Source organism: Rutidosis leptorrhynchoides, chromosome 7 (assembly GCF_046630445.1).
Source record: "Rutidosis leptorrhynchoides isolate AG116_Rl617_1_P2 chromosome 7, CSIRO_AGI_Rlap_v1, whole genome shotgun sequence".
In the NCBI taxonomy this organism is placed as follows: domain Eukaryota; kingdom Viridiplantae; phylum Streptophyta; class Magnoliopsida; order Asterales; family Asteraceae; genus Rutidosis; species Rutidosis leptorrhynchoides.
Genome location: NC_092339.1, coordinates 316,461,135 through 316,533,223, shown reverse-complemented (window position 1 = coordinate 316,533,223; position 72,089 = coordinate 316,461,135). Strand labels below are relative to the sequence as shown.

The following is a 72,089-nucleotide window of genomic DNA, read 5'->3' as shown; positions in this document are numbered from 1 at the left end:
GCGGCAATTAAAGCATCAAACCCCGCGAGTCGCGGGGTTCAGAAATTCAGTTGACAGGTTTGAATTTTTTACGCGTTTTTTTTTTTTTTTTTTTTCTGTTTTCTGTTTTTAAATAAATAAAAGATTTTAAAATAAAACTTATATTTTTATAAACTAAAATAAAAATAAAGAAACTTATAAAACTTAAATATTTAACAAAATCTTAAAAATACTTATATTTTTGTTTTTCTTTTTATATTTTCGAATAATTAAAACGTATTTTTACAAAAACGACTTTTAATAAAAGTAACTAAAAATCTTTTTTTTTTTTTTATATTAGCGTTGCGCTTCCGGCTTTTAAGATGTTCCCCGGCAGCGGCGCCAAAAATACTTGATGTCGTACGAGGTGTATATAAAATAGTTTATATTTTACTAGGAAAAACTATTAAATATGATACAATTTTACACAAGATATTTATTTATTTATAGAATGGATATACTTAAACCTTGCTACAACACTTATAGGCAGTGTACCTAATCGTACAGTAGTGTAGTTTTTAGTAAGTCCGGTTCGTTCCACAGGGAAATCTTTAAACAAAGCTCAACGCTATATTAGTTTACTTTTATAAAAATACAAATATATATATAAGTAATATTATTATTATAAAGGGGGGTTTTTACCGTTTAATGACCGGTTTGTCGATTTTAAGGCTTTAGTCGCAGTTAAAACCTAATGTAAAATATAAAATAAATACAAGACTTAAATTAAAGCGTAAAGTAAATAACGATAATAAAATTGCGAATAATAAAAGTGCGATAAAATAAACTTGCGATAATTAAAAAGTACGATAATTAAAAGTGCAATTAAATAAAATAACAATAAATAAAAGTGCGATAATTAGAAGTGCAATTAAATATAAAATAAAGGAAATTAAATATGAAATAAAAGAATTATGCTTATTTAAACTTCCGTAATCATGATGTTTGACGTGTTGATTTTAGTTTTATGCCCATGGGTTAATTGTACTTTGTCCTGGATTATTTAATATGTCCGTCTGATTTTTGTCCATAACAGTCCATCAGTCATAAATATAAAGTGCGAGTGTCCTTGTCAAATTATTATTATACCCGAAGTTAAATATTCCAACTAATTGGGGATTCGAATTGTAACAAGGTTTTAATACTTTGTTTAATGAATACACCAGGTTATCGACTGCGTGTAAACCAAGGTTTTACTACTTTGTTAACAATTACACCAATTACCCTTGAATGTAATTTCACCCCTGTTTTAATTATTCTAGTGGCTATTAATCCATTCCCGTGTCCGGTTAAATGAACGATTATTCGTACATATAAATACCCCGCCCATCGTGTCCGATCGAGTGTATATGGTAATTTATAGGGACGCCCAATTGTAAATCTTTATATTAACATTAACAAACTTTCATTTAGTTAAACAAATATAAAGCCCATTAATAGCCCATAGTCTAGTTTCCACAAGTGTCGTTCTTTTGTCCAAACCCCAATTATGGTACAAAGCCCAATTACCCAATTTTAGTAATTAGCCCAACATCATGATTACTTCGTTTTAAATAAGCATAATAATAACTTAGCTACGAGACATTAATATAAAAAGGTTGAACATAACTTACAATGATTAAAAATAGCGTAGCGTTACACGGACAGAATTTCGACTTACACCCTTACAACATTCGCTAACATACCCTTATTATTAGAATTATAATTAAAATTAAAATTAAAATATAAATTATATATATATATATATCGTATATATGAGAGAAGAGAGAAATAGAATATGAAATTTTGATCAGAATTCGGTTTGCTTTATAGCCAGAGTTGAAATTTGGGGCTCCGCGACTCGCGGCAAAATCCCCTTCAAACTCCGCGAGTCGCGGAGGTTAATTTTACAGCTCAGTCCTTGGAGTTTTCTCTGCCGACGGTTTTTAATATATATATATAATATATATATATAATTAATATAATTAATTATATATTATATTATATTTATATACATAGTTAACTTGTAATTTTTAGTCCGTTGCGTCGAGCGTTAAGAGTTGACTCTGGTCCCGGTTCCGGATTTTCGAACGTCCTCGCGTACAATTTAATATCTTGTACTTTGCGTTTTGAATCTTGTACTTTTGTAATTTTGAGACGTTTCTTATAAATAATTGGAACCTTTTTGATTGTCTTTTGTTCTTTTGAGCTTTTTGGTCGTTTGCGTCTTCAATTCGTCGAATCTGTCTTTTGTCTTCACCTTTTATTATTTAAACGAATATCACTTGTAAATAGAACAATTGCAACTAAAAGCTTGTCTTTCTTGAGGAATAATGCTATGAAATATATGTTCGTTTTTAGCATTATCAGTAATAATAATTTCTATGAATATTAATAAATATAAATAGTAGTAATAATGATAATAATAATTATCAATAATAATGTTAATAATCATATTAATAATAATCATAATAAAGATAATAATAATATGATATTAATAATAATTATACTATTAAAAGTAATAGAAATAATAATAATAATAATTTTAAATGAAAATGATAATAATAATGATATTACTAATGATAAGAATAATGATAAAGTACTGATAGTCATAATTTTTAAATAAAGTGATAATTAGTAATAATAGAGTTTTTAATGCTAATAGTAATAATAGAAGTAATGATAATATTAATGATAATGAAAATAACAATAACAATAATAATTTTGTTAATGATACTAATAATAATACTAATATTAAGAATAATAAATGATGAATGTAACAATATTATAACAACTATAATTAATCTTGTAATATATAAATATTACCATTTATTAGTTAGCTAATTATTATATGATAACTCTTATTGAATATATATTTTATATGTATTACAAAATATTAATAATTATTAGTAGAAATCATATATATCTATATAGATTCATATTAATATCATATGTAGTCTTATATATATATATATATATATATATATATATATATATATATATATATATATATATATATATATATATATATATATATATATATATATATATATATATATATATATATATTCATTTTTAATAGTACTTGATTATTCGGTATATTATATTAAATTTTTAATTCCAATTGATTAAAGTTTATTCAAAATTTTATACACTTATATTTATATTTATTTTATATATGTTTTTACATATTCATTTACTCTAGTTGTTCGTGAATCATCGGGAATAGTCACAGGATATATGATATCAGTTCAAACTTTCCGAAACTCAATATTACAGATTTGCTTATCGTATCGAAACCATATAAAGATTAAGTTTAAATTTGGTCGGAAATTCCCGGGTCGTCACATCTTACACTCTCAAGTTTTTTGATCACACAAGGCGGGGCCCGAAAGAGCGAGAAAAAGTACAACGGTAAGCTATTTAACACCGATTTCACTAAAGTCAAGCGTCCACCATAAGACATCGATCGTGCTTTCCAATCCGAGAGACGTTTTTGGAACTTTTCAATTACCGGCTTCCAACTTTCCATTTTGTTCATGTTACCCCCAACCGGTAGTCCAAGATAAGTGAAAGGGAAATTGCCAATATTACAACGTAGCTTTCTAGCCATGGCTTCGATAATGTTCTTCTCTACACAAACCCCATAAAGAACACTTTTATGATAGTTTACTTTGAGGCCCGAAGTGAGTTCAAAACACTTAAGGAGTTTCATTAGATTAAAAAGGTTACTTTCACTCCAACACCTAAAGACAATCGTATCATCCGCATATTGCAAGTGTGAAATAGGAACTTTATTTTGACCAATCTCAACTCCATGAAAGACATTATTATGAATGGCCATTTTTGTTAGGACGTTAAGTCCTTTCGCCGCAATGATGAATAAAAAAGGCAAAAGCGGGTCGCCTTGTCTTACTCCCCTCTCAAGTTTGAATTCGCTAGTTGGAGAACCGTTGACAAGGACCGAAATAGAGGCCGAGTTAAGACAAGAAAGTATCCACTTTCTCCACTTTGCCCCGAACCCCATAATTGTCATGATCTCAAGAAGAAATTCCCAACTAAGGCTATCAAACGCCTTTTCGAAATCCACTTTGAAAATTAAACTTTTAAGCTTTTTCTGTTTTAAAAAGCCGAGGGTCTCATTTGCAATTAATGCCCCGTCCATGATATTTCTACCCTTGATGAAAGCACTTTGCTCAAAACCCACAAGGTTGGGGATAACTTTTCTAAGACGATTCGATAGCAACTTCGCAACAATTTTGTAGAAGCTCCCAATAAGACTAATTGGCCGGTACTCATTAAGACTAACTGGATCCACTTTTTTTTTGGTATAAGTGTGATGAAAGATGCGTTGCATCCCTTAGAAAATTCACCTCTCACCCAAAACTCATGAATTGCATTAACAAGGTCGTCTTTGATTATACCCCAAAATTTTTTGTAGAAACCAAGATTGAAACCGTCGGGGCCGGGGGCTTTGGAGCTACCACATTCATTAACCGCATCCCATATTTCAGATTCAGTGAAGCGTTCTTCAAGTTGTGAAGCTTGTAGGCTGTTTAGGCATGACAGATTTGGGGCAAAAGAAGTCGCATGGGCCTGTGAGTGTACCAAATTTTGGCCCACTGAGACAGTAGCTTGACCGAGAGGTTGGCCAGCGACCAACGGTCCAACAGGCCCACTAGGACTGCTGAAATCAGCGAAGCTGGGTCTGTTCTTGGAGCAGGAGGAAAAAATGCGTTGGAAGTGATTTAGAACAGATTCTTTTATGGCTCTAGGGTCTTCGTTCCAACACCCGTTAATGTTGAGTCCCCATAAGTTACACTTGTTGTATTTCTGGCGGATAGAGGAATGAAAATACTTGGTGATTTCGTCCCCTTCAAGAACCCATCGAATTCGGGCCTTTTGTTTTAACATATTCGATTTGGATTTTTCTTTTGCGATCCACTTTCTATGAGTTTCTAACCAACATTCCCTCTCCGAATCATTTAACCCACCACTTTCGGCTTTGATTTCCCATTTAGAAACCTCCTCTTTAAGCATATTAATCTCTTCGTCAATGCCCCCGAACACATTTTTACTCCAAGCTTTTAAATCAAACTTCACATTTTTTAGTTTATCTCTAAAACGACAATCTTTTCTAGATCCTCTAACCTCTTTATTCTAAGCGTCAATGATCACTTTATCAACCCCTTCTTTGTTGAACCATTCATCAAAAACCTTGAAGGGTTTTGGACCAAAATCCACAACCTTATCACGGAGGATAATGGGGCAATGGTCCGATTCCCTTCTATCATGCGTAACAACCGACAAGTCATCCCAAAGTTTAATAAAATTGTCGTCCACAAAGAAACGATCCAACTTGCTAAACTTTGTGCCATCGTCACTAATACGAGTGAATCTCCTTATGTTAAGTGGAATCTCGATTAAGTTATTTCGATTAATAAAGTCATTGAACTTTGAAGCACGAGAACGATTAAAAATACAATTTAGACGATCCGAATGTACCCGAACTTCATTAAAATCTCCACATAGAACTCAAGATGAGTCAACACTCTTTAAAAGATTTTCTAGCGCATCCCAAAATTCTTTTTTACACATATCTTTGTGAGGGCCGTAAACGTTGACAATCACCGACTCATGGCCCGTGCCCATCCAAGACCCACGAATAGCAATAAAGAACTTATTCCCCACCGTACTATTAGCTAAGAAACTATTGTTGTCCCAAATGGTTAAAAGTCCACCCGAATTACCTTCTGCTTCGATTTGCACGAACCCACAATTATTGTTTCCCCACAAGGAGTGTACCCAACTCTCATCAATATAATGGCACTTCGTTTCTTGGACTGCCAATACATCAGGTTTTTCATTAAGACATAACCCTTTAACCCACCCAAATTTACCATCCACACCAAAACCCCGAACATTTAAGGAAACGATCTTCATAAATAACAGTAGACAGGCGACTAAACAACACAAAGGGAAACTTACTGGAGGTTGAGGTTTGGCCACCTCAACCCGAGTTGCTCACCAAAGTCTTTCAGCTCCACACTATTGAACGATTGACCACACGAATGTTTCCCTGAATTGCCTCCTGAAATCTATTTTGATGTTTTCTTTTTAGGTCCAGACTTCGAGCCACAATTCTTACAGCATTGAGATACCTCCAGATTACTAGTCTTTCTAGCCATATCTTTAAGTCTCATAATTCTTGATGACGCCCTCCAGCTACCAACGATTTTCCAGTAGCAATCCTTGCAAATAGAGACCTCACTTGAATTACTTTTTTGTTTGGATAGAGGGTTATTCGCCTCCCTATAGCAAACATCACTGTTACGCTTATGTCTCGAATTAACAGCCCCATTGCTCGTGTTATTATTTTGATCAGACTTAAGCGAGTTATCTTTAGGGCATGAACTGCAGTAATTCGGCCTACATTTATCACATTCATGGGCTAACACACCCTCACAACCCGAGCAATTGAAACTATTTTTAAGTGAGCCCATTTTTGGATTAGGTAACTAGATTCCAACTCTTGGTGAGCCCACTCTTGAGCCCGGTGAATTAACAGGCATGTTGTTAGCATTTGATTGTACAGAATTAGTTGGTGGGCTCATAGAAACATTTTGAGGCACATTTAAATCCAGTGATCCAGAGTTTGGATTTACCCCTGCATTACCCACGTTATCTTTATCCACGTCAGCCCTAGGGGTCCCCACAACTCTAACGGACTCCTTGGAGAATGAAGCGTCGATCTTGGGACTAGAAGGGTCATGATTATCTTCTGCAATTTCCTTTACGCGCTCATCGTCATCTGCAAAAAGTTTGTCAATCCCAAAAAATAGAGTCCGATTTATCTGACTCAGCCTTATCTCCTTCATTGATTTGATTTTCATCGATATTTTCAAGATCATTTGAATCGACATCATCATCAGAGTCGACTGCATCCCCATCACTACCTGATTGCTCATCGGAATCCATATAATCGGAGTCTGAATCCGGTAGAAACTCTTCATCTTCATCATCAGTGAACAAGTTTTCGACATCTGGAATAGGTTTACTTTCTTCAAGCACATTGACACAATATGACTTTGATTTAACGATAAGATTTAACGACTCCTTCACCTTTCCTGGTTCCATAATTTTCACGTAAGCCCTACCAACACCAAGGACTTGATTCCCATTGAACTCACAGTTTTCAAGCTCAAAAACCGGCCCCCACCATTCGACAATGGAAAGGAAAATGGACTCGTTCCAACAATGTGGAGGGACACCGGTGATTCTAAGCCATACCATTCGACCTTCAGTCCAAGAAGACTCATCCCACTTTTCTATCTCACAAACCCATTTGCGAAGAACATGGTTGTTATCTTGTAGCAACTTACCAACTGCAGCGACCGAGTTAAAGACAAGTAGCAGGCACAAACCTCCCAAGTATTTGACCTGAACATCATGGAACCCTTCTTCAAAGCAAATGTTTTCAATATTTTGTAGGACACCTTTGTTTATTGCTTCACACATGACTGCAGATTCCAAGACTTTGTTGTTGCATTTGCTGTCATCAATCTTAACCACCTTTTCCTTGTCAATCGTACTATTTGCAGCACCCATATTGTTTGCCTCTTTTCCTTTTCTCTTATTTTCTATAACTAATCTAAGGTCCTCCCCCTTCTTTTGTTTTCAATTACGGATCTAAGGTCATCACCCATACCTCCTTTGTTTCCAACCACATCCGTAAATCTTCTACCATCTTGCATTTTGTCCCATCCACTGAATCTGTTGTTCCCTCCAGGCATCGGACCACCAAGACCCTGATTGACGGAAGCTTTTTTAGGGCCTCTCACAGTTGCCCTAAACACCTTCAGTTGTTTCCCATTGATACGAATGTTTTCGAGTTATTTAAGATGTCGATCAGGGTTGGTGATGTCTGCAAATCTCACAAATGCGAATCTGCAACCACTACGAAGTTTCCTTGCAGCAATGTAAACGCCACCTACCGCTCCATACGGTTTGAATAGCTTCCAAAGGTCCACAACTTTCCAATCGTCTGGAAAATTGAAGAACATGAAAGATGTAAGATGATTTTTGCTTGACCAAGTGCGTTGATGATCGTAGCTACCGTTGTACCCATCTCTTTCTCGCGAGCCTGCCCTCACCTCTCTCACACTCGAGTTTTTCTTTCTCTTATTTTCCCTTTGATTACATCTCGCTATTTATATACTACTTGTGGAGTACTAAAATGGCCACCTGAACTTCTAGTGAAATTAAGTTTCGGGTTGTTTAATCCTTAACAATGCCATCTTGAATCTAATTATGAATTTACAGTGAAAGTGATGCAAGAGTTTCTGATGTCTGAGGTTTACCTTCTATGGCAAAGTTAATGTACTCGTTCTTTAGAGGGTTTTCCGTTAAAAAAATTATACTACTATTATGAAAACATTTTGAATATAAGTTGTATCATGATTTTTTTAATAACTACTCTGTGTGATTTATGTTTATTATCAATCGTCCAAATAAATTGAGTAATTGTTAGGTTTCATGGGTTAAAAACAAAATGGTTGTTATTCAGAAAGCAACTGTTACCTACAACAAATAATCATTGAGGCCTCAAAATGTACCCATTAGACCATTTGTATCGGTTTAAACTCAAGCCCATGGGTTCCTAGGTGGCACCAAACCCACGCCCCTGCAGGCCGTAGGGGGGCGGCAGTTGGGGGTTGAATGGGGGCGGCAGTGGGAATCTCACGGAACAAGCCACAGATCTTTTTTTTTTTTTTTTTTTTTTCATTTTTATTGTAGATAAGTGATACAATATACCCAATTTAATTTAAATGCGTACATACTTTCATACAATATAGTCGTTTATTTAAACTTAAAACGATTACATAAAAACACACAAAAAAAAAACGTACGAAAAAACCATAAAACACACAAAAAAAAAAAATATAAACTACAACGGCTAGATTCAACACAATGCTTAATCTTCTTGAGATTCGGGAACGTCGGACCAGAATTGACCGTCAGAATAGTAACCGGAAAAACACGGCGGAGAGTACACTTCTTCACAAATCAAATACAAAGATATTAAATTTGAACGCCAAAAGAGAGTGTCTTTGATAGAGTCCCACGCTTTGTTTGTGCGAAGGCTCATGGCTGACAATTCTGGAAGATGATCGTCTTCATAGTATATGACGTCGGTGTGTTCGAAGGGTACATTCTGCTTCAAGAAAGCCAACAAAGTTTCCAACCCAATGTCACGAATATCGATCTCTGCAAACCTAACTTTCTTAATAGTTTTGTAATCGTACATCTTGAATTCGCTATCGAATTGAGCTCCGTAGTAAATTACGAATGAGGCAATCATGTGAGAGGTAGTCAACATTTTTGATTTGAGTATGTGTTTTGTTTTGAGAGAGAAATAATGAAGTATGTGTTAATGAGGTGAAAGTGGTTGTTTATATAGAGGGAAAAAAAATAGCTGTTTAAAAAAAAAAAAAAAAAAAAAAACTGTTTGTTTTGTAGCCGTTGTGGTTTTAAATATTTTTAAAATTTAAATATAAAAATATTAAAATAAACACAGAAAATGAAAATAAAAATGCCACATCAGCATTCAACTAAAACCCACTCCAAAAACCCACACCACCACTACCTCATACAAAAAATCCACTCATCATACTCATCAAAAAGTGCAAAAAAACAACCCACTCCACCAACCCACGCCCCTCACGGCTACGAGTGGTCTTAAAAATAGAGCATGGTTGAACAGGTCATCTTCGTACTTATAGCCATTTTCTGTGAATTTGTAATCGTTAGTTGCAGTACCAACCAACTATACAAATTTGTATAAATGACAAGAAAAACAAAATTATGGTGCACCAAAAAAAAAAAAAAAAGAAAAACAAAATTTAGCGGAAACAAATTATTTTGGAACATATTCACTAGTATATAGATTAATTGAAAATAATTGAAAATGCTGATTGGTTTTTGACCACGTCGATATGTGACATGTAACAATAAATAATTATATATTTACAATAATTATATCAGCCAACAACTATGAACAGTAACCAGAGCCACCGATCCGATGAACAGTACTGAGACGATGAACAGTAACAAGAGCTGATGAACAGTATTTTTTTCCCCTGTTCGTGTTTTGGCCAACGAAGTGGCAGGCCTTTTTACTAGTATACTTATAATAGACTCCCCCAACGAACAGTAAGCCGAGCCAAAAAGCCGATGAACATTAGCCGGAGTTGAGCCATCGAGCCGATGAACAGTACTGGAGCCGATGAACAGTAAGAGGAGTCGATGAACAGTAACTTCTCTTTTTTTCTTCTTTTTTGTTTGTGTTTTCAGACCTTTTTTTCTAGTTATATATAACAGGCTCCCCAATGAACAGTAAGCCGAGCCACCAAGCTGATGAACAGTAACCGGAGCTGCACCATCAAGCTGATGAACAGTAATTTTTTTTTTTTTTTTTTTGTGTTTTGGCCAACGAAGTGGCAGACCTTTTTTCTAGTTGTATATAATACTCTACATGTGAATTAAAAATCAAAAATATAAAATAGTCATCAAGTATTCGTGTTTTTGTTGCATGACGTAGTACTCCATTTGATTTTAGACACATTAAAAGGGGGAATCATATAAGTTTGTTAAGATCACGGTCGTCTACCATATGGATTCAATTATGGGATAAAATGGAAACATAATAATATAGATAGAAAAATATAATATAAATATAATATAAAATTATATATATATATTTTTTGAAAGACAGAAAACATTTGTACTAATCAAATAAACAGGGGACTAACAACTCAATTTGAGCTATTAGCGAAAGTCTCAGACAACAACAACAACAATACTCAATCCTGCGCATGCAGGGTATGAGAGAGGTGAGAAGTAAACAATCATTCATCTACTCTAGAATAGAAGATGAGTCATCTCTCTAACCACGAGTTGGGAGAAAATCCCCACCCACCGAAAGAGTGAGTCATCCCCTCCCCTATTCCAGGGTATAGAGATTGTTTCCGAGAGTACCTCTGGCAAAAGAAAAATAAAAATAAAAAAGAATAATAAAAAAATAATAAAATAAAATAAAAAATTAAAAGAGACGCCATGAAAAAGGTGACAAATAAAACTAAAAATAAAAGAGACGCCATGAAAAAGTGGTATCAAATTTTCATGGGTTTCAAAACCTGCCTGGGGTTCAATTTAGGCTCCACGCGGCAGTCAAGTCGCCAATAAGTCGACGCTTGTTGTTGCCTCAATAAATAGAGCCAAAAATCGTTAAAAAAGAACTTAAAAGGCATGTCAGGTGGAAGTTGTTGTGCAAACAAAGAGCCAACCACCCGTAACAAATCAAACACAACCCATGCACCTTTACGGTAGACATTCCCGAAATCACACAACTGAGTGAAAACCAACCAACCTTAGGGGCAAGTAGGGTCATCTTCAGCCATAGTGGCCCCAAGATGAACCGAACGATGTGAGGCACCTGATCATACATACGTACATACATACGTACATACATACATACATCCGTAGATAAAACATACTTGCATATATACATGAAACATACATATATACATACAAACATATAGGCATATAGCCAAAGTCTCAGAGTACAACAATAAGCAAGTGTCAAGTTGGCACAGCAACACACTAATTACATATACAAAATTATGATATTATTATAAAATATAAAATAAAATATATATTAAAATAAATAGAAGTGATCATTACACACCACTTTTTGATTCATGTACATTTTTATTTCATAAATTTCAAGTTATGCCTTTCGATTAATATTGGGAGCTGAGCTCATATTATTATTGAAAGTATAATTAAAAATAAAATAGATAATTATGTGTACATGCATCAAAAAAGTGGTGTCACCTTCCTAAAATAAAGGGCATAAGTAAAGTAGAATAATACTCCCTTCGTCCTAATTTAATACTCCACAGACAAAAGGGCACACAGTTTTAGGAAGTTCCACTAACTTCATTTATTCACCAATGAAATATTTTCTCTCTCCAGATCCACCAATCAAATATCCTCTTTCCTTTCTATTTATGGAAGTGGACTATTAATTTGGGACATCCCAAAATAGAAAAACAGGACTATCTAATTGGGACGGAGATAGTATATAACACAAACAAAAATATTTTAATTTAAAGTTTAACAAAAATACTTTAAAAGTAAAATGGAAGGCTATTAGAATGAGATGAAGGACTAATAAATAATAAAATCAAATTTAAAAAACAAAATACAAAATACAAAATAAAAATATAAAATAAAATTAAATTAAATTAAATTAAATTAAAATTAAAAGAAAAATAGTAATAAAAAGAAAAGAAAAAGGCAAGTTCTTGTCCCTTTCCTTAGCACTACTAAAATTAGTCAAACAAAGCTGGACGCCATTGAAATTAAATGAATCTAGACTTGATCAATCCCCCTTATTCCATCCACCATCCCTTGCTTTCTTCTATATATTTACTTATCTTTCAATTTCATACATATACGTATACATATGAAATTGAAAGATGAAGTGAATTATTAATAATAAAATAGATAATTATGTGTATATGCATCAAAAAAGTGATGTCACCTTCCTAAAATAAAGGGCATAAGTAAAGTAGAATAATATATAACACAAATAAAAATATTTTAATTTAAAGTTGAACAAAAATACTTTAAAAGTAAAATGGAAGGCTATTAGAATGAGATGAAGGACTAATAAATAATAAAATCAAATTTAGAAAAAAAATACAAAATACAAAATAAAAATATAAAATTAAATTAAATTAACCAACGAAGCATTGCTTCAGTGGTACCCGGCCCATATGATCCTAGGCCCCACGTTTGCAAAGATGGAAAAGGAAAATCATGCAGGCTCGAATCCGAGTTCTGGCAAGCTGTAGGGGTTTATGGTAATGGCATTTCGCTAGGCTCCAGGGGACTACGTGGACCGCTGGATGGGTTGACAAATGTCAACACAGGGCTTGCATATCCCTGCCGAAACATATGTTTTGGAAAAGGAAAATTAAATTAAATTAAATTAAAATTAAAATAAAAATAATAAAAAGAAAAGAAAAAGGCAAGTTCTTGTCCCTTTCCTTACACACTACTAAAATTAGTCAAACAAAGCTGGACGCATTGAAATTAAATGAATCTAGACTTGATCAATCCCCCTTATTCCATCCACCATCCCTTGCTTTCTTCTATATATTCAACTTCATCTTTCAATTTCATACATATACATATACAAATACATATATCTATTGTGAATTATAATTATACGTTTAATCATGTCTAATTGTACCGATAAAACAATTACAGTTAGAGAAGTATGGTCTCATAACCTAAAATCCGAATTTAATATAATCCGATCGATAATCGATCAACATTCATACATCTCAATGGACACAGAGTTCCCCGGCGTTGTATTCCGTCACTCTACGCTCACCGGAACACCATACAGCCACCATCGTCAACCGTCGGAACACTACGAGCTACTTAAATCAAACGTTGACGTTTTGAATATCATACAGTTAGGTCTTACTCTGTCTGATGCTTCTGGAAACTTGCCACGTGTGAACGGGACTAATCAACGGTTCATCTGGCAGTTCAATTTTAACGATTTCGATGTGGCGCGTGATGTGCACGCGCCAGAATCAATTGATTTGTTGAAACGACAAGGGATTGATTTTGAACGGAACCGTGTTGAAGGGATTGACTCAGGGGTATTTGCTGAGTTGATGATGTCATCTGGTTTAGTTTGTAATGAATCAGTTAGTTGGGTGACGTTTCATAGCGCCTATGATTTCGGGTACCTGTTGAAGGTGCTCACGCGCCGTCGTTTGCCGGAAGTGTTGACGGAGTTTTTGGATGTTTTGAAGGTGTTTTTTGGTGAGAATGTTTACGATGTGAAGCATTTGATGAAGTTTTGTCATACCGGTTTGTATGGTGGGTTGGACCGGGTTGCTACTTTGTTAGATGTGAACCGAGTTGCTGGGAAGTGTCATCAGGCCGGTTCAGATAGTTTGCTGACGTGGCATGCCTTTCAGAAAATTAGAGATGTGTATTTTGTTGAAGTCGGACCGGAAAAATATGCCGGAGTGTTGTATGGCCTAGAAGCTTGTTAAATAGATTTAAATCAAATTGTAAAATTAGTTTATCAGAATTTAATTTATTTTTTTGTTTAAATGATATGTAGATCCCAAGTTGCTTACTTGCAATTACGGAGTAAAAGTTTAGATTCTTTGATTTTTAAATATATATACAAAGCCGTTTGATTTTTAAATGTACATTCTCTTTCACAAGAGAGCAAGTAAAAACCAGCTCAAATCCACTTTATACATGCTTCTTCACTCTTAAATAAATTATTCACTTTATTATTTATATTTAAAAAATAATGATTCATTTACAAAAGGAAAAAAATAACAAATATAATATCATTCTTGGTCTTCATGTGGACAAAAGAATGAGCTCGATGGCTGTTTGGGATGAGGTAGTTAACAGTTAACACTCATGGCTAGATTGAATCCTTGAAAGTCTAAGCTCCTCTCAATAGGCAGAAGATTAACTATTGTGAAATCGATATTAGGAAATTTGCCTCTTTATTACATGTCTTTATTTAGGCACCCTACTTCAGTTCATAATTCTTTATAGAAAACTTGAGAAGAAACTTGATAATAAGTCACAAGGATTGGTTGGAACCTAATGATAGCCGCCAAGAATCGTGGGGGTTTGAGCATCGTCAGTTCAAAGTCAAAGTATTTAAGTTTGCTTAAGGGGTGTTTGGAATTGCGTTTTGAAAAATCAATTATGCGTTTTTAATAATTAAAATCAAATAATCAGCGATAAGAAAACGCATTAAGTTAGTAAAGTGTTCGGATTTGTTTATGCTGTTTGAAGTTGCGATAATTAAATAATTGATTTTTAAGTGTTTGGCAAAGTAAATTATTTATATGATTTAGTGTGTAAAATGGCAAAAATAGACATTGTGAATTTTTATTAAAAGAGCATTAGGATTCAGGAAAATTCGTTAAACCATACAATTTCAATAACTGCATCTAATGGTACAAAATAAAACAATAAAAAGAATATATTCATATGACAATAATATAATATAATTAATTAATAAAAATACTAAGAAGAAATTAAGAAGTAGAAAAAGATAAGAGGGAATGGCATACATACGTATAACATATAGACATGGTGGAAATGCAATCATGATTTACTCTCCATGAAAGGTATTTTATATTTAAGTACTAAGTGTAAGGGCTTACGAGTAAATTTGACCATAAAGTCATTAAATTGAAAATCACGATTGCCCTGCAGTATGCAACTCCTTGCTTCTTAATTCCTGCGTTTTGACACCTACAAATCGTGAATAAGTGTTTTTTATTTTTTAGTTTTCCAAACACTTTTAATAGATTTTTTGCGTTTTCAAAACGTGATAATTAAATAATCACTCTCAAATCGCAAAGCCAAACACCCTCTTAGTAAATAATGGTGTCGTTTTAAACATGAAAAGGAGGCACTTTAGCAAAAAGTGATTGTCTCAATTCATGGCATTGATGGTGTAATGCTTCCTAGTTCAGGTCAAAGACCATTCGGGCAAGCTTGAAAAAACATTATAAAGGTTGGAGTTTTGGTAAACAAGATCGGGGTAAATTTGTTGAACTCAATGATCCGAAAGGTAGGGCAAGGTAACGAAGTATTCTTTTGGCCAGTCTTATGGACTCATGATTTAAAATCATGTCTCTCTTAATGTTTCCCAAGACTATTTTAGAATCTAATAAAATGGTCAAAGTTGCGGATCGTGTTACCAATGACCTCGCTAGTTGCCTAGTTTCAAAGGTGTTGGGGATCGGAATTCTACAATTCGTGGCAGAACAATAGATGAATTACGATCGTTGGAAATCATCTTACTATCTGCTGATTAACTGCGATTGAACGAAGTTGATTGTTGGTGGTGGAGTTTGAGCCGAAAAGGTAAGTATACTGTATATGACTTATCTAAATAATTGATGACAAGTTACATGGTGTGGATTCGGTAATAGGTTCTTTCAAATGGCTTCCTTGCCGAAAAAATAAACATGTTTAATTGGAGGCTTAGCTTGAATAAGATCCCAACTCTTGTTAATCTTGCTGCAAGAGGGGTGAATTTAGCCGTGTTCTCTGCCATTTCTGTCATATAGTGGTTGAAGACATCGATCATTTATTTACTGCGTGCACTTTCATGGCTTCACTTTGGAGTTTTAATACTTGGTGGGGTTTAAATAGCACAGTTCTGAATGGTGTACTAATGCTATAAGAAGGGCGAATTTTCAAACGGGGATCAGACCTTAATACGCATGTCCAGCATCCAGGTACATTTTGCTTTGGTTAATTTGAAAATGGCATAATAAACTAGTTCATAATGCTGCTAATCGTCGGGTTGCTATTTTACAAGAAGATATTTTGTGCTTATAAAAAATGCTCGCTCAAATATTTGGATTACAAATAGGAAGAAAAAATGTTCTATTAATTGGGAACAATGGAAAATAGATCCAATGCAGCTTGGTCCATTCTGCTGAATAACCTATCAGTTGAGATTTGTATTGTGGCTGTTAAGAGTATGATGATACGCATAATGATCCGTTTTAAAAAGACACTAATTAGCAGCATCCCGCCTAGGGTTTACCCGGCGTAGCCCATCCCGGAAAAGAACATCTTCCCGGCATCACCTCAGTAACCTGACCAGAAGGTTACTATGTACATACCCGGGGAGTATCACGCCGGACAGAGGCTAGCTGGGGACGCTACGTAAAAATCCAGCCTGGACAAGCATGCACGCTACCGGCATCACCTAGCCGGATGCAAAGGCATTAAGAAGACAAGGACTATATTAACACACAAATAAGCCTGTTGATAAACTCGCAACAATCTTGCTCGGACGTAACATTACCGTAAAGAAACACTCGGCAAACTATTCTTGCCCGGACGAAGAGTAAGACATTTCCCCGTCACAGCCTAGACGGATATACCACACTCTCGGAAACTCCCGCGTCTTACCAACTTAGGTGTTTAGTCCTGGGATAAGCACGCCATCCCGGAACAAACGCACCATCCAACAAGCACGTTGTCCCGAAACAAACGCATCTTCCGGAACATGTCCACGCTCCCGGAGCAAACATACAAACAAACTGCACGCCACGGCAGCCCTTGAATCTAGGAAAGTATGTTAGGATATGTTCGATTATTCCCTTGAAAGTGACAGGTACTACGTCAACCCTCGGGATTGGCAAAGTTTGTTACAACCATGAAAGGGACATGTGCCACGCCACCATTCCTTCGTAGCATCTACAAATACACAAACAAGATCATTCATTCAACAACATTGGATGCATTAATGTTACTCTGCCCAAATTAATTACAGTAACATCTCTCCAGTCGATAATACAATTCCGATTAAGATTCCAGTAGATATCGGAATTAATTTCCACCCTAAGATATTAACTTGCTCGATCCCGATCGAACTAGGTTAATCCCATCGATTGTTTTACGCCCTTGAAATTCAGATTTCAAATCGGGATCCGCACAATTATTGGAGTTAAAACATTCGATTCACTCTTTTTCCCGTGATTATTATTCAATACTCATAGCATATTTATAGTACATAACCCTAATAATACCTATGAACCTTAACGGACCCAAACCCAGAATCGGGTTGGGCCACTAACCTATCATCTAACAGAAACAACAATGATGGAAACTTACTTGTTATTTAAACTAATTAAAAAAGCTCCCATATTATTGCAAGCGTCAGCAACAGTTGGACCATATAAATATTGGAGAAGGTCTTCAACGTTTTCTATAAGTACTTTGTAAGAGCTTCTCATTTCTCTCCTGCAGATACACAGTTACATACAAAATAAATGCTGATAAAAGAATTCACAGAAGGTGCAAAAACCCTTGACAAGTTGACATATGAGAGGGATATTAGTAAAACCTATATGACATATGAGATATTCATTCATAAATAGCAATAAATAAGTTGCTAGGTTTACCTAAGATCCATCATAGCTTGGTACTACTGGAGGGGATTAGCATCATCTTTTTACCTTGTTACGAATTGACAACATTATAAAGATCTTATGAACAACACAAGATGCTTCAGTTTTAAGACTTAGAACAAACTCACGTAAACATAAAGCATTAACATTTACTTAACAGTTTAATCAAATTAGAAAAAACATAATAGGCTTTAATTTCATCATAAAAATTAAGTTGTCAAAAGTACTTAACTAAAGGTGTATGAATTGACGCAATACTAACACATAATAATAGATGCAATACTAACTAAAGGTGTATGAATTGAGCTTACTTTCACCATATTTTATAATGAACACATAATAATAGATGCAATACTAACTAAAGGTGTATGAATTGAGCTTACTTTCAGTCACAAGCCATCTAGTACAATATACCCTAATAATGTCCAAGACTGTAACAACCCGTAAATTTCCGGCAAAATTTAAACAAAAATCTTTATATGATTTCATTTAACCTCGACTAATTCCTACGATTCACGAACAATTATTTGTAAATAATTACGCAATAATTTGATATATTAATATTATTATTATTATTATTAATATCCTTTTTAAACAAGATATCAATAATTAATATCTTTATTATCAGTATTGTTATTACGATGACAAATATTCTTGGAAAAGTAGTAAATCAATTTGTTTATTTTAAAAATATATATATATAAAAAAAAATCCTTAAAATAAATATTTTTTTAATAAAATAAATAAATTACTTTTTAATTAAAAATTATAATGGAAAACTACTTTTATTATTTTATTTTGTACATTATTCCATGACCTAACATTTAATACTTTTGAATTTTAAAATTCCATTAAAAATTAAAATATTTCTTTTTCTTTTAATTATTTTATTTTTTTTACCTAATTTTTTCAAGTATAAATACCCCTCATTTCTCATTCAAACTCACACCAAAATTTCTCTCATTCTCTCTTTGAAGAATTACTACTAGTAAGTATTTTTTTCTTACTTTTTACTTTTTACTTTTTACTATTTACTTCGGTTTATTATTTTTTTTACCGAAACATGTAAATAATGTTATAAATTATATGCAATTAAAATTAAAATAAATAACATGTTATAATTAGTAATATATGTTACTAAAAATTATAAAAGTATTTTTATGAATTAATATATAGGAGTTATAATTAAAATCGAATTAATGAATATATATGTATATACGCACCTAACGTGAAGGTTATAATTAAAGATAGCGTACAAAGACTACAAACATCACCGCTACTTGTGGCCTAGGGTGATCCTTGTTACTATTATGGGACGCTTGTGGATCTCGAATGCCAAGACTTAGATTCTGGTCAAGAGATCCTGGGCCGCTCGGTAACAATAGATCATTCGAGTGACTTGCATGTTAGCGACGAAGTTTGGGCGAGATTGTACAACATCTTTATTAAGAATTATAACCCGAACATTCTTAAAGTAGAAGCTTACTATAAGTGGAAGTTTTTCATAAATAGTAGGTTTTCAAAAATAGAAACTTTTGAGAAATAGGAACTTTTCTCGAAAACCGTCACTGTCAATATAGTTGCTATATTAATAAACATACTTTATGTCAAGTTAGACATTAACTAATCAAACGTTATACCTCAAGGTTGATATCCAGATCACTTACTTGCTTTACTTTCCTTCTTGCGTGGAATACTTCAACTGCTATTTAATGTGAGTTTCATATGATCCCTTTTACTCTTTACATTTTTGGGCTGAGAATACATGCGTAACTTTTATAACTGTTTTACACATATCAACTATTAAACTGTGATATGTTGGGCTATGACCAGCAAGTCCCCAACCGACAAGTATAAACGATAACTTGTTACGGGGCAAACTTGAAAGTCTAGTCTAAATACAAGTACCAACTATTAAACTGTGATATGTTGGGCTATGACCAGCAAGTCCCCAACCGACAAGTATAAATGATAACTTGTTACGGGGCAAACTTGAAAGTCTAGTCTAAATATCAGTACCAACTGTTAAAACTATGCTATACCCGGCTATGTCCGACTAAGTCCCTACAGTGATATTTTTAATTGCTGTGGCATCCTTAATTATTGGGGATAGGCCTATCGGGAGTAACGTCCCCGATACATTTGACTAAGTCTTTGTATTACTTGATAATGAAATTAAACGACAAGGACAGAACAACTTGTCACGGGGCAAACAACGTTTAGTCTAAATATCACGCACTGGCATAACTTTTTGATCCTGCGGGAGATCAACTTGACTGGATCTGCGTGATCTACTTATGAAAACAAATCTTGTGGTCTAACACTATTACTGAAATCATTATTTATGACAAACCTATGAACTCACTCAACCTCGTGTTGACTTTTTAAGCATGTTTATTCTCAGGTAGTTAAGTATTGCTTTCGCTGTATATCTGCTGCTTTGATGATGATTGCTTGCTATACTTGGAGTCTTCATTACATATCATATCAATTAAAGACATTTAATGTTCTAAATACAATGTAATCTATTTATCTTCCGCTGCAAAACTTAATAAAATGTCTCATATAGAGTCGTTCTCGTTTATACAACTGTGATTTGATATAATTAGTCACAAATACCCCAGGCCCTATTTGGGGGTGTGACAGATTGGTATCATAGCAGGTTGTTGTAGAGAACCAGGATTTCATTTTATGTGTGCCTTATACAATCAGGTACCATAGCAATGTAGGACTACAACTATCCTTGACCATAGTGCCTTTAATTGTTGCTTTTAACTGTTAAATGCTACCCTATACTTTAGAAACTTTACTTATCTTAGAATGCCAAGCCAATCTAAGAACTCTGCTCATTCTCCTAAGTACTATCCAATTCCGCCACCATATTTAAATGCGACACCATGATTTCAGAAATTCTCGACATTCCTTTATCATCTATCATGGTTTTGTGTATTACATATGTATTACATGAAATGTTATCAATGATTCTTGAAATCTCTACTATTCATATTCATTACTTTCAAAATCTTTGATTTCTCGTTATTTTTTATCATTGAATTTCCTTGACGGATGGCATCTACGAAACTCTAGAATGGAAGGGTTTGGATTACCGATTTAAAGGATCCTATAGCTCAAGCCCCTAGACCTGAATAGGCCATTACGAATTGAAAGTCTTTAGTCGAAAGATTATCAGATTACATACTTATCATTTTATGATCTCGACACGTCATACTGCCATTATTGGAATATAGACACATCATATCTTATTATATCTTATCATATCTATCCCAGTAAACTTTGTCTACCACTTTTCCTAAATTTCCTCTGTAAATCACGGAAATCTTTTTGCTATAAATACGTATTCAAGGAGACGAATATATCATTCAGTATTCAATACCCATTTCATATCAAACCCTATTCCAAATGTGACGACCCGGAAATTTTCGACCAAATTTAAGCTTAATCTTCATATGATTTCCGCTACGATAAGCAAGGACTGTAATGATTAGTCTTAAAATTTTTGGAACTATGTTCATGTATGCAATTAACCTTTGACCATTACCGATGATTCACGAACAATAGTTGTAACTAAATATATATACATATATATATATATATATATATATATATATATATATATATATATATATATATATATATATATATATATATATATATATATATATATAAAATGTATATATAATAATCTGAAATGATAAAATACGAATTCATGATGTAATTTAGTATATAAGATAATAATAAAGTTGTTATCCATATATATATATATATATATATATATATATATATATATATATATATATATATATATATATATATATATATATATATATATATGATTTATATACATGATCATTATTATATGCATATTGTAATAAATATTAAATATTCATCATATCATTATATATAGATACTAAATATTACATAATTATTAAGGTGTGATATTTTTATATTAAAATTTAATTACAGGTTACAATATAAGTTGTCATATTATTATTATGCATTAATATCAGTATTATTAATATTATTATATATAATATATATATGAAATTGATACATATAATTTGTTATATTAATACTATTACTAATGATGTGGTTATCATTGTTATGTATAATAAGTAGTAAAATTTTGATTAAAATTATTATTATTATTATTTTTACCATTATCATTAAAATCACTATTTTTAATATTATTAGAAAATAATACAATTAATTATTTGTATCATTAAGAATAGTACTATTATCATTTTTTATAGATTATTATTAACAAACTTATTAAAAAGTATCATGATGGTTATTATTAAGATCCTCATATTATTATTAGTTTCTTATTTATTGTTATAAATATTTTATTAATAATAACTAATATAATCATTATTAAGAAGTACTAATATTATTATTAACATACTATTACTTTTATAATATTAGGTGTAATATTAATACAAGTATATAAAAATGATTAATTTTAATTACTGATATAAGGTTATACCTATATATGTATATACAGATCTATGATATATAAAAGAAACAAGTTGTTGCATTATATATATAAAAAGAACAGATAGATATATATTTCGATTGTCATACAGATACATTAGAGGATTCAGTGTTACATCCCTTTTAAACTGTAATTGATTTGTACTCTCAATATTTGATTACTGAAATTAATCCATAAATTAGTACTATTCTGTAAATCTCTCCACCTGCTTTTTATTTTTTCTTTGTTTCTTCTCTTTGTCTGAGTATTTCCTGTCGATACCTCCTTTTGTATGAAACGAACGATGATCATATACTTGTGAATGAAATCATTCAAGTTAACACTCACGAGTGGGTGATAATTCGGTTCAACCTTGGATTTACTTGAAAGGTAAACCTTTTATTTTAACTTGAAGATATACATCACATACGATCACCAAAACCATCATCATACACTCCTTCTTCGACACCCTCTTTTATTTGCTACCTTCTGTTTTCTATTTAATCGAACCCATCATCAACATCAACACTACCACACCAACAACTGATTAGTTTCATTAAACATCACCATCATATTCCACCTAGCTTCTTTACTATTTCTATCTAATAATCACCATCTTCCTATTGTTCTTCTATCCGGGAACACATCATAAACACATCACCTTTGAAGCCACACCACAACCATCATCAAACCATCATTAAAAACCCAAAGAAAAACATGTAAATCTGTTGTAACTCGCTACTGCTATAGCTGTTTTCTTTTTCTGTTTCTTCCCCTTGCTTTTCATTTACAACAACTGCAAACAAACCCACCTGCAGCAACATCTAGCGTCCTTTGTTGAACGTGTGAGTCTTGTATTTGTAATGAAGTAATGATGATGCATATTATGTTAAAGTAAGGAATTTTGAATAAAGAAAGTTGGATTGATTGATTGGTAGCTAGAATACTCGAAAATGAAGAAGGTGGAGGGACCGACTGGGAAGACAAATTTCTTGGATACCAAATGGAACAGATTCTTTATCTTTAAATCGAACCACAACCATTTTGTCATTGGATCGTTTGCAAGTGGGATGTATATTAAACGCATTATCAATTTTACAGCATATATTATTCAACGTGGGACAACATAGCCAAATTATGGCCGACCATGGATCCATGAATAAAATAACTACCAAAAGAACCAACCCACTATCCTTTGTTTTTTTGTTTCTTTTTTTTTTATTTCGGTTGTGTTCTCCCACCGACAGCAACCTTTTGATACGGATGAAGGCTGCTATATCTTGATGTTTGTAGTAGGCTGCATAATGGAATCCTTTTATTTACTTAGGCATGCAGCTTGGGTCGATTATAATGTATCGGGATCGGTTTATTATTATTATTATTTTTTTGCCAAGTAATGGACTGCAAGACTAAAACCCAATTACCCGCAATCAATTCAGCTTAAAAGTGTTATTGGGTTGTGTGTATACTGTTGGGCCAGAAATTAGAAGTGGATCGAGCTGTATATTGTGTTCAAAGGAATGATGATATTAAGTAATGATGATGATAGATGTTATGATATTGATGATGATAGTGTCATGATGGTTAGATGATGGTTAAGATAATGATGTTGATTATGATGATAATACGGGTTCCTAACGATGAGAGGATATGATACATGATGATGACGATTGCTTGATGTTTAGATGATAATTATAGTTATAAAGAAGAAAGAAAATAGGAATGGCGGTTTAAATGGAATTAAAGTGTGAATTAAAACAGATAGTTACATGGCAGATCAATGGTTTAATAGGTTGTAGGTTAAGCAAGAGGTCTCGGGCTCGAGTTTGGGCAAAGGCAATTATTTTTAGGAGCTTATTCTTGTGAGGTAGTAATTTTAATATTATTATTTCATGATTATTATTATTATTATTATTATTATTATTATTATTATTATTATTATTATTATTATTATTATTATTATTAAAACTATCATTTTTATTAAGAGTATCATTTTTTTTATTATCATCACTATTAGAAAATTATCACTTTTATCAAAATTATTATTATCATTATTATTAATATTAGTATTATTATTATTATTATTTTAATCACTACTAATATTATATTGGTATTATTATAATTACTATTTTAACGAACAAATGATATATATATATATATATATATATATATATATATATATATATATATATATATATATATATATATATATATATATATATTTGATATACCTAACATAACTATATTAACATTTTTATTTATTTTAGATATATAAAATGAATACATTTAATTTAATAATAAAATAAATACATAAATTACTAATATAAAAATTATATTACCAATAATAATATATGTAATTATTCGATCACAATTATATTACCAATAATAATATATGAATATACGAATGATATAGGTTCGTGAATCCGAGGCCAACCCTACACTTGTTCAATGTCGTCATATGTATTTTTACTACAAAATACATTAAGTGAGTTCATTTGCTCCCTTTTACTCTTTACATTTTTTGGACTGAGAATACATGCGCTGTTTTTACAACTGCTTTATTAAATGCTTTTGAAATATATTTTGAACTGCGAATACATGAAATGCTTTTATAAATGTTTGACGAGATAGACACAAGAAAAACATTCCTCGAATGAATTATTATGCAGACAGAAGTTCTGCGGATTATTATTGAATTATGTAGACATGATAATTGCCACCATTGATTTATGTGGACATGATAATTGCCACCATTGAATTATATGGACATGATAATTGCCACCAACTGATGTGAATGTTATGTATTGAGAGAATGATTTTTATACACAGGTTATGTGTATTATTTTTTTTTTGTGCACAAGATATGTGTACGGTTACTAAGATTTATGAAAGATGATTTCGTACGCGAGAAAGGTGTACTGTATTTAAAAGATATCGCATGTACATTACAGGTGGATATATGATTCGGGCTCATTTGTACCATGCAGCATTTAAATTTTGTGGTCTATCAAAATGATGAATTTTATTGTTTTATGTTAAACCTATGAACTCACCAACCTTTTGGTTGACACTTGAAAGCATGTTTATTCTCAGGTATGAAAGAAATCTTCCGCTGTCCATTTGCTCATTGTAAAGACTTTATTTGGAGTCGATCATCGCAATGGAACCAGATGTTGGTGACTTCGTCCAGACGGATTAGGACGGGGTATGACATGTGGTATCAGAGCGGTGGTCTTAGCGAACCAGGTCTTGCATTAGTGTATCTAACTGATAGTTGTTAAGATGCATTAGTGAGTCTGGACTTCGACCGTGTCTACATGTCAAAAGTTTTGCTTATCATTTCGTGTCAAAAATTGCCTGCTTATCATTCTTAGGGAATCACTTGCTTATCACTCTTAGTCTAGACACGTCTTACTGCCTCTATTGCATAGACAGTGTATAGATAAATTCATATCTTAGCGTATATGTTATTGTTACCTTTGCCTGACAGCTTCCATAGATTCCTCCGTAACTTATGGGATTTTAGTATTATATATGCATATGTAAATTATGTATTGCAGGGTACTAACCTACATCCTATAATCTATTTCTTATCGAAATTCCTTCATCATCTCGTACGAGATGAATCCCTCAACCAGTTGAGTCCCTCAGATTCCGATAGCTATTCCGATATGGAGTTTCACCTAAGCTCCGAAAGCAGTGTCACCAGAATGAATCAACCAATTCACCTGATGGGTTCGTAGCCTACTTAATCATTGGAGACAAAAAGAAGGTGATCATTTCCATCAACCAAATTCACCTCTTGGCAAACAACCTGAAGCACTTACCGGTGAACCAGTCCGAAATATCATTTTCACCCTCATTTCCCGAATATCTCGCCACGATTATATTCTATCCACAATTCTAAATCTTATTCATCCACTCGTTTCAATCGTCAATCATCCCGGAGTAATAGAAGAAGTCAACGAGCTTCGCACTCGAGTAATCAATTTGGAAAACATGGTGCAAAACGTACCAGCTTCAGCAACATCACCGGCACCAACAGTACCATCACCACTATCAACAACAACATCCGCATCCCATGCCTCAACATCTCATTCTGTACCTCGAGTATAATCATCGTTCCACGAATTGTTCTACATCATTTATCTTCGTTCTACATGACGATTATGTAATCTCTAAAGTTTTAGAGATTATTCATTCTAGTTCCAAACGAAAATCAAATGAGATTAATATCATATTAACTCATTAAATCCATGATTACATCTGAAGAAAATATATATGTATATATATTTTCATAAAGATTGTAATTAATGATTCTTTCGTACAAACTGTTAATGATGAAAATATTTTAACGGGTAGGTAATACCCGAGGAATATTTAGATTTTACATTAATAAGTACACTGTACATTCTTTCAAGTCTAATTCAATATTCATTTACTATCCTATTTATAACCACCGATATACGTATCCGTTCACCGCAAAATAACCATTTTCATTCAATTTCATATTTGAATTTTGATCTATCAGAATCCAACAAGTGGCATAATGAAGAAAACATTGGACAAAATAAAATTTGTTAGAAACAAAAAAACTAACTATGAGAAATTTTGTTAAGAATCCACGCTAACTGTTCCTAGCTAACTGATTACATTTTATTTATCGCAGTTTATTTATCGCAATTTAATTATCACAATTTTATTTATCGTCATTTAATTTCTGTTATTTACTTTACACACTTTATTTATCGTCATTTAATTTCTGTTATTTATTTTACGCACTTTAAATATCGGGACACGTATACAAGGTTTTGACATATTATATCGATGCATCTATATATATTATTTGGAATAACCATAGATACTCTATATGCAGTAATGCTGGAGTTAGCTATACAGGGTTGAGGTTAATTCTACAATAATATATATACTTTGAGTTGTGATTGAGTCTGAGACATGTACACGGGTCACGACACGTATTAATTAATTCGAATATTATATATTAAATTATATATGAATTATTGGACTGTTAACTGTGGACTATCGACTGTGGACTAATGACATTGGACAATTAAAATGAATTAAAATATTGATTATAACATATGAAACTAAACATTTCTTCAAGTTTGCCACTTGATTTCGTCTTAAACCTCATTTGTATCTTAACGATTACAATCTGCGTTCAAACATTTCATAATTCTTGAAAACACTTCAATCGAGAGGATGAACCAACCGCACTTCATCTATGGAAGAAAAGATTAATGGATATAGTTATGTACCTGAAAACACTCAGAACCTGAGTAAACGTTTAACACGTATCTGTGCTAGCTCCTTTGGAATTGTTATTACCGAAGATAACATTGCAATTCTGTTTCAAAGTAGCCAATTTTCTCACAGCTCCAACAAGACAATTTCGAATTTTCAATTAGACTAGCCTTATTATAACCTCGATATATACGTTGTCATTTCATCATCGTTACCGGAGAACCGTTTATATTCCATCAGTTTAGCAGTAAATTTATCAACAACTTCATTGATCTTTGATTTCCCGAAAAATCATTACATTCGTTGAAACCCTATTAAGTACTCATTTACATTTTGTAACAAGAATTGCATACCAATTACTGGGAATCAGCAATCAGTATTTTGAATCTCGCAGCTTTTCTACATCAACAGTTATATGTATACATATAACCTTTATCTCTTAGAATAATGACCTTCCATTCTGAAATTCTGAAAATCACCCAGTCTACGACTCAATACTCTGAAAAGTTGAATAAAGCAACAAAAACTGCAAACGAGCTTAACCGTCAAAAGTTTGATGATAAAGGATAGTATGTTGGCAAAGCTTAGAAAATTTGGTACTGAAAAACAAATTGAGCTAACCATGAAGGAGACCAAGGACAAATACAAAGACCAACCCTATATTCAAAGAATCCAGCTAATTCTGTATCCGATGAAATCTTTAGAGAATATCTTATTCCGTACTCATGTTAAATCTTGTGGAAAAATCTTTCTTCCTCAACATTCGATCCTAGAAATTCTGAAAATATCATCATAAATATCTTCGATATTTCTAAGGATATTTTCATAACTATTATTGTCCAAAATTTTTTATCTCTTCGTGCTATCTGTGTTACATCATAAAAGAAACTATATTAGTTTCTAAACTTCTATAAAATTGAGTTTGAATTATGAATGATTTCTAGAGAAGTGTTGGAAATTAAAGCATGAGTTAGTATAATATAATGCGCTTGGCCAACGTGATTATATTACAGTAAGTCATGCTGAGTTTCTAATGAAACATGATGATTCACAGATCATAACGTCATCATGTGCCATGTTACACAACTCTTACATTCTATCTGATCTCCAAACATATCAAGAACTTATATTCTTAATAGTTCTATCTTTTCCCTTGAATTCTGGTAATCTAATCAATCAAGATCGTGCTATTACAATTTCTCTCTTAGAACAATAGTCATGTTCATTCGAAACTTTATACCTACGAATTCTAGACCATTATTCGCTTGACTTAAAGTCGGGAAAAGTAAACAAAAGGATGAAACTCCAAAATACAAAAGAAATGATGAGGGTGGAATTATAGTGAAATATCCGCCAGAGCAATCACAACAGATTATCGCATTTAACCAAAGAGGATCCTAACTTCCTTAAATTTCGAAGAATCAAATCTTATTTAGATTTCAAAGATTTCTTTAAAATTCCTTGAATTCCGGAAATCAACCGTGACTACATCACCGGTTAGGACAAACCTACATTTACTCATTTCATTCTTCGTGATAGCTTCACTCGTACTCTTCACCTAAATGAATTGTTTTATTCATATTACTCAATGATGTTAAAACTCTATTATCAACTCATATTCGTCATGAAAACATTTTTATTGTTAGCCAGGACGACCACACTCAAATTTCGGGACGAAATTTCTTTAACGGGTAGGTACTGTGACGACCCGGAAATTTTGGACCAAATTTAAGCTTAATCTTCATATGATTTCTGCTATGATAAGCAAGGACTGTAATGATTAGTCTTAAAATTTTTGGAACTATGTTCATGTATGCAATTAAACTTTGACCATTACCGACGATTCACGAACAATAGTTGTAACTAAATATATATACATATATATATAAATAAAATGTATATATAATAATATGAAATGATAAAATACGAATTCATGATGTAATTTAGTATATAAGATAATAATACTGTTGTTATCCATATATATATATATATATATATATATATATACATGATCATTATTATATGCATATTGTAATAAATATTAAATATTCATCATATCATTATATATAGATACTAAATATTACATAATTATTAAGGTGTGATATTTTTATATTAAAATTTAATTACAGGTTACAATATAAGTTGTCATATTATTATTATGCATTAATATCAGTATTATTAATATTATTATATATAATATATATACGAAATTGATACATTTAATTTGTTATATTATCTTATATACTAAAACTCAAACCAGATTTGGTCGTTTTATTCATTCCTCATGTCGTCCTGATTAATGGTTTAATTCCTCTCTGCTATTTTATTCCACATACCTTCTCCCTACCAACTCCACCGCCTCCATATCTTATCTACCTTCTTCCTTTTTCACATGCTAATCGTCGTCATTATTGTCATAACCCGACCTTAACCATAAGGACGAATACAATAACATATGATTTCATTGCGAGGTATTGACCTCTATATGCGACATTTTTTAAAAACTGCATTCGTTTTTACAATACAAACCATAGCTTTTATTACAAATACCAGGTTTAAACAGCTTAATAATGATTATCGTTTAGCAATAATCTTAGACTTATAAACTTTACATGTGATAATAACAATACGACTTCCAACATATTTTACATTACAAATCCTCCGATATGCAGTTTTATTTTTGACACAAATATGCATACTCAAGATCTTGCTTAAATTCAACATATTGCAGCGGAAGCTTTTAGTTATCACCTGAGAATAGACATGCTTAAAACGTCAACATAAAGTTGGTGAGATATAGGTTTAATGCCGGCAACGTTATAAATATAGACCACAAGATTTCATATATAAACGTTTTAATAAAAATATTCTAAGTTGTTGAGCACTTGATAACCATACTTAACATTTAATCAACGTCGCATATTCCCTTTATTATGAAATCTTACTACACTGTACCAAGTGTAGTCACCGAAACGAAGTACTGTGCAACCGTTGAATACTGGTGGTCCAGTCCGGTTGGGGTTGTCAGGCCCGATAGATCTATCAACATAATTCGCGTTTACAATACCGCATGTAAATAGTAGTTACTAAGTTACAAGGAAGTATGCCAGTGGTACAACTCAACGTAGAATATATATTTTTAATCACTTGTGTCCATAACGTAAATCATAAAATGCATGTATTCTCATCCCGAAATATTTAGAGTTTAAAAGTGGGACTATATACTCACTTTTGCCTGGAAGGTATTTAACTCGACTTGGTCTCCGATTGATATCACGAACCTAACCATATATAAAATATATCAACATATTTTCTTTTTAAGTAATCGTTACATATATATATATATATATATATATATATATATATATATATATATATATATATATATATATATATATATATATATATATATACTTTTAATACTTTTAATATTTTATTAGTCCGTAGTTAGCAGTCCGATGTTAGTGGTCCACAATTAGTTGCTTAAATAAAATAAATAAAGACCCCATCGTATTCGTATTGATCAGAATTAATCTCGACCCATGGTACCATGTTGTCAAATGACGTGTTGCGTACATAAAGTACCGTGTTGTCAAATGACGTGTTGCGTACAATCATGAGGTCTTATGATTAATCTTCTCGTGTTGTTTACGGGTGGTCCTGAAATATATAAAATTAAATCATAAGTAATTATATATAAAATATCATATTAATTAGAAAAGATATGATTAATTTACTTTTTCTCCAAATATTTTCGTAGCTAAACTAGCTTCGGATACCCAATCTTGTTTTAGTCGTAGTTTCTTCATTACAACTCCGTTTTTGTTGGTTCAACTTGCCACTTCCTTGGATCGAGTCAAATTTTAAGAATATGAACTGAAAATACCTTAGTTTGTATTCGAAATCACAGGTTATAGGTCAAACTTTGGTGAAACTTATGAAAGTGATCATTTTCCATCATAAAAACAACATTTAATGATCATTTTTCTAAAAATACTTACACTTTGAGTTAAACCATGAAATTTTTATGTGTTAACATATTCATAAGAAATATCATTTTTCCAGAACATGAACTTCCAATTCAAAGTTCAAGATGGTTTTTAATTATCCAACCCAAAACATCCCCCGGTTGCACTCTGACGACGTAGATTCAGTTTTTAAGATGTTCTTTGTAAAACCAAGTTATATCTTATTAAGTTAGCATATAATTATGATATATTACAGGTCTTGAAGTGTTTTAAAAGTCAAGTTAGAAGGATCTATTTAGTTTGCGAACAAGTTTGAAATCATTCAAACTATGTTCTTGTTGTTAAAATTTTATACCACAAAATAAGATAGCTATATGAATATGAATTGAATAAGATTATGAACAAGGTTACTACCTCAAGTTACTTGGACAAAGTTACTGCAAAAGATAAGAAATAATCTTGGAATCAAAGAGTGGTGGAGTTAGATCAAAAGGTTGGAAGTAAACTTTTTCAAATGGGTGGTTATTTTGATATGTTCTTGAAAGAGTTTTCTTATGGTGTTTAAGGCTTGTAATTGAAGCTAAATGATGGGGAAAATGCTTGGAGATGATCAAGTATGAAGTTAGGAGTATTTTGAGAGAGAAATGAGGGTGTAGGTATGAGAAAATGGAGTGAAGAAATGGTGTTCATTCATAAAAACGTTTTTAGTTTATAAAGAAAGAAAAGGATTCCTAATTTTGTTTTCTTACTAATAATTCATGCTACTTGACAAATCCTAGTTACCTCATATCTAGGGCAGTAATAATGTTGATTAGGATGTTGATTTGATGTGTATATACCAATAGTAAATACGTATAGAAGCTGGGTATGATACGGGTACATATACCCTAGATATACGTATAGAAATCTTGAGGAAACGGAACGAGAATTCAAATATAGCTATCTTTTGTGAATATACTTATATTATTTTATGTATTTAAGTTCTTAAAAAGTGATTAAATACATTATATATACGATACATATATAAGCATTATAGGTTATAAGTATATATATATCAAAGAATGTTACGTATAGTTATCGTTTTGAAAACTTAAGTTAGTAGTTTCAAAATATACTTATAACTCATTGTCATTAGTACACAATGAGATGTTAAACCATCCTTAGATCATGTTAAATATATATAAATACATATATTTACACAAACGTATAATTATCATATGTTATATAGTTCGTGATATCATCGGTCAAATTGGACGGTCAAACGTTGTGTAAAACTCTTTTCAAAAACAAAAGTCTCAACAATTTGGATTGCTTATCATGTTGATAAAGTTTAATTTATGTAAATATTAATCTCATAAGTATAAAATGATCGAAAAAATCCGGGTCGTTACAGTACCTACCCGTTAAATAAATTTCGTCCCGAAATTTTAAAGTTGTACCTATTTTGCGTTCTCGGGAAACAAATGTGGGTACTTTTGTTTCATCTGATCCTCTCATTCCCAAGTAAACTCGAGACCTCTTCGAGCATTCCAACGAACCTTAACGATTGGTATGTTGCTCTGCTTGAGTTGTTTAACTTCACGGTCCATGATTTCGACTGGTTCTTCTATGAATTGTAGTTTCTCGTCGACTTGGATTTCTTTAAGAGGAATGATGAGGTCTTCCTTTACAAGACACTTCTTAAGGTTTGAAATGTGAAACGTATTATGTACTCCGGCGAGTTGTTGTGGTAACTCGAGTCGATAAGCTACCGGTCCAATGCGTTCGATGATCTTAAACGGGCCTACATACATTGGGTTCAGTTTACCTCTTTTTCCAAAACGTATTACACCTTTCCAAGGTGACACCTTTAGCATAACCATGTCACCGATCTAAAATTCTAATGGTTTCCTTCGAACATCGGCGTAGCTCTTTTGGCGACTACTGGCTGTTTTTTCAATCTCTCCTTGATTTGTACTATCTTCTCAGTAGTTTCATGTATGATCTCGGGACCAGTTAATTGTCGATCTCCTACTTCATTCCAATAGATAGGGGATCTACACTTCCTTCCATATAGTGCTTCGAATGGTGTAGCTTTAATGCTCGCATGATAACTATTATTATACGAGAATTCTGCTAATGGTAGATACTTATCCCATCCGTTTCCAAAATCGATCACACATGCCCTGAGCATGTCTTCAAGAGTCTGAATTATTCTTTCACTCTACCCGTCAGTTTGCGGATGATATGCGGTGCTCATATCCAAACGAGTTCCCAGTGCCTCCTGTAGTGATTGCCAGAACTTTGATGTAAATCTACTATCACGATCGGATATAATGGAAATAGGTATTCCATGCCTTGAAACAATTTCCTTTATGTATAATCGTAATAGTTTCTCTATTCTATCCGTTTCCTTTATAGGCAAGAAATGTGCAGATTTGGTGAGACGATCAACTATTACCCAAATGGTGTCATAACCCCAGGCAGTCTTAGGTAACTTTGTGATGAAATCCATGGTAATACCATCCCATTTCCATTCTGGGATTTCTGGTTGTTGAAGTAACCCTGATGGCTTCTGGTGTTCTGCTTTGACTTTGGAACAAGTTAAACATTCCCCAACATATGTTGCAACATCTGTCTTTAAATTAGGCCACCAATAATGCGTCTTATGATCTTGATACATTTTTCCAACTCCAGGATGTATCGAGTATCTTATCTTATGTGCCTCGTTCAATATCAACTTCCTTAATCCACCCAACTTTGGTACCCAAATACGGTTTGCAAAATATTGAATTCGGTCTTTCCGTATAACGAGTTACTTCTCATACTTCTTCATTATTTCATTTCCTATGTTTTCTTTAGTAAGAGCTTCTCGTTGAGCCTCTTTGATTTGTGAGTTGAGATTCATGTGAATTTTTATGTTCATCGCTCGTACTCGAACTGGTTCCCGTTCCTTTCTGCTTAAAGCATCGTCCACTACGTTCGCTTTCCCGGGATGATAGCGAATCTCACAATCATAGTCGTTTATCAGTTCGACCCACCTACATTGCCTCATGTTCAGCTGTTTCTGATCGAAAATATGTTGAAGGCTTTTATGATCAGTAAACACGGTGCATTTAACCCCATATAAATAGTGTCTCCATATCTTAAATGCAAACACGACTGCTCCCAGTTCTAAATCATGCGTCGTATAATTTCGCTCATGAATCTTCAATTGTCGGGATGCATATGCTATAACCTTCTTCCGTTGCATAAGGACGCAACCAAAACCTTGTCGCGAAGCGTCACAATATATCTCAAAATCGTCGTTCCCTTCAGGTAACGATAAAATAGGCGCTGTAGTCAACTTCTTCTTCAGTAATTGAAATGCACTCTCCTGCTCAGAGGTCCATTCAAACTTCTTCCCTTTTTGCGTTAACGCTGTCAACGGCTTAGCTATTCGGGAAAAATCTTGAATAAACCTTCTATAATAACCAGCTAAACCCAAAAATTAGCATATCTGCATTGGTATCTTAGGAGTCTCCCATTTTTCAATGGCCTCAATTTTAGCTGGGTCAACCTGAATTCCTTTGCTACTAACAACGTGGCCAAGAAATTGCACTTCTTTCAACTAAAATGCACACTTAGAAAATTTGGCGTATAACTATTCTTTTCTTAACAATTCTAATACCAACCTTAAATGTTGTTCATGCTCTTGCTCATTTTTGGAATAGATAAGAATATCGTCAATAAAAACGATAACAAACTTATCTAGATACGGACTACAAACTCGATTCATGAGGTCCATGAATACAGCTGGCGCATTCGTCAATCCAAACGGCATAACCAAAAATTCGTAATGACCGTAGCGTGTCTGAAAAGCAGTTTTTGGAATGTCTTCTTCTTTGACACGTAGTTGATGATAGCCCGATCTTAGGTCAATTTTCGAGTACACACATGATCCTTGCAGCTGATCAAATAAGTCGTCAATTCTCGGTAGTGGATACCGATTCTTGATAGTTAACTTATTTAATTCTCGATAATCTATACACATCCTAAAAGATCCATCTTTCTTTTTAACAAATAAAATTGGAGCTCCCCACGGTGAAGTACTTGGTCGTATGAATCCACGGTCCAGTAATTCTTTTAACTGACTCTGAAGTTCTTTTAACTCGGACGGTGCAAGTCTATATGGAGCACGGGCAACTGGTGCAGCTCCTGGTACAAGATCTATTTGAAATTCTACAGATCTAAATGGAGGTAATCCCGGCAACTCTTTCGAAAATACTTCAGGAAAATCTCTTGCCACAGGCACGTCATTGATGCTCTTCACTTTTTTCTTCGTTTCGACTTTATTAACATGTGCTAAGATAGCATAGCACCCTTTCTTCAAGCACTTTTGAGCTTTCAAACAACTAATGAGTTTTAGCTTTGAGTTACCCTTCTCTCCATAAATCATTACTAGCGTTTTATCCTTACGAGGAATGCAAATTGCCTTCTTGGCGCACACAACTTCAGCTCCTATTTTGGACATCCAGTCCATGCCGACTATTACATCAAAACTTCCTAATTCTACGGGTATCAAATCAATCTTAAATGATTCTCCGGCTAAATTTATTTTACAATCACGACAAATTTTATCGGCTTTAATTAGTTTACCATTAGCTAACTCAATCATGTACTTAGCATCTAGAGGTAATGATGAACAATTCAATTTAGCGTAAAAGTATCTACACACATAACTTCTATCGGCACCAGTATCAAATATAATAGATGCTGATAAGTTATTAATGATAAACGTACCCGTAACCAGCTCCGGGTCTTCATACGCCTCTCTAGCATTAATAATAAATGCTCTTCCACGTGCAGATCCTTTATTCTTCTCTGGATTCGGGCACTGACTCTTATAATGACCCTGTTTCCCACACCCATAACAAGTAACAGTGGCCAAGGCAGTTCTATTTGCATTGGTGGCAGGAGTCTTGGTGCCATTGGTATTTGTAACAGGAATCCTACAATCTTCAGCAAGATGACCCCTTCGATTACAATTATTGCACACCACATTACAATAACCAGAGTGATGTTTGTGGCATCTGTTACATAAAGGATTTCGTCCTTTGTAACCAGAGCTTGAACCACTACCCGCACCTTGCGTGGTTTCTTGTTTCTTGTTGGATTGTTGATTACCTTCCCACTTTCTTTTGTTTTCTGATGTCTTGACATCGGTGTTCTTATCCAGTATAATCTGGTCCATCAACTCGTTTGCCATGGTAATGGCTTCATGAATAGTCTTGGGTTTCGATGCTGTAACATTTGCCTTGATATTTTTAGGTAAACCATCTTTGTACAGTTCTATCTTCCGTTCTTCGGTTGGTACCAATTCGGAACATAGCAAAGCTAATTCCATGAATCGCTGATTGTAGTTAGTGAGTTTAGTACCAACAACTTTCAGGCTTCGTAATTCAGCTTCCAACTTCCTAACCTCGTTCCTTGGACAATACTCGTTGATTAGCATTGTTTTGAATTCTTCCCAGGGAGTATCATAAGCTACATCTCCTCCTTCGGCCTTCACATAGTTTTTCCACCACGTGAGTGCACTATCTTGTAAGGTGCACGATGCATACTTGGTCATGTCCTTCTCAATACAACCACTGATTTTAAACACAGACTCAATCTTTTCGATCCACCGGGTTAAACCGACCGGTCCTTCTGTTCCACTGAATGATGAGGGCTTGCAACCTTGAAAAGTTTTGTAAGTACATCCTACACGAGGATTTGGGTTAACTACAGCACCTCTCGCAGCCTCGACCCATAACATTCTGTCGTTCACTCGCTGATTGATGAGTTCCTGGATTTCTTGTTCCGTCATTCGGTTCAATCGCGCCATAATCTTCAATAAGAATGAGAAAAATAATTATTCACATGGAATATTATAGATGTAGTATGTATTTACAGTACATCGTAGATTATTAATAATATGAACCAGTTATTATTATAAAGCCTTTTCTTCTTATTAGCGTTTTATAATTATACCTAGGGTAGTACCTACCCGTTAAAGTTCATACTTAATAGCTTAGTACGAAAATCAATTACTATCACCCAAATAATACTTAACCATGGAAAATTATTGCATTTCACACTTCACTATTTACATATGCTTATCTTACATCAAACATTAAGCAAACCACACTAGTAATATTATACAAAACGTTATATGATCCCATGGTTTAAAACAACAGCGCATCATTTAACCCAAAATGTTTGTGTTCAAAGAAATTGCTTAAAGGTTATCTTGACTGCCTCCCTGCGTTTTGGCTGAGGGGCTGAAGAACTGGATGCCGGGATAGAACTAATAGGAATAGCGGGAATAGGGGTGGAAGTGTCTGGTGGAGTTAGTGCCACAACATCCTTACTAAGCTCGGGATTTGGATTCTCCAATTCAGTAGCCTTTCGTTTCTTTCCTCTTTCGAACTTGTCTTTCGTAATTTCCTGTATTTCTTCCTCCTCAGGATCACTTTCCGATTCCTCTTCAATTGATTCATCCAAAAATTGTGAGTCTTCCCCAAAGGTGTCGTTTTCATCATCGGATAGGTTAATGACTGGAACACCATCTGAAGATTCTGATTAGGAGTCGCTGAATATGATAACAAGTTCTAAGCCAGACATCTATCACATAACAACTAGCACGTTAGTACCACATAATATTTACATATTAATTTTTAACCAACAAGGATAAGCAATAGTTTTCTAAATCAAACACGGTCAAAGTCTAGATTCACTAATGCATCCTAACAAACTTGATAAGACACACTAATGCAAATTTTCTGGTTCTCTAAGACCAACGCTCTGATACCACATGTCATAACCCGACCTTAACCATAGGGACGAATACAATAACATATGATTTCATTGCGAGGTATTGACCTCTATATGCGACATTTTTCAAAAACTGCATTCGTTTTTACAATACAAACCATAGCTTTTATTAATACCAGGTTTAAACAACTTAATAATGATTATCGTTTAGCGATAATCTTAGACTTACAAACTTTACATGTGATAATAACAATACGGCTTCCAACATATTTTACATTACAAATCCTCCGATATGCAGTTTTATTTTTGACACAAATATGCATACTCAAGATCTTGCTTAAATTCAACATATTGCAGCGGAAGCTTTTAGTTATCACCTGAGAATAGACATGCTTAAAACGTCAACATAAAGTTGGTGAGATATAGGTTTAATGCCGGCAGCGTTATAAATATAGACCACAAGATTTCATATATAAACGTTTTAATAAAAATATTCTAAGTTGTTGAGCACTTGATAACCATACTTAACATTTAATCAACGTCGCATATTCCCTTTATTATGAAATCTTACTACACCGTACCAAGTGTAGTCACCGAAACAAAGTACTGTGCAACCGTTGAATACTGGTGGTCCAGTCCGGTTTTGGTTGTCAGGCTCGATAGATCTATCAACAGAATTCGCATTTACAATACCGCATGTAAATAGTAGTTACGAAGTTACAGGGAAGTATGCCAGTGGTACAACTCAACGTAGAATATATATTTTTAATCACTTGTGTCCATAACGTAAATCATAAAATGCATGTATTCTCATCCCGAAATATTTAGAGTTTAAAAGTGGGACTATATACTCACTTTTGCCTTGAAGGTATTTAACTCGACTTGGTCTCCGATAGATATCACGAACCTAACCATATATATAATATATCAACATATTTTCTTTTTAAGTAATCGTTACATATATATATACTTTTAATATTTTATTAGTCCGTAGTTAGCAGTCCGATGTTAGTGGTCCACAATTAGTTGCTTAAATAAAATAAATAAAGACCCCATCGTATTCGTATTGATCAGAATTAATCTCGACCCATGGTACCATGTTGTCAAATGACGTGTTGCGTACATAAAGTACCGTGTTGTCAAATGACGTGTTGCGTACAATCATGAGGTCTTATGATTAATCTTCTCGTGTTGTTTACGGGTGGTCCTGAAATATATAAAATCAAATCATAAGTAATTATATATAAAATATCATATTAATTAGAAAAGATATGATTAATTTACTTTTTCTCCAAATATTTTCGTAGCTAAACTAGCTTCGGATACCCAATCTTGTTTTAGTCGTAGTTTCTTCATTACAACTCTGTTTTTGTTGGTTCAACTTGCCACTTCCTTGGATCGAGTCAAATTTTAAGAATATGAACTGAAAATACCTTAGTTTGTATTCGAAATCATAGGTTATAGGTCAAACTTTGGTGAAACTTATGAAAGTGATCATTTTCCATCATAAAAACAACATTTAATGATCATTTTTCTAAAAATACTTACACTTTGAGTTAAACCATGAAATTTTTATGTGTTAACATATTCATAAGAAATATCATTTTTCCAAAACATGAACTTCCAATTCAAAGTTCAAGATGGTTTTTAATTATCCAACCCAAAACAGCCCCCGGTTGCACTCCGACGACGTAGATTCAGTTTTTAAGATGTTCTTTGTAAAACCAAGTTATATCTTGTTAAGTTAGCATATAATTATGATATATTACAGGTCTTGAAGTGTTTTAAAAGTCAAGTTAGAAGGATCTATTTAGTTTGCGAACAAGTTTGAAATCATTCAAACTATGTTCTTGTTGTTAAAATTTTATACTACAAAGTAAGATAGCTATATGAATATGAATTGAATAAGATTATGAACAAGGTTACTACCTCAAGTTACTTGGACAAAGTTACTGCAAAAGATAAGAAATAATCTTAGAATCAAAGAGTGGTGGAGTTAGATCAAAAGGTTGGAAGTAAACTTCTTCAAATGGGTGGTTATTTTGATATGTTCTTGAAAGAGTTTTCTTATGGTGTTTAAGGCTTGTAATTGAAGCTAAATGATGGGGGAAATGCTTGGAGATGATCAAGTATGAAGTTAGGAGTATTTTGAGAGAGAAATGAGGGTGTAGGTATGAGAAAATGGAGTGAAGAAATGGTGTTCATTCATAAAAACGTTTTTAGTTTATAAAGAAAGAAAAGGATTCCTAATTTTGTTTTCTTACTAATAATTCATGCTACTTGACAAATCCTAGTTACCTCATATCTAGTGCAGTAATAATGTTGATTAAGATGTTGATTTGATGTGTATATACCAATAGTAAATACGTATAGAAGCTGGGTATGATACGGGTACATATACCCTAGATATACGTATAGAAATCTTGAGGAAACGGAACGAGAATTCAAATATAGCTATCTTTTGTGAATATACTTATATTGTTTTATGTATTTAAGTTCTTAAAAAGTGATTAAATACATTATATATACGATACATGTATAAGCATTATAGGTTATAAGTATATATATCAAAGAATGTTACGTATAGTTATCGTTTTGAAAACTTAAGTTAGTAGTTTCAAAATATACTTATAACTCATTGTCATTAGTACACAATGAGATGTTAAACCATCCTTAGATCATTTTAAATATATATAAATACATATATTTACACAAACGTATAATTATCGTATGTTATATAGTTCGTGATATCATCGGTCAAATTGGACGGTCAAACTTGTGTAAAACTCTTTTCAAAAACACAAGTCTCAACAATTTGGATTGCTTATCATGTTGGTAAGGTTTAATTTATGTAAATATTAATCTCATAAGTATAAAATGATCGGAAAAATCCGGTCGTTACAATTATCTCCTCAAATTGGGGTAAAATTTAGGGTTTTCCTCACCGGAACCGTCATCATTATCCGATTGCCGGATCAACATTTTATCTGTTTATATTAGGGCTGCAACAATTAAATCTGATGCGAACCCTAATTTGTAGCTGCTATTGAACGAAACAAAAACATTGGGGTTTTTGGCTTCAATCTTCGATGAATAGTGAGTTTCATTACCATCTTCCTTTGCTTTAATACGTGGTTGCACTTTTTTCCCTGATTGTATGCTTCTGATGTTTCAAATGACGGCTGCGGTTGTCTCGACGGCTGTAACATTCGTATGTTTCGATATCCTAACTTGATAATGCTTCATATTCATTATATTTCCCATTTTTTAGATTGAATTATCATGTACTTACGTCCTCTTTTTGATTTTATGGTAGTGAAGCTGTCGATGGTGGTTATGGTTGTATCGACGGTGGCTATGATGATTGATGTTCTTGATGGGATATTTATGACCACTCCCGTTTCTTGGCGAGGCAACACCCGGAAGGCATTTAATCAATGCAACCGTTTGTGCTTGCAGCCATGATGGGTTTTAGAACTTCATTTGTTCCTAAATTCAAATATGAGCCTAACCAATATTCGGTCCTATGAACCGAGTTTCATTACCATCTTCCTGTGATTTAATATGTGGTTACACAATTTATTTCAACTGTATGCTTCTAATGTTGCTAATGACGGTTGTGGTTGTATTCATGGCAGTAACGTTTGTCAGTTTTGATAGCATAACATGATAATGCTTCATATTTATCGTACTTTTCATTTGTTCAATTGAATTATCATCTTTTTACGTCCTCTGCTCAATTATATGGTACTGAAGGTATCGACGGCGGTTTTGGTTGTATTGACGGTGGCTGTGATGATTGGTGTTCTTTATGGGATATTTATGGTCCCTCCCTGATGTCGTGCGAGGTGTACGTGAAATACTATATATTTTTGATACGAAAAGCGATACATATTACACAAGTCTTAATTATTTATTTACAGATGAGATATACCTAAACCTTGCTACAACACTATAGGCAGTGTACCTAATCGTAGAGTAGTATAGTTTTTAGTAAGTCCGGTTCGTTCCACAGGGAGACGACTTATTTTACACTATATTTTAAACAACTATATTTGTACAAAATATATATTTTTATATATAATAATAATAATATAAAAGGGGGTTTACCGTTTAATGACCGGTTTGTCGATTTTAAAACTTTAGTCGCAGTTAAAACCTAATGTAAAATATTAAAAATAAATACAACTTAATTTAAAGCGTAAAGTAAATAACGATAATGAAATTGCGATAAATAAAAGTGCGATGAAATAAAATACGATAATTAAAAAGTGCGTTAATTAGAAGTGCAATTAAATATGAAAATAAAAGAATTATGCTTATTTAAACTTCCGTAATCATGATGTTTGACGTGTTGATTTTTAGTTTTATGCCCATGGGTTAATTGTTCTTTGTCCTGGATTATTTAATATGTCCGTCTGGTTTTTGTCCATAACAGTCCATCAGTCATAAATATAAAATGCGAGTGTCCTCGTCAAATTATCCTTATACCCGAAGTCAAATATTCCAACTAATTGGGGACTTAAACTGTAACAAGGTCTTAATACTTTGTTTAATAATTACACCAGGATATCGAATGCGTGTAACCCAAGGTTTTAATACTTTGTTAACAATTACGCCAAGTGTCCTTGTACATAATTTCACCCCTGTTTTAATAAGTCCATAGACTATTAATCCATTCTCGTGTCCGGTTAAATGAACGATTATTCGTACATATAAATATCCCGCCCATCGTGTCCGATTGAGTGTATATGGTTATTTATAGGTATGTCCAATTGTAAATCTTTATATTAAAATTAACAAACTATCATTTAGTTAAACAAATATAAAGCCCATTAATAGCCCATAGTCTAATTTCCACAAGTGTCGTTCTTTTGTCCAAACCCCAATTACGGTACAAAGCCCAATTACCCAATTTTAATATTTTTATCCCAACATCATGATTACTTCGTTTTAAATAAGCATAATAATAACTTAAGTACGAGACATTAATTTAAAAAGGAGAACATAGCTTACATTGATTATTTATCGCGTAGTGTTACACGGACAGAGTTCCGACTTTAAAACCCGTAAAATAACCTTTGCATAACCCAAAACTAATCTAATATAAAACTACCCTATACTATAATATATATATATATATATATATTTATTATTATTAGAGGAGTATTATTATTATTATCTTTAAAACTCGTCGAATAAGCTGGCTATTTATAGGACCTGACCAACTTTTTCGGGCCATGCGATCGCATGGGATATGTGCCTTCTGGCCATGCGATCGCATGGCCAGCTGGATCCAGCCACATTTGCTTGTTTTCTTCTTTGTCGACATAATATATATAAATATATATAATATATATAATTTATATAATTATATATATATATATTATATTATATTCTTGTGCATAGTAGACTTGTAATTTTTGGTCCGTTGCGTCGGGCGTTGATAGTTGGCTCAGGTCCCGGTTCCGGATTTTCGAACGTCCTTTCGTATAATTTAATATCTTGTACTTTGCGTTCCGAAACTTGTACTTTTGTCATTTTTAGATGTTTCTCATCAATAAATTGAACCACTTAGATTGTATCTTGTACATTTGAGCTTTTTGGTCATTTGCGTCTTCAAATCGTCGTTTTCGCCTTTTATCTTCGCACTTATTTAATATAAATGATTACAACTTAAAATAGGACAATTATAACTAAATAATTTACATATTGGGAGGATATTGCTACTAAATATATGTTCATTTGGAGCACTATCAAATATCCCCACACTTGAACGTTGCTTGTCCTCAAGTAATACATAACTTGAAATAAAATCACACTTCACTCGAATCACTTTTTTTATTCTCACACTTTATACATCAGTGATTTTAATACAACGGTATAAAAATGATAGTAACGATGTGGTTTACAGTTCCACATGACTATGAAAATTTAGATCCTTTAATGAAATTGGATCTTTATGAAAACATTTAATCTTTTGAAAATTCAATCTAGCTTTTACCCTAGATAAGTTTTCCGGAATAACCCTTCACCGGTGTTTGTAAATTCTTTTTGTGGGTTTGGTGGGTTTCATATTTGAAAATTTAGCTCAAAATTTGTGGTTTTGTGTCACCCACTTGCTAACCTTGTATTAGGAAAGCAACACGTCCAGTTTACTTGCTCCGTATATTACCTTTCGGTAAACTACCGTCCGGTTGTAAAGGAAAGCGATGAACAAGAAACTGTTAAGGCAATATCTAATGACATGCATTTGTTCATGGTCTATGACGTGTCGGATGCAATTACTATCCTTTGTAGGAGCAATAGTAAAGCTCACCCTTATAATTTTACGGTCTGGCACAAGGTCCTGTCTTTGACCATGCTATGCAACCACCGTTCTTACGGTTGAAACCCGATTTGGTTCAGGTGACCTAATGAATACCAGGTGAATTCCTAGGATTTTACGTTCAATGGTAATGAACACATTGAAAATGGGTTTTCAGAAAACAAATCGGTTTGTAATTTTGATCAAAATATTTTCTCGTTCAAGCTCAAGTTTAGATATCATCGAATTCCATGAGTTTGTAATTCTCAATCTTTAAGGTCAATCTCAAGGATTGAGTAATATCAGGCTTAAAAGCTGATTTTTAATCTTTAAGGAGATTATCCTTTCTGGGGGTCTGATTCATTAGTCTTATCAAGCTAATTTGCACGGTGCCCTCCCCATTTTACGAGATAGATCCTCTCATGGTTAGGATAAGTCTGACCACTTGGCGACCCTGTTTGATGCTGAGGTCCGTGGATTTCCTGCTGATTTTAGAGATGACTTTTCTAGATTTTTCGTCAACCTACAGCTGGTCTGGACGACAACTTCTTGACCTAAATCAAGAAGCGCGTGTCTTTTTCGGAAGACTTTACTTCCTTTTAATGATGGAATTGATTCATCGTGTAGATCCATCTTTTCTTTTATTTTTATTATAATATTACGGGTAAAACAGTCAATTTAGTCCAAAACAAAAGCACCTCAATAAACTTTACAGAAACATGTGATAGATAGTTTTTAATTGAATAACTTGGTACATTCTCCCCAAACTTGGTTTTTTTCATGCGTCTTTTTATATCTTAATAAATAAATTCAAGCGTTTTAGTTGTTTCTCAATTTATGTGCTTTCTGAGGTAACGATAATTTCGGTATTAACACCTAGTTTTCATCGTTCATAAATATGTATAAACATGATTTTGAATTCATTTACTTGAAATTTTTTTTAAAATTTTCACAAAATTTAGAAAATAAACCAAGTATAAACCTGAGAGAATTTATAACTCTTCCCCACACTTGAGATCATGCAATGCCCTCATTTGCATGAAATCAGACTCTAATTATAAATTCATGAGGGTGATTAGTGTAGAAAAGTGATTGAAAATACCCAGTTTGTAATTACAAAGCTCGTCGAATGAGAGATGGCGCGCCTCATCGTTTATCCCTTCTTGTTTTATCACACATGTTTTTTTTTTTTCAAAAACGGCTGCTTTTCTGAACTGTTATCTAATATTTGAAAATACGTCTTTTACCCTAACTCATCATGAATTTTTATTAACGAGTTATGCACTAACCCGAACCCCTAATTTAACGTTAAGTGGGGTTAGACTTCCCCATACTTAGCTGACGACATGTGAAGTCGGTAGAATAAGTTCCACGAATTAAAATAGTGAGCCAGTTATTTACATCTCGGGTGGTATAAAATATATCAATGAGTTTAAAGTTTAGACCCACCCGATCGTCACTACTTAATTCTTTTTTAAGTGTAGCTTTTAGTAAATGGATATGTCTCTTTTCTAGTTCTTGGTCAAATGGATAGATATACACCGACATACATATTTCTATAGGGTGGATAATTCCTAACATTTCCTTCCGTTTATTCTCGGGATCAAAGTTTTCACCTCTATTACCCAATTGGGTGAAATTCGAGGTGTCAATATCTATTACAGCTTGTAGTTCATCTTTGGTTGATGACTCGTCTATTGAGAATATTGGGTTGGAAGGTTGTGGAATGGTGAATTTCGGGATCAAAGAAAATTCTTCTTCATTAATCGGTCCCACCATTTTGGTCTCGGGGGTAAAATTTTCAACGTTATCGTTTTTCCAAGAGTACCAATTTGTCACCCTTACTTCTTCTTCTTCATCCATTGATGGATCGTTGATTTCGTCGGTAGAGGCTAATGTGTCGATATGTTGTGAAATTGATAAAGCTGAATAAAAAGTATCATCGGGATAATTGGTGATTTCGGAGCTCTCGAATTCATCAAAATTCGATGATATGAGATTTTCTTGTACACGACTCCTCAGATCAACAGGTGTGTAATCTGATAGAGTTTCAGCTTGCCGATTTACAAACTCTCTCATTTGTTCATTTTGAGCATCAAGTTCTTCGAGTTTGATTTTCATATTGTCTAAAAGATTTTCAGACACATAATTCTCCTCGTCTTCTGGTTGTTGAGTTTGAATATATTCTTGGGAATAATCCCAATTTGAATTGTATTCTTCATAATCATTCCATTCAGGTTCCATGGGTGCATAATTTTCCATAGGAACGTAATAATAACATTCCCATGTTGAGTGATAATCTCCACAGATTTCACAACCAGTTATTGTTTCGTCATTCGTGATCCAAGATTAACCGAATGAATTGTCATCAACACCCGTTTGAGAGTATTGATTAAATTGATTTCGGATGTTATAAAGAGTTTCCAAAATATTCTCGAGATTTTCCATAATGCGCTTCTTTTTTTTTTTTTTTGTTTTTTACCAAATTTTAGCTACAATGTGGTGCATTTACTTAATTATCCTATTAGTTATAAAATAAAAAAAATTATATAAGTTATCAAATTAATAGACTTTTCTGCGTTTGCCCACGTTTTGAATAGCCAATAGATGCAGCAGGGAGCCAGAACCCTTTAAATCGGAAGCTCACAACTCAGCTACTAACAAATCCAACTATTACTACGAAGCAGAAAATTTGGATGTCTATCAATTTAACCGCTTAAAATAATTTTTCGTTTTGAATTATTAGAGAAGAAATAGAGAAAATTCTAAGTCCTAAAAACTAGAATGGCGAGAAATAAGAAAGAAAAAGAGCGCGTCGAAAAATGTTGAAAAATAAAAGGTCGAAAAATAATAGGCGTCAAAAAATAAAAATTAGAAAGTAGCGCGTCGAAACTTAAAAAAAAAAACTAAAAACTAAGAATTAAAAGTTGCGTCTAAAAAAATATTAAAGCTTAAAAGAAATACTATATCCCAAATGGCAAAAACTTAAAAAGGTACTAAAAACTTAGAACGGCGTCGCAAAATTCTAAAGCACCTAAATCTTAGTCTAAAGAAAAAGCACTTAAGAGATTTTACGGCAAAGCCTAAAAATCTAGAAATAAAAATACTATGGCAAAAACTATGACTAAAACTAAGTACGAGCGAAAAATAAAAATATTACGCTAAAATGATTAAAAAGGTACAAAAAATAAAAATAAAACTAAAGTTTATGAAAATACAATTTTTATAAAAATATTATTTTTATATTATTTATTTTATAAAAGTATTAATTTTATATTTTATAAAACTAATTAAACTTAAAAATACAAATTAAATAAATAACTAAATTAAATATTTAACTAATCTAACCTAATTAGGGTTTAAATATAATAATAATAATTATAATCCGTAATTAATGCAGTACTCAGTCAACTCTAGCGTGTCAGCAGGGCTCATGCGATCGCATGAGTTCTAAGTTATCCATCCATGCGATCACATGGGCTAGGGTTTCGGGCCAGACACTGGGCTGCTACAGTACTGGACTCGAGTGTTTTTAATTTTTTTTTCTGTTTTAAATAAATACGAAATATTTAAATAAAACTTATATTTTTTAACACTAAAATAAAAATAAAGAAACTTTATAAAACTTTTAACAAACTCTTAAAAATATATAAATTTTTGTTTTTCTTTTTATATTTTTGGTTTTTTTTATTATTTTTTTATATTGTTTTTCTAAAAATGATATACAAATATATTTATAAAATATAGTGTTTCGCAGAATTCCCCGGCAGCGACGCCAAAAATACTTGATGTCGTGCGAGGTGTACGTGAAATACTATATATTTTTGATACGAAAAGCGATACAGATTACACAAGTTTTAATTATTTATTTACAGATGAGATATACCTAAACCTTGCTACAACACTATAGGCAGTGTACCTAATCGTAGAGTAGTATAGTTTTTAGTAAGTCCGGTTCGTTCCACAGGGAGACGACTTATTTTACACTATATTTTAAACAACTATATTTGTACAAAATATATATTTTTATATATAATAATAATATAAAAGGGGGTTTACCGTTTAATGACCGGTTTGTCGATTTTAAAACTTTAGTCGCAGTTAAAACCTAATGTAAAATATTAAAAATAAATACAACTTAATTTAAAGCTTAAAGTAAATAACGATAATGAAATTGCGATAAATAAAAGTGCGATGAAATAAAATATGATAATTAAAAAGTGCGTTAATTAGAAGTGCAATTAAATATGAAAATAAAAGAATTATGCTTATTTAAACTTCCGTAATCATGATGTTTGACGTGTTGATTTTTAGTTTTATGCCCATGGGTTAATTGTTCTTGGTCCTGGATTATTTAATATGTCCGTCTGGTTTTTGTCCATAACAGTCCATCAGTCATAAATATAAAATGCGAGTGTCCTCGTCAAATTATCCTTATACCCGAAGTCAAATATTCCAACTAATTGGGGACTTAAACTGTAACAAGGTCTTAATACTTTGTTTAATAATTACACCAGGATATCGAATGCGTGTAACCCAAGGTTTTAATACTTTGTTAACAATTACGCCAAGTGTCCTTGTACATAATTTCACCCCTGTTTTAATAAGTCCATAGACTATTAATCCATTCCCGTGTCCGGTTAAATGAACGATTATTCGTACATATAAATATCCAGCCCATCGTGTCTAATTGAGTGTATATGGTTATTTATAGGTATGTCCAATTGTAAATCTTTATATTAAAATTAATAAACTATCATTTAGTTAAGCAAATATAAAGCCCATTAATAGCCCATAGTCTAATTTCCACAAGTGTCGTTCTTTTGTCCAAACCCCAATTACGGTACAAAGCCCAATTACCCAATTTTAATATTTTTATCCCAACATCATGATTACTTTGTTTTAAATAAGCATAATAATAACTTAAGTACGAGACATTAATTTAAAAAGGAGAACATAGCTTACATTGATTATTTATCGCGTAGTGTTACACGGACAGAGTTCCGACTTTAAAACCCGTAAAATAACCTTTGCATAACCCAAAACTAATCTAATATAAAACTACCCTATACTATACTATACTATAATATATATATATATATATATATATATATATATATATATATATATATATATATATATATATATATATATATATATATATATATATATATATTTATTATTATTAGAGGAGTATTATTATTATTATCTTTAAAACTCGTCGAATAAGCTGGCTATTTATAGTACCTGACCAACTTTTTCGGGCCATGTGATCGCATGGGATATGTGCCTTCTGGCCATGCGATCGCATGGCCAGCTGGATCCAGCCACATTTGCTTGTTTTCTTCTTTGTCGACATAATATATATAAATATATATAATATATATATATAATTTATATAATTATATATATATTATATTATATTCTTGTGCATAGTAGACTTATAATTTTTGGTCCGTTGCGTCGGGCGTTGATAGTTGGCTCAGGTCCCGGTTCTGGATTTTCGAACGTCCTTTCGTATAATTTAATATTTTGTACTTTGCGTTCCGAAACTTGTACTTTTGTCATTTTTAGACGTTTCTCATCAATAAATTAAACCACTTAGATTGTATCTTGTACATTTGAGCTTTTTGGTCATTTGTGTCTTCAAATCGTCATTTTCGCCTTTTGTCTTCGCACTTATTTAATATAAATGATTACAACTTAAAATAGGACAATTATAACTAAATAATTTACATATTGGAAGGATATTGCTACTAAATATATGTTCATTTGGAGCACTATCACTCTCATTTCTTGGCGAGGCAACACTCGGAAGGCATATAATCAATGCAACCGTTTGTGTTTGCAGCCATGGTGGGTTTTGGAACTTTTTTTGTTCCCAAATTCATATCTGAGCCTAACCAATATTTGGTCCCATGAATTAGTTTTAACATTATTAATTCCCTCCGATCTGTCTGTTAGTTTATTTGTTTTATTTAATTGGTGAATGAAGTATAGTTGTTGTATTACCCTTAAATACCAAGAGGCATGCCATATTTGGATGTTTTATTCACTTCGCCTGTTGTTTTGTTGTATTTGGAATTGTTGGTGATGGTGGTTAACATCCAAACCTAAAAGTTTCATTTATCTTGATGAGTTTTGCTGCCTTTTTTGGACATGGCAGCCGCTCTGTGGAGTGTTGATGCAGTCCTCGAAAATGGTACTCTCCCTGTTTATAAAGAATTACTCTATATATCAATTAGGAAGGACGTCATCTACTCCTCAAATTGCATCACTTTGTCATTTTACAATTTAAGTTATTGAAGTAATAGTGAAAGGCAGGTTGACTGTTTTCTATTTTACTGGAGTAAATGTTGAATTTATTCAGCCCTATGTTGTTTATTTTTGGTATCCATTCTGTGGAGTTTGGTTACAGCTCTTGGTTATGGTGGTATCTCTTTTTGTAGACAGTTGAAGTAAATTTATGATGTTATCTACACCCTCCGATAAGGGCGATCGAGTTTCATATCGATAATACTTTAGAAATGAAGGTTGTGATGATGAATATGTGGGACTTTAGTCAAGCAATGAGAAAAAAGGGATCGTATCTTGGCGTGGCAATCTAAAGATTGCAGCCATGGCGACTCATATGTTATTGCTTGATTATATATATGAATCTGAGCCTCACTTTTTTCCTCTCAATATTCATCATAGTTTTGCAGCCCCTGTTACCTATAGTTCATCTGCAGAGTCGCTTATGGATCCATTGTTGTCACCTGAAATATGTGCAAATGCAAAAGGTATATTCTTTTTTCATTTGAGTTTGACCTCATAACTATTGGAAATTTTCGAATCATTTGTTCTCTTATTTGATGTGCTCGGTATACGAAAAGCTTAATTTCATATAGTAGTACATATTAGCTTTACAGAAGTTTAATTAAATTGAAATGCGCATGTTCAAATTGAAATTACCAAGTTGTTGACTCTTAATTTTAGCTGAAAATGCCATATTTGGGCTGAAATTACTTGGGAATTTAGAGTAAAGTAAATCACCTAAAACAGACCTCTGTAAATAACTCGATGACTATTTGCTAAACCAGATTATGCTAATGGTATAGGTGTTTAATAATTCGACCATAGCTGCCTCCGGTGATTATGTCGTTTACAATTTCTTTTTTGGCTAATTCGTATCTTATTTATTTTGTCGTAAACTGAAATGTGTAGTTAAAAATGCTGATTTGGTGGCGTCGTGAACGTCTGCTGCTCGCAGCCTGCTATACTTCCTTCAGTCAAATATTTAGCGCCAACAGGTCTTGATATGGTGTCTTCAGTTTTTTTATTTGTTAATTAAATTGTTCACGTTTTATATATTTTTTGATAGATTTCTCTTCGTAGTTGAATTCCTCAACTTTCTTCCAAAAACAGGCTTGCCTGCTTTGCGCTCTGCCAAAAATACATTTTCTCTTAGTAGAAAGCGTCGCGGGTCACTGAGTCACACTAACGATGTCTCAATCAGTCTCATTATTGAAAACAACCATTCTCTTGCTATCTATACTGTATCTTAGAGGCAAATGGGTAAAAGGGACATGTTAAGGCATCGTAATCATACATGCAATACTCCTGCTCATTTTTTGTCTGCTGATGTTGGGACACCTGCTATCGCTATAGATTTGGCTCATTCGGTTTCCACATTCGTTGACACTTCAACAACAGATCCGGTCACATGTGTCTCAGGTAACAATATAATATTGTTTGTGATTTATATGCTACACCTCTTAGTATCTCATATCTTATTTATGTAATGCTGTGTTCAATTTGATTGTTTCAGGTTCTGATCCGGGTGATCCAGTAACATCCCAAACAGTAGGCACTATACAACATACTGCATATTTGAATTTTGATACTATAGCAGCCGCATCTCTTAACCCTATGCATATTACTGGGACTATATTCACTGATGATAGTGGGAGGTAACTTTCGAAGATATATTTCACTTTCTAATCGGATTGTACTTTAAGTATCTGTTTTTTATTAGTAACCTTAGTTTCATTTTTTTAAGTCTAGGTAATTTATTTTCTCGGGTCTCATTTATATTGTTATATATTGCCTTTTGTAGTTGGTGGGACTTCTTTTGCGCCAGCATCTGCCTTTTCCAATGCGTGTATCCAGGTGATAATTACTATCAATATACACTAGCATTTATGAACCACAAAGTCAGTTTACATTTTTTCTGGCTAATATACCAACAACGTCATTAACCAAAATACTAAGTATACATTTTCGCAGGCAAAGTGAAGCTAACGAGCTCACCAGTGACCCACTATTACTTGAACCCCAACTTGGCATAATAAGTACATTTCATTTATATGAATTAATTTTCGCAATGGTAAGCAGCTAAAAAAAATTATGCATCGGACCCATCATCAACTTTAAACAGCACCAGATTTGATAATCTGGAAGAAAAAAAATACAATAGAAGAACACTCGCATTCTTGCTTTCGAAAAGCCCTTCAACTTTCGGAGTAAGATCATACCACTCAATCATGTGCACATGGTCATTACCTTTGAGAATGGAGTTACTACACATTAGTTGTATGATTTATAAGAATGTTAATCTTTTTAGATATACTGATCAACAAGTATATATTTCTTTTTTATCTTGATTGTTTCTAATACATATCAAGGTAAACAACACACACAAGCACACACAATACTGTGGAGCAAAACACACGACACACCACACCACACCACCAAAAATGCACAAAACGGAGCCGCAGCAACGCGCGGTCCGTCTTATTTCTAGTTAATACTATTACTAATGATGTGGTTATCAATGTTAATATCATTGTTATGTATAATGAGTAGTAAAATTTTGATTAAAATTATTATTATTATTATTATTATTATTTTTACCATTATCATTAAAATCACTATTTTTAATATTATTAGAAAATAATACAATTAATTATTTGTATCATTAAGAATAGTACTATTATCATTTTTTATAGATTATTATTAACAAACTTATTAAAAAGTATCATGATGGTTATTATTAAGATCCTCATATTATTATTAGTTTCTTATTTATTGTTATAAATATTTTATTAAAAATAACTAATATAATCATTATTAAGTAGTACTAATATTATTATTAACATACTATTACTTTTATAATATTAGGTGTAATATTAATACAAGTATATAAAAATGATTAATTTTAATTACTGATATAAGGTTATACCTATATATGTATATACAGATCTATGATATATAAAAGAAACAAGTTGTTGCATTATATATATAAAAAGAACAGATAGATATATATTTCGATTGTCATACAGATACATTAGAGGATTCAGTGTTACATCCCTTTCAAACTGTAATTGATTTGTACTCTCAATATCTGATTACTGAAATTAATCCATAAATTAGTACGATTCTGTAAATCTCTGTACCTGTTTTTTATTTTTTCTTTGTTTCTTCTCTTTGTCTGAGTATTTCCTGTCGATACCTCTTTCTGTATGAAACCAACGATGATCATATACTTGTGAATGGAATCATTCAAGTTAACACTCACGAGTGGGTGATAATTCGGTTCAACCTTGGATTTACTTGAAAGGTAAACCTTTTATTTTAACTTGAAGATATACATCACATACGATCACCAAAACCATCATCATACACTCCTTCTTCGACACCCTCTTTTATTTGTTACCTTCTGTTTTCTATTTAATCGAACCCATCATCAACATCATCACTACCATACCAACAACTGATTAGTTTCATTAAACATCACCATCATAATCCACCTAGCTTCTTTACTATTTCTATCTAATAATCACCATCGTTCTATTGTTCTTCTATCCGGGAACACATCACAAACACATCACCTTTGAAGCCACACCACAACCATCATCGAACCATCATTAAAAACCCAAAGAAAAACCTGTAAATCTGCTGTAACTCGCTACTGCTATAGCTGTTTTCTTTTTCTGTTTCTTCCCCTTGCTTTTCGTTTACAACAACTGCAAACAAACCCACCTGCAGCAACATCTAGCGTCCTTTGATGAACGTGTGAGTCTTGTATTTGTTATGAAGTAACGATGATGCATATTATGTCAAAGTAAGGAATTTTGAATAAACAAAGTTGGATTGATTGATTGGTAGCTAGAATACTCGAAAATGAAGAAGGTGGAGGGACCGACTGGGAAGACAAATTTCTTGGATACCAAATGGAACGGATTCTTTATCTTTAAATTGAACCACAACCATTTTGTCATTAGATCATTTGCAAGTGGGATGTATATTAAACGCATTATCAATTTTACAGCATATATTATTCAACGTGGGACAACATAGCCAAATTATGGCCGACCATGGATCCATGAATAAAATAACTACCAAAAGAACCAACCCACTATCCTTTGTTTTTTTGTTTCCTTTTTTTTTATTTCGGTAGTGTTCTCCCACTGACAGCAACCTTTTGATACGGATGAAGGCTGCTATATCTTGATGTTTGTAGTAGGCTGCATAATCGAATCCTTTTATTTACTTAGGCATGCAGCTTGGGAAGATTATAATGTATCGGGATCGGTTTATTATTATTATTTTTTTTTTTTGCCAAGTAATGGACTGCAAGACTAAAACCTAATTACCCACAATCAATTTAGCTTAAAAGTGTTATTGGGCTGTGTGTATACTGTTGGGCCAGAAATTAGAAGTGGATCGAGCTGTATATTGTGTTCAAAGGAATGATGATATTAAGTGATGATGATGATAGATGTTATGATATTGATGATGATAATGTCATGATGGTTAGATGATGGTTAAGATAATGATGTTGATTATGAAGATAATACGGGTTCCTAACGATGAGAGGATATGATACATGATGATGACGATTGCTTGATGTTTAGATGATAATTATAGTTATGAAGAAGAACGAAAATAGGAATGGCGGTTTAAATGGAATTAAAGTGCGAATTAAAACAGATAGTTACATGGCAGATCAATGGTTTAATAGGTTGTAGGTTAAGCAAGAGGTCTCGGGTTCGAGTTTGGGCAAAGGCAATTATTTTTAGGAGCTTATTCTTGTGAGGTAGTAATTTTAATATTATTATTTCATGATTATTATTATTATTATTATTATTATTATTATTATTATTATTATTATTATTATTATTATTATTATTATTATTAAAACTATCATTTTTATTAAGAGTATCATTTTTTTTATTATCATCACTATTAGGAAATTATCACTTTTTATCAAAATTATTATTATCATTATTATTATTATTATTATTATTATTATTATTATTATTATTATTATTATTATTATTATTATTATTATTATTATTATTATTATTATTATTATTATTATTATTTTAATCACTACTAATATTATATTGGTATTATTATAATTACTATTTTAACAAACAAATGATATATATATATATATATATATATATATATATATATATATATATATATATATATATATATATATATATATATATATATATATATATATATATATAACACCCTAGATTTTTTTTTTAAATCACAGCGGAAGACTTAATTTACATAAATACCCTTAGTTAATTACTTCATTACAAACCACCGGTGTTACATTAAACGACTAGTTACATATTTATAAAAGTTAAGACATCAGAGTTCGTCTTGTCAAACATATCTTCCACGCGACTCCCGTCCCTACCAGTACTAAGATCCAAAACCTGCAAGGGAGGAGGTGAGGGGTTAGCACAAGGCTAAGTGAATGGAACTATCAAAAGGTCTAGCATACAGTACCAACTTGCACTCCTATATCAACAGCTATATGCATCCACATACAACAAACAACAACTAGCAACTGTGCTCCAACTAGAGGATCGGCGGCTTGTACGGGCACACGACCACTAGCTGATCAGTCTAGCGTCTACCGATAGTCTTTACTACTGAATCCCCAGTATAGTCATCCACACGCAGGTGATGCGTCATTCAGCACTATACTCAACAAACAGTAGCCAACTAGACCCAACCACAACTAGGTTGACCTCTCTGAGCTGAACCTAACAACAATAGGTTCCAACAACAACAACAACTTGTGCACATACAACCAGTCAACTACTACTACTACTACTACTACTACTACTACTACTACTACTACTACTACTAGTACTACTACTACTACTACTACTACTACTACTACTACTACTACTACTACTACTACTACTACTACTACTACAGGCAACTAATACTACTAAAAGCATGGCAACCTTAACTGCGATCAACTATACAACATAACTACTAATCATGGCAACTATCGATAATATAAACATAGTAGCGCAACTTGCTACTCTATACTACACCCAGAGATAATCCCACTCACCGATTACCAGCAACCAGCTCAGATAAACTATCACTGAGCTTCTTCCTTATCCTTATCACCTGAACATAAGGCAAATCAAGTTAGTTTCTATCCGTTAACACAAAACAACACAGTACAGAAAATCAGTCACAAAAGCGCCGCTAAAAGTCCACCTAACACTTATGCACTTTCAAAATTAACATCCCGAACACCAAAATACAAACGGGCAGCATAACGGCTAGAAAAAGGCACTTTGGTAAAACATTCTGCCCTGGGCACACAGTCGGTCGACTGTCTCCTCAATCGGTCGACTGACGTAGACAGTCGGTTGACTGTTGACACAACCGGTCGACTGACTTTCCCAATCGGTCAACTTATTTGGTATTTCCACAATCGGCTGAAAGTCAAACTCAGTCGGTCTGTTCACTCTCCAGCCGGTCGGTTCACCCTCAGTCGGTCGACTGTCGACCGACAGTCGGCCGACTGTGTTCATCTTCCTCAGAAACTGAACAAAGGCTACGGACTTCACGATGAAATCCTCAAATCTCGATCTAGAGCTCGTTTTAAACACCAAAATCGACCACAACTTGTTCACTACTTGTTATAGACTCAAAACCCACAACAATTTGACCATAACAACACTTAAATTACTTGTTTTGACACAAATTCAAGCTTTTTACAAAACTCACACAAAACCATGAATTTAACAACGAATTGAACACAAAAACACATGTTACTTACCTTGATAGACTCAGTAATCTATAAGAAATAAGATGGTATGAACAATTTGAGCTCTAGAACACAATTTAGGAATCTAGGGTTTGAGATAGGAGATGAAGTGGGTACGGTTTGGTTTAGGAAATTTCTAGAGGGAGGAAGAAAATGAGAGGAAAGGGCAGCACAAAACACTTATTTGGGGTTAAAACCCCATATCTCACAACACACGGGTATTTATCAGTTATCTGATATCTTTCGTACCTCGTTAGGCGGCCCTAACGGAGTCCAAATTAAACAAACGAACCTGTTCTGCGACCCTTGTCACAAACTGGTCTCAACTAAACAACCAAATAATTATAAACATATAATTATTATAATAACATACAATCACACCCAAGGTCAAAAGGGTCATTTCAGCTAGGCCCGATAACAGGATGTTACAAATCTACCTCCCTTAAAGAGATTCCGTCCTCGGAATCGGGTCAACTACGGTCAACAAACCGTAAACTCAACTAAGTCTTTCACAGTAATCAACCCAAAATAGAAAATCTTACTTCCAATACCCACCGTCTTTCTTCAAAAAAGTGCATGCATATGGAATTTCTAACGTTTACTCATGTCTAATACAATGCAAATTACCATCATATCCACTGGTCAATAACTTGAATCCACAAATCTTCGCTGTCAATCCAATTATCCAAGTCAAATTTTGCATTTCTAAGTCATTCTGTATCGAATTTTCACAATCGGTCATCAAAATCAACTCTTTATACAGTCCACTTTTCCCAATTATCCAAGGCTTAGGCAATAGAATTGGTTATCATGCTAAAATCTGTACATATGTCCACGAAATTACTTATTAAGTCAACAGAACTTCACAGGTTATTCGTCTCATATCCAGTCACATCACAACCCAATATAGCACAGGCCACCTAATTCTCCTTCAGCTTCCCAGAAATTCCGTATGATTTATCATAATATACTTCTGTTGGCCGGGCACAAGTATATTATCCTAAATCATACCTTCATTCTGAGTTGCTCGAAAAGGAAAAATTCTACTTGTCTCATTTACTAACTTATGTCCAATCAATCTCCTCAATAAGCATCGGTAATTAATTTAACTACTTTATAATTAATCAATTGCACCATCTGTCCAATCATGGATATTAAAACACTGTTCATCAAATGTTCAACTATAATCTACCAACATCATTACACATCCAACAAGCATAGGAAATATCTGGTCAATAAAGTCTACTATCGGCATATCACTCATAATCGTGTCACTATCTAACAAATTTCTGTCATCCAAATGTCCAGTCCATAAAGATACCAAACACAAACACATCTCTATCAAAGTCACGGTCTTTAATCCCAAAAAGTTAACCTAAGGGTCACCCTTACCCCACATGGCACACAAGGGTCGCAACCAAAATATAAACAACATAATGCAACAAAATAAATCTTACACTACAATCAAGATCTACCAATCTACATACACACATAAATATACACAATCACATACATATATACAACTAAACAGTACAAGGATTTTGAAGCATACCTGTATTCACATCATATTCAACATCTGCATCTGCAACCATCTGATAAGCTCTTGCTGTTACCATAGGTGGATTCTTTCTTTTCTGCCCCACTGGAGAACCAGAAGATCCACCTATCGATCCCGACTGCACTCCTGGCCCCGCCCCAGAACCTGATCCTCTTACATACAGACACTGAGCTGACCTATGCCCCACTTGATGACATTTCCAACATACATCCTCTTGGAACGAACACATTCGAACCTCGTGCCCCATAATACCACATCTCAAACATCTTTTGGTTGAATCTGAACAAGGACCACTATGAGATGATCTACAACTATAACACCAAGAATTCTGACTTGATGCTGTCCCACTCTGTTCTGACCCGCTTTTCTGTTTCAACTTAACAAACTTCCTTGACCTAGAGTTCGAATGACTCATCGCCTGATCTTGTTGTGGTACCACATAATCTACCATTCTATTTCTTGCTGCTTTAACGTCATCTTCTACCATCTTGGCCATAACAAACGCTTGCGATAGCGTCGTCGCCATCCTAACCATCGTTCTGTATTCTGGTAAAATTATATTAACAAAATGTTGAATTCTGGACTGTTCGTCTGGAACCCACTGTTGCACGAACCTTAATTTATCCATATACTGCTCAATCACCTCATCGATCGTCATCTGAAGTGTCATTTTCATTGCCAAAAATTCTGTCTTAATTCGATTGAGGTCGTAGGACGAACAATACTGCTCACAAACTTTACTATAAAATTGTTCCCAAGTAATCATGTTCACTTGCTCTTTCGGTATACTAGAAATAGCTGTATCCCACCAAACCATTGCCCTATTTTTTAACATACGACTAGCATAAATAACCTGTAATTCTGGTTCGCACTGACATGCCTCAAAAACTTTTTCTATCTCTCTTAACCAGTTAAGGGTTACTGTTGGGTTAGAACTTCCTACGTACTCTGGTTTATTACAATTCAGAAACTGTTTGAAGGTACATTTCTTCGGTTATTGAAACGTCAGCATCTGATACTGACCTCACATCTGATTTGTGAACTGTTGATTAAACTGAGGTGGCACCTGATGCTGTTGAGGAAACTGACACTGAGGTGGTAACCATTGCTGTTGTTGGAAAGCACTTCTAGTTTGCTGATACATATTTGGCTGCACCGGATACCCACTAAACATCTGATTCGGTACACTACCACCTGGATTCACTATTACCTGACTTTGTTCTAATTCTCTTATTCGATCATTTGCTTCCTTTAACTGACTTTCCAAATGTAGAACTTGTTCCTGCGGATTATTGTCTGACACATACTCGTCTTCATCTGGGGCTCTGAATGTTCCGGGGGCTGACGGACCAGTTGCATTTCCTGAATTATCTGCCATATCTGCACTACCACAACATCTCACACAAACGCTTAGTGGAAAACATGTTAGTACCTATCGACTAACGCATGTAATCCCTACATTCACTTAACCCGTCCCCTCAGATATGTTTGACACAACACAAGGTTTGGGAACATGACATTCAACACAATGTACATGCGGCCAAACCTATGCTCTGATACCAAGTTGTAACACCCTAGATTTTTTTTAAATCACAGCGGAAGACTTAATTTACATAAATACCCTTAGTTAATTACTTCATTACAAACCACCGGTGTTACATTAAACGACTAGTTACATATTTATAAAAGTTAAGACATCAGAGTTCGTCTTGTCAAACATATCTTCCACGCGACTCCCGTCCCTACCAGTACTAAGATCCAAAACCTGCAAGGGAGGAGGTGAGGGGTTAGCACAAGGCTAAGTGAATGGAACTATCAAAAGGTCTAGCATACAGTACCAACTTGCACTCCTATATCAACAACTATATGCATCCACATACAACAAACAACAACTAGCAACTGTGCTCCAACTAGAGGATCGGCGGCTTGTACGGGCACACGACCACTAGCTGATCAGTCTAGCGTCTACCGATAGTCTTTACTACTGAATCCCCAGTATAGTCATCCACACGCAGGTGATGCGTCATTCAGCACTATACTCAACAAACAGTAGCCAAGTAGACCCAACCACAACTAGGTTGACCTCTCTGAGCTGAACCTAACAACAATAGGTTCCAACAACAACAACAACTTGTGCACATACAACCAGTCTACTACTACTACTACTACTACTACTACTACTACTACTACTACTACTACTACTACTACTACTACTACTACTACTACTACTACTACTACTACTACTACTACTACTACTACTACTACTACTACTACTACTACTACTACTACTACTACTACTACTACTACTACTACTACTACTACTACTACTACTACTACTACTACTACTACTACTACTACTACTACTACTACTACTACTACTACTACTACTACTACTACTACTACTACTACTACTACTACTACTACTACTACTACTACTACTACTACTACTACTACTACTACTACTACTACTACTACTACTACTACTACTACTACTACTACTACTACTACTACTACTACTACTACTACTACTACTACTACTACTACTACTACTACTACTACTACTACTACTACTACTACTACTACTACTACTACTACTACTACTACTACTACTACTACTACTACTACAGGCAACTAATACTACTAAAAGCACTGCGATCAACTATACAACATAACTACTAATCATGGCAACTATCGATAATATAAACATAGTAGCGCAACTTGCTACTCTATACTACACCCAGAGATAATCCCACTCACCGATTACCAGCAACCAGCTCAGATAAACTATCACTGAGCTTCTTCCTTATCCTTATCACCTGAACATAAGGCAAATCAAGTTAGTTTCTATTCGTTAACATAAAACAACACAGTACAGAAAATCAGTCACAAAAGCGCCGCTAAAAGTCCACCTAACACTTATGCACTTTTAAAATTAACATCCTGAACACCAAAATACAAACGGGCAGCATAACGGCTAGAAAAAGGCACTTTGGTAAAACATTCTGCACTGGGCACACAGTCGGTCGACTGTCTCCTCAATCGGTCGACTGACGTAGACAGTCGGTTGACTGTTGACACAACCGGTCGACTGACTTTCCCAATCGGTCGACTTATTTGGTATTTCCACAATCGGCTGAAAGTCAAACTCAGTCGGTCGGTTCACCCTCAGTCGGTCGACTGTCGGCCGACTGTGTTCATCTTCCTCAGAAACTGAACAAAGGCTATGGACTTCACGATGAAATCCTCAAATCTCGATCTAGAGCTCGTTTTAAACACCAAAATCGACCACAACTTGTTCACTACTTGTTATAGACTCAAAACCCACAACAATTTGACCATAACAACACTTAAATTACTTGTTTTGACACAAAGTCAAGCTTTTTACAAAACTCACACAAAACCATGAATTTAACAACGAATTGAACACAAAAACACATGTTACTTACCTTGATAGACTCAGTAATCTGTAATAAACAAGATGGAATGAACAATTTGAGCTCTAGAACACAATTTAGGAATCTAGGGTTTGAGATAGGAGATGAAGTGGGTACGGTTTGGTTTAGGAAATTTCTAGAGGGAGGAAGAAAATGAGAGGAAAGGGCAGCACAAAACACTTATTTGGGGTTATAACACCATATCCCACAACACACGGGTATTTATCAGTTATCTGATATCTTTCGTACCTCGTTAGGCAGCTCTAACGGAGTCCAAATTAAACAAACGAACCTGTTCTGTGACCCTTGTCACAAACTGGTCTCAACTAAACAACCAAATAATTATAAACATATAATTATTATAATAACATACAATCACACCCAAGGTTAAAAGGGTCATTTCAGCTAGGCCCGATAACAGGATGTTACAAAATATATATTTGATATACCTAACATAACTATATTAACATTTTTATTTATTTTAGATATATAAAATGAATACATTTAATTAAATAATAAAATAAATACATAAATTACTAATATAAAAATTATATCACCAATAATAATATATGTAATTATTCGATCACAATTATATGTGTTAATGAATATACGAATGATATAGGTTCGTGAATCCGAGGCCAACCCTACACTTGTTCAATGTCGTCATATGTATTTTTACTACAAAATACATTAAGTGAGTTCATTTGCTCCCTTTTACTATTTACATTTTTGGGACTGAGAATACATGCGCTGTTTTTACAACTGCTTTATTAAATGCTTTTGAAATATATTTTGAACTGCGAATACATGAAATGTTTTTATAAATGTTTGACGAGACAGACACAAGCAAAACATTCCTCGAATGAATTATTATGCAGACAGAAGTTCTGCGGATTATTATTGAATTATGTGGACATGATAATTGCCACCATTGAATTATGTGGACATGATAATTGCCACCATTGAATTATGTGAACATGATAATTGCCACCATTGAATTATGTGGACATGATAATTGCCACCAACTAATGTGAATGTTATGTATCGAGAGAATAATTTTTATACACAAGTTATGTGTATTATTTTTTTTTTGTGCACAAGATATGTGTACGGTTACTAAGATTTATGAAAGATGATTTCGTACACGAGAAATGTGTACTGTATTTAAAAGATATCGCATGTACATTACATGTGGGTATAGGATTCGGGCCTATTTGTACCATGCAGCATTTAAATCTTGTGGTCTATCAAAATGATGAATTTTATTGTTTTATGTTAAACCTATGAACTCACCAACCTTTTGGTTGACACTTGAAAGCATGTTAATTCTCAGGTATGAAAGAAATCTTCCGCTGTGCATTTGCTCATTGTAAAGACTTTATTTGGAGTCGATCATCGCAATGGAACCAGATGTTAGTGACTTCGTCTAGACGGATTAGGACGGGGTATGACACCAAACACATAATATGAATTTCTCGAACTCCTCGAGCTCCAACGGCAGTGTAACCAGAACAAACGAACCAATCAGCCATCATCTATTCTAGATGAATTGGGGATGGGTTCGTAGCCGACTCAATCAATAGAGGCAAGAAGAAGGTGATCCCTTCCACCAACCGAATTCACCTCTTGGCGAAGAACCTGAAGCGCTTACCGGTGAACCAGTCCGAAACACCATTTTCTCTCTTCTTTCCAGGGTATCCCGTCACGAATATATAATATCAAAGATTCTAGATCTTATTCACCCCCTTGTTCCAACCGCCAATCATCCCGAAATAGTAGAAGAAGTCAATGAGCTTCGCGCTCGAGTGGTGGCTCTGGAGAATATGGTGCGAATTCTACAAGCATCAGCAGCACCAGCAGCATAACCAACATCACCACCAGTACCAACAGTACCATCAACATCACCACCAACATCATCAGCTTCATCAACAACAACGTCCGCATCCCATGCCTCAACATCACACTCAGTACCTCAAACATCAACATCATACGCCCATAGATACCAAGGAATATTAGTAATAATGAGTTAAGATGTATTGACTCATTCTTCGTGAAGAATTATATATGTATAACTTATATATATATATATATATGATTTGGAACAATAATAAATCTTGTCGTACTAAGCAATTACGTGAGAATCTCAACTATTATGTACTACTTGGTAAATTCATATCACTAATATGCTATGATGTACACCCTTTGTTAATGACTTAACAATTGTTAATCACTGCTTCAACACAATAAACTCCATTTCATAATAAATCAAGTGTAATGATGAATGTATTGATTCATAACTTCATTAGCGAAATATTTCGCGACAATTATGAAATCTCTAAGGTTTTGGAGATTATTTACTCTCGTTCCAAACCTCAAATTAGATGAGTTTAATATATATTAACTCATTAAATCCATGATTATATCTGAAGAATACATATATGAACGTGTATCTTCATAAAGATTGTAAATTCTGTGGTACAAACTGTTAATTGTGAAAATATTTTAACGGGTAGGTAATACCCGAGAAATATTTACATCTCACATTAATACACTGTACATTCTTCAATTTCGATTCATAAATCATTAATTATACGCACTACCTTCACAAATGATACACAATCATCTTCATACAAAATCAATTACACATTCTGAAATTAACATATCGGAATTCAAGTAAAGCTTTAGCAGGTGTTATCTTCCTAAAGATTACTACATTTATGAATTATATTCATTCGTATTCTGCAATGAATTATCACATCAAACCACCGAAATTATCATTCATCACTTTTAAAATCAATAACGCCTATTCGTTAACCATTAGATCCGTTGACGATTACAATCAGCGTTTAATCATCTAAAAATAAAATTTCTTGAAACCATCTCGGATTGATAACCAATGATTCAGATATGGTAGCATTAAATGCAGAGGAAATAGAAGAATTTTCCTCGTCATTGGATCTTAGAAATTCTAAGATATCACCGTATCTTTCGTTATAAATATCCTCTATATTTCTGAACATATCTTTATAATGATTCTTGTCAGCAATTAATTATCTCTTTGCGATAACTTTATCACATCATAAAGGAAACTGTTTTAGTTTCTATATTCAAGTTTAAATTATAAATGTTTTGAAGAAGTGTTGGAAATTGAAGCATGAGTTAGTATAATATAATGACGTCAGACCAATGTGATTATATTACAGTAAGTCATGCTAAATTTTTAATGGAAGATGATGATTCATAGACTTTATAATCATCATTTGTCATGTTACACGACTCTTACATTCTATTTAAACTCTAAACATATCAAGAAAAAAAATTTCTTGATGATTCGGTCTTTTTCGGATATTCTGGTAATTTGACAAATCAAATCATACTATTACCTTTCCTTTCTACTTTATATATTATGATCATTCGAAACTTCATACCTACAAATTCTGGACCATTACTCGCTTTACTTAGAGTTGAGAGGAGAATAAAAAGGCAAAGAGCTTCGACATATAAGGGAAAATATAAAGCCCGATAACGATACTGAAATTACAAACCATGTATATCAATGCGTATAGCAATATAAAGACACGGGAGAATTAAAAACACAATAAATCCTAGAGCATAATAGAAGTAAACAGACTCCTCTGGTGGGAGTTAGAAAAGAAGGAAGATTGTGGCGATAACCAATATAAGGTCAAGAACAAGAACTGGATTGAGCATATTAACAAATATTTTGGAAGTATGAATTGAGGAAAGAAAGTATAGAAGTGGAGAAGATAATGAAACGGAAGAATCTAATTTATAGCGAAATTCTAGACACAGCAATCGAGGCAATTCACCGCATTTAATTAAAGAAAATCCTAATTTCCTTAATTCCCGGAGAATCAAATCTTCTAAAGATTATGAAGATTTATTTAAATCCCTTAAATTCCGGAAATCAACTTTAACTATATCAAAAGTTAAGGCGAACATTTAATTTTCTCATTTCAATCTTTTACGATAGCTTCGTTTATACTCTTCCTATAATCAAATCGTTTCATCCATATTACCCAATGTTGATAAAACTCTATTTTCAACTCATATACCTCATTAAGATATCCTTGTTGTAAACAATGACGATCTATATCAAATATCATGACCATGATTTTCATTAACTCCTCTCTGTTTTATCTACCCTAATATTGTGGCATAAACGCTCAAAGTTTAAATAAGCTCACTACTATTCATAACACATTTCATGCTTATATAGTAGCATCATCTCTTTCTGAGAAAACCTGATCAATGACACTCTTGATTAAATCCTTTAGATAACCTTCGTATTAATAATAAAATGCACTTCGTAGAATTTATGAATCGTAAGACTTAAACTAGTAAAACAAAACAAAATTCTATCCGTTGAAATTCAGGCACGGCCCCGAGTATACCTGGGAATGTGAAAATCGAATAAAATGAAAATATCCTCACCTGTTTACAAACAACGCCGACTGATGGCAACAACTAAATTTCGGGATGAAATTTCTATTAACAGGGGGATACTGTGACAATCCGTAAATTTTTGGCAAAATTTAAACAAAACTCTTTATATGATTTCATTTAACCTCGACTAATTCCGACGATTCACGAAAAATTATTTGTAAATAATTACGCATTAATTTGATATATTAATATTATAATTATTAATATCCTTTTTAAACAAGATATCAATAATTAATATCTTTATTATCAGTATTGTTATTATGAATAAAAAAATATTGACAAATATTCTTGGAAAAGTAGTAAATCAATTTGTTTATTTTAAAAAAAATATATAAAAAAAATCCTTAAAATAAATGATTTTTTTAATAAAATAAATAAATAAATAAATAAATTACTTTTTAATTAAAAATTATAATGGAAAACTACTTTTATTATTTTATTTTGTGCATTATCCCATGACCTAACATTTAATACTTTTGAATTTTAAAATCCCATTAAAAATTAAAATATTTCTTTTTCTTTTAATTATTTTATTCTTTTTATCTAATTTTTTCAAGTATAAATACCCCTTATTTCTCATTCAAACTCACACCAAAATTTCTCTTATTCTCTCTTTGAAGAAGAATTACTAGTAAGTATTTTTTTCTTACTTTTTACTTTTTACTTTTTACTATTTACTTCGGTTTATTATTTTTTTACCGAAACATGTAAATAATGTTATAAATTATATGCAATTAAAATTAAAATAAATAACATATTATAATTAGTAATATATGTTACTAAAAATTATAAAAGTATTTTTATGAATTAATATATAGGAGTTATAATTAAAATCGAATTAATGAATATATATGTATATACGCACCTAACGTGAAGGTTATAATTAAAGATAGCGTACAAAGACTACAAACATCATCGCTACTTATGGCCTAGGGTGATCCTTGTTACCATTATGGGACGCTTGTGGATCTCGAATGCCAAGACTTAGATTCTGGTCAAGAGATCCTGGGCCGCTCGGTAACAATAGATCATTCGAGTGACTTGCATGTTAGCGACGAAGTTTGGGCGAGATTGTACAACATCTTTGTTAAGAATTATAACCCGAACATTCTTAAACTAGAAGCTTACTATAAGTGGAAGTTTTTCATTAATATTAGGTTTCCAAAAATAGAAACTTTTGAGAAATAGGAACTTTTCTCGAAAACCGTCACTGTCAATATAGTTGCTATATTAATAAACATACTTTATGTCAAGTTAGACATTAACTAATCGAACGTTATACCTCAAGGTTGATATCCAGATCACTTACTTGCTTTACTTTCCTTCTTGCGTGGAATACTTCAACTGCTATTTAATGTGTGTTTCATATGATCCCTTTTACTCTTTACATTTTTAGGCTGAGAATACATGCGCAACTTTTATAACTGTTTTACACGTATCAACTATTAAACTGTGATATGTTGGGCTATGACCTGCAAGTCCCGAACCGACAAGTATAAACGATAACTTGTTACAGGGCAAACTTGAAAGTCTAGTCTAAATACAAGTACCAACTATTAAACTGTGATATGTTGGGCTATGATCAGCAAGTCCCCAATCGACAAGTATAAACGATAACTTGTTATGGGGCAAACTTGAAAGTCTAGTCTAAATATCAGTACCAACTGTTAAAACTATGCTATACCCGGCTATGTCCGACTAAGTCCCTACAGTGATATTTTTAATTGCTGCGGCATTCTTAATTATTGGGGATAGGCCTATCGGGAGTAACATCCCCGATACATTTGACTAAGTCTTTGTATTACTTGATAATGAAATTAAACGACAAGGACAGAACAACTTGTCACGGGGCAAACAACGTTTAGTCTAAATATCACGCACTGAGATAACTTTTTGATCCTGCGGGAGATCAACTTGACTGGATCTGAGTGATCTACTTATGAAAACAAATCTTGTGGTCTAACACTATTACTGAAATCATTATTTATGACAAACCTATGAACTCACTCAACCTCGTGTTGACTTTTTAAGCATGTTTATTCTCAGGTACTTAAGTATTGCTTCCGCTGTATATCTGCTGCTTTGATGATGATTGCTTGCTATACTTGGAGTCTTCATTACATATCATATCAATTAAAGACATTTAATGTTCTAAATACAATGTAATCTATTTATCTTCCGCTGCAAAACTCAATAAAACGTCTCATATAGAGTCGTTCTCGTTTATACAACTGTGATTTGATATAATTAGTCACAAATACCCCAGGCCCTATTTGGGGTTGTGACAAAGACGAATATGCATAAACAAATAGTAAATTCAGCTAGTCATTTCATCGAATACCTGGTATGCGTTCAAGAAATACATGTTTAAGAATTACATAGAATTGGCAAAAACTTAATCCATTAACTACATATACCGAAAGAAATTCGTAAAGAGAAATACACAATCAAAACTTAAAAATCAGAAATCCATATGTGATTCAATTCAAGCTTTAAACCTCGAACTTATACATAAGATAACTTACCTGATGGAGATTAGTAAAGCTACCAAAAAAATACAGAGGATAAATGGAAGATGATGGAAATGATGAATGGATATTAGTATTTGTAATAAACTAGTTTTCCAACCATCGCTTCGCGCCGGGGGTTCGGTTTTCAATGTATTTTATTGCGTTTAGTTTATAAAATTATTTCATGTTAATGATGATGTCTTTGAAGCGCAACTCAAGTCGAACTAAAAGGTATAACCCGTAAAAGATTTAAATGTTATTTTAAATTAACAATATATGTGCATATCCGCGTTTCGCTATGGAATTGTCGACTTTTAAAAATTTAACGTAAAATCAACGTGTATGAAAAGTACCTCAAATATTTAGCGTTTTTTTTAAAAAGAATCCGTTTTGCGTATAGTTAATGACGTTGTGTTCGTAAAATTATTTCGAGTTTAACGTTGATGCCGGAAAAATTTAACTCGTTGCGAACTAGAAGATATGACCTGTTGAATATTTGGGTGGAGTTTATTTAAGATTTTTTTATGAAAATGTTGATTAGGCAATTTACCCCCTTTTGGGGGGCCGGTTTTAATGTTTGAACAAAGTGTGGGGGGTTTTTTTGGCAAAGTGGAAGTTAGTTAATAAAAAAAGCGAAATGACAAAAATATCCCTGGTACTATTCATCATTTATTTATATACTATCTAATAGACAAAAACCGTGAATAGTAACCAGGAGCACTTTCGTCCTTTCACCTTTTTTTTTTTGTGTTTTCACATTTTTTTTTCTTTTTCCAAAAAAAATCCTCAAACTTTGTTCTAAAATTAAAAGCGGCCCCCCAAACAGGGGGGGAGGGGAATTGTCAAATAACCATTTTCATAAAAAATCTTAACTAAACTCCACCCAAATATTCAACGGGTCATATCTTCTCGCTCGCAACGAGTTAAATTTTCTCGACACCATCGTTAAATTTGAAATAATTTTAGGAATACAATGTCACTAACTATTCGCAAAACGGACGCTTTTTTAAAAAATGCTAAATATTTGAGGTACTTTTCATACACGTTGATTTTGCGTTAAATTTTTAAAAGTCGACAACTCCATAGCGAAACGCGGAGATGCACATATATTGTTAATTTAAAATAACATTTAAATCATTCACGGATTATACCTTTTAGTTCGACTCGAGTTGCGCTTCAACGACATCACATCATCGTTAGCCAGTAAATAATTTTACAAACTAAACGCAATAAAATACATTGAAAACCGAACCCCTGGCGCGAAGCGAGGGTTCGTAAACTAGTTTTTGTCTAATAGTTTGTGACGACCCGGAAATTTCAGATCAAATTTAAACTTAATCTTTATATGTTTCCGACACGATAAGCAAAAAGTCTATAATGTTGAGCCTAAAAATTTTGAAACTATATTCATGTAGTCAATTACCCTTCGACTATTTCTGACGATTCACGAACAACTGTGTGTAATTAAATATGTATATATATATATATATATATATATATATATATATATATATATATATATATATATATATATATATATATATATTTATATATATATATATATATATATATATAAATAAAAATAAGTGTATATATAATAATTGGAAATAATAAAATATAAATAAAACATTAGAATCATGTATGTAAAATAATATGCAAGATAATATTGTTGTTATTAGGTAAATCTATATATCAGCATATATGATTTCTATACATATTTATTATATTTTAAAATATATTTAAAATATATAAGAATTTAATACTCAATATAGATTATTATATAAGATACATATTACATAATATGAAATATTAATATATTAAATTACAAGTTAAAATATAATTGTTATATCAATATTATTACTTTCATTATTATTGTTAATATTAAAATTTCTGATTAATACTAATATCAGTATTAGTAATGTTATTGTTTTCAATATAGGATATGTAGATGTAAAATTTGATACATGTAACATGTTATATCTTTATTATTACTAATACTATTATTAAATATTATTACTACTTTCATTAATACTATTATCAATATTAGTATTATTAAAATTATTGTTATTACTATCATTAAAGTTATAAAATTGTAATAACATAAAGATTATGATTATCAAAATAAAAGATTTTAAATTGAATTTTTTTTTTACCAGAATGATTAAAATTATAAT

At 33.0% G+C, this 72,089-nt stretch overlaps 1 protein-coding gene and 1 long non-coding RNA gene across 2 annotated transcripts; one reads left to right on the top strand and one right to left on the bottom strand.

Annotated features, from left to right (window-relative positions):
* The first annotated feature begins 13,240 nt into the window (after positions 1-13,240).
* On the top strand, positions 13,241-14,321 carry LOC139857727 (probable CCR4-associated factor 1 homolog 11). The gene has a single exon (XM_071846556.1). It carries the CDS (start codon positions 13,305-13,307, stop codon positions 14,139-14,141), a length of 837 nt encoding a protein of 278 aa, XP_071702657.1. The 5' UTR covers positions 13,241-13,304; the 3' UTR covers positions 14,142-14,321.
* A 3,197-nt stretch (positions 14,322-17,518) lies between these two features.
* On the bottom strand, positions 17,519-70,038 carry LOC139856988 (uncharacterized). Its single transcript, XR_011762284.1, has 3 exons — positions 69,931-70,038; positions 18,054-18,107; positions 17,519-17,892 (listed from the first exon to the last, which is right to left on the bottom strand). It is a non-coding gene; the product is annotated as an uncharacterized lncRNA (long non-coding RNA).
* Between the last annotated feature and the right edge of the window lie 2,051 nt (positions 70,039-72,089).

What these genes read in the sequence shown, in the direction of transcription:
- LOC139857727 (XM_071846556.1), top strand. Translation starts at nt 13,305, where the DNA reads ATGTCTAATTGTACCGATAAAACAATTACAGTTAGAGAAGTATGGTCT.